At 37.5% G+C, this 72,089-nt stretch overlaps 2 protein-coding genes and 1 non-coding gene across 3 annotated transcripts; 2 read left to right on the top strand and 1 right to left on the bottom strand.

Moving 5' to 3' along the window:
* Positions 1-28,381: 28,381 nt before the first annotated feature.
* LOC107803370 (protein PMR5) lies at positions 28,382-37,419 on the top strand. The gene is made up of 5 exons (XM_075249209.1): positions 28,382-28,777; positions 29,569-29,740; positions 30,975-31,153; positions 31,847-32,005; positions 36,817-37,419. Exons 1-5 carry the CDS (start codon positions 28,464-28,466, stop codon positions 37,148-37,150), a joined length of 1,158 nt encoding a protein of 385 aa, XP_075105310.1. The 5' UTR covers positions 28,382-28,463; the 3' UTR covers positions 37,151-37,419.
* LOC142179731 (U6 spliceosomal RNA) lies at positions 37,166-37,268 on the top strand. Its single transcript, XR_012708270.1, has one exon. It is a non-coding gene; the product is annotated as a U6 spliceosomal RNA (small nuclear RNA).
* Positions 37,420-37,795: 376 nt separating the features above from the next.
* Positions 37,796-43,662, bottom strand: LOC107790669 (asparagine synthetase [glutamine-hydrolyzing]). Its single transcript, XM_016612623.2, has 13 exons — positions 43,282-43,662; positions 41,468-41,606; positions 41,252-41,347; positions 40,751-40,892; positions 40,445-40,635; positions 40,159-40,320; positions 39,837-39,917; positions 39,527-39,748; positions 39,270-39,404; positions 39,101-39,181; positions 38,929-39,015; positions 38,723-38,830; positions 37,796-38,335 (listed from the first exon to the last, which is right to left on the bottom strand). The coding sequence occupies exons 1-13, from the start codon at positions 43,359-43,361 to the stop codon at positions 38,087-38,089; spliced, it is 1,773 nt and encodes a 590-aa protein (XP_016468109.1). The 5' UTR covers positions 43,362-43,662; the 3' UTR covers positions 37,796-38,086.
* Positions 43,663-72,089: the final 28,427 nt, after the last annotated feature.

The raw sequence follows: 72,089 nt of genomic DNA, 5'->3' as shown, positions 1-72,089 counted from the left end.
GCCCCGGAGCACCAGAACAATATTCGCAACTTACAGAATAATCAAGATTTCTCGAGGAAGGATTTGGCAATTTTTACTCGATCAGCCTCAGCATATCTAATTGTCTCAGCCTGTGGAACAAACTAGTATAGGACTCTCCTAATGGAGTGAAGGTTTTCTTCTTCTGCAACCTCTCGTTCTCAAATGCTTGATTAGGCCGAAAAGCTGGTCTAGTAGGGTTTTGGTAGGCTCGTAGGGGTGGGTAGGCATTTTATGGAGCTGGGTAGATATTTTGTGGGGTTAGCGCACGCCATTGTGCGTGGGCGGGGGGTTGGCTGTATGCTTGGGCATGGTGGACAGAAAAATGAGGGTCTGGTAGTGGGTAGTAGTGTTGGGGTGGATTATACGGAGATGTGGGGGTAGGTTTTGTGGTAGGCTCGAAGATGATTATAGTGGTGAGGTGAGCCCCTGGGTCCGAACCAAGCTCCTGAATCAATCGTTGCTACATCCTCTTTCTTCTTCTTTCCAATCACTCCCCCAGTTCCACTTTGAATGGCCTGGGTGGTTGCCTTAATAGCCGAATAGCTCATGATTTTGTTTGACTTGAGCCCTTCTTCTACCATACCGCCCATCTTCACCACTTCAATGAAGGACTTACCTATAGCTGATACCATATGACCGTAATAAGTAGGTTCTAAGGCCTGCAGAAAATAATCCACCATTTCACTTTCTTTCATTGGAGGGTCAACCCTTGCTGCCTGTTCTCTCCACCAAAAATCATACTCCCTGAAACTCTCATTGTGCTTTTTCTCAACCTTTGTCAAGGATAGACGATCCAGAATAATCTTGAGATTGTACTGGAAGTGACAAGCGAATGCTTGGGCTAGATCATCCCATGTATACCATCTTCCATGATCCTGCCTAGTGTACCACTTCAGCGCCGAACCACTCAGACTCTGACTGAAATATGCCATTAGTAACTCGTCTTTCCCGCCAGCTCCCCTTATTTTGCTACAGAAACCCCTCAAGTGTGCCACTGGATCGCCATGCCCATCATACAAATCAAACTTGGGCATCTTAAACCCTGTCGGCAATTAAACATCTAGAAATAGACATAGATCTTTGTAAGCCACGCTTACCTAACCTCCCAACCCCTGCATGTCTCTGAATGACTGTTCCAAGCTTTTAACTTTCCTGAACATCTCCTCCTGTTCGGTATTTTTAGATGGTTTCTCAGTTTTCACAGGGAGATCAAAACGAGGAGTGTAGGAATAGGGTTCTGGAGCTTTGAAAGTGGGCTCCGAGGGGTAATATTGGTTATCATGGGCTTGGAATAAGGGCTCGCTGGAGGATCTGTAGAGTGTAGCAGGTAGGGGTGCCACGAAGACAGAAGTGGCTGGTGGAGGAGGGTATGGAATTGGTTTAGGTGGTGGAGCTTGTGGTGTTTGGGAAGTGGTGCTCTGGTAGTGGTGGTAAATGGGAAAGCTCGGGGATGAATCGGTAGCAGGAGGTTCCTAAGACTGAGCCAATGGAGGGACGAAGGCAGGGTTGGCAGGATAAAGTGGTGGTGGGTGCCCTTTTAGCAATACTTGATACATCTCCGCCATCTGTTGTTTTAGCTTATACATCTCTTCTTTCAAATTGACATCCGACTCTTCCCCTGCCCTCGAAGGATCGATAACACTCGCATCAAGTTCCTGGTTAGCCATGATCGACTTATTTTTGGACGGGGTGTTGTATGGGTGTGTTGCCAGAATGCCAAACAAATTAATCACCTACCTGTACTTGATGACAACAACAAACTTGTTAGCGATCAGGGTTCAACAGATAGGCAATCGCACATTTGGGAAATGTAATGCACCTAAACAGTTAACCCTTTCTATTATGCATTTGATCGGCTGCTTGCGTCATCCCGGTTTTCCTTAATTTCCATTTGGCAACTTTTCTTTTTACACTCTTGTTTTTTCTCTTTTCTTTTCTTCTTTTTTTTTCTTTTCAACCCCGCCTTTCTTTGCTCAATTTCTCGTTGTTCTTTATCCTCTCATTTTTCTCTCTTGTTTTGCCATTGTTTTCTCCGCACAGTTCCTTGTTTTCTCTCTCTTTTTTCTTTTTCTTTTCTCTCTTGTTTTTTCTCTCTCTTTCCCTCTTTTTTTTCTTTTCTCTCTCTTTTTCTTTTTGGTTATGATCGAATCCTATGGAGATTGCCTACGTATCATGACCCCGCATGAATCAGATCTTTGCGTAGTTCTGGGGATAAGTGAAAATAAAAATATTTTGGGATTTTCAAAAAAAATTCATAAAATAAATGTTTTGATTACCACAACTCAAAAACTAACAGACTTGAAGAAGGAACTAACAGACTCCAATGGAAAGATGAAAATACAGACTCGAAAAACAAACTAACAAACTCCAAGATGAAAAATACAGACTAACCGACTCCAATGAAAATCATGAATACATCAATGCCTCAATTGCTCCTGGGGCCTGCGGGACATCATTCGGTCTCGCCACGGGCCTACGCACCAAATCCCCTTAGATATGGTAGAGATCTTCCATTATCTGGCGGATAAAGGTCATCACAGTGGCGAAGAACATGGATCTAGTCATGTTCTCACACTTACTGCATTTCATTGTGCTGTAGTCGGTGATCCTTCTGACCTTTTTCTCTTATGACGCCCTTTTTTTGCAACAAATGCCCAATCTTTGGGCCCTAGCTTCCAAAGTTTGTTCAGCTATATGATTTTGTTCTTGAAGTTGTTGCAGATCTCTTTCTAACTGTGCCATCGCTGCATAACAGTGTTCTCTTTCTACCTTAAAGTCTTTTGCTTGCTTGATCATTTTGTTCACAAAGATGGTGACCCTTTTCTTCAACCCCACAACCTCATTGTCATATTTTTCTTTTAGCTGTTTAACCAAGTGCTCTCGTTCTTCCGCATTCTTAGCCACTTTTGTTCGAGCCTTTGTTAATTCACCCTCCGCCTTGTTCAAATTAAAACCATACTCACTCACCTTCTGCCTAAGGTTCTTTATAAGCTTTCATCTTTTGCACTTCTAGCGGGATTTTCAGTTGCTTTTTTCATTTCCCAAATTTGGGCTCGAAGGGCTTCATTCTCCTTGGCTAGCTTTTTCTTCTCACCCTCGTCTGTGGTGGCTTGCAAAGCATTCTCGAATTGAAGGTCCTTGACTTGCTTTTCCAGCTTGCTTATGGTATCCCTATATTCATTTTCTTTGGCCAACCAATCCCATTGCGTTTGTGATGCCTCGACAAATTCTTGAAGATGGGGTCTTTTGGCCGGCCTTCCAAACTCAATTTCCTTTTTATACCAAGCAAGGTACCCTGGTGAAACTTCACCTTTGGATAGATCACACACACAGGTATTTGTCGTCAGGTACTGACACTCGCTCCAAATCTAGCGGATTGCTGCTTCATGAAACTGACCATCAGGGCCAATCTCGACTACCTGAGCACTAAGGTCTTCATCTTTTGGAACTATTTGACATCTCCCCAATTGTCTCAAAACCCGGTATGGGGCATAAGGCTGGATACTTCTGAGACCCATCAGGAGGAAGTGAGGTCCGGTAGCTGGCATGTATATGATTTCATCTATAGGAAGCCACCCGAACGTCCATTCTATTTGGTCTGCAATGATGGAACGGAGATGTGATATCCAATCTGTGACCCCTTCTGGCAGGCTAAACCCATCGACCCTTGTATAAAATTCCTCTATGCAGTTTTTTTCTGTCGACCCATAGCTCATGTATTGAGGACGATGACATAGATGTTCAATCATCCACATCTGTAGCAACAAGTTGCACCCTTCAAAAAGGTCTCCTCCAGCTTTGCAGGCTATGAGAGCGTGGAAGATTTCAGACACTATCATGGGTGCGAGGGTGCTTTTAGCCTGAGTAAGCAAAGTGCTGACGACCCCAGCTATCCGTATATCGATATTTCCATCTTTCCTAGGAAATACCAAAAGACCCAAGAATACTACCATAAAAGCAAAGCACTTGTGTTCTTCCCATTTGAGGCGATTCCCTTTGCTACAAATTTTGCTCTCTGGATTATTAAACCCTCTTATATGTCCGTATCACTGGTATATAAATTGCGGAGTGGAAAAACCAACTGCTAAATCTGGGTTGTGGACCCCCCTGCTTATCTTTGAGGAATCTAGGAACCTCTACATAGCGACGACTCTTGGAGTAATAAGATATTTGTGTCTCATAGGAACCTCAGTGCTCCCAATATATCCGGCTATTTCTTCCAAAGTTGGGGTGAGTTCAAAATCTGAGAAATGAAATACGTTGTGGGCCGGGTCCCAGAATGTAACCAACGCCTTTATGATGTCTCCTCTAGGCCTGATCTTCAATAACCCGGTGAGACCTCCCAAGTATAGATTGACCTTATCTTGCCCTGATCTACCCAGATCTTCCCACCACATACACAGCTCCAAAGGGATCTTGTTCATGATTGTTATTTACAAATTTTGGCGCGTGCTCATTCTGCACATTTATTAGGGTGATTAAGCAAAATCATGACTCATTTGACTCAAGAAAAGTTAATATTCTTTCAAATTGTCATTTCAAAAATAAAACCCGACTTTGCAAATACGTTCTTTCAGCACTTCCGGGGAGAAGATTTTAAGGTTGTGCTTGCTAACCGACCAAAAATTCAAAAAAGAGACCAAAGGTGGTTGTTCTTGCTAAAACAGCCTTCCGGTGTCCTTTTGGGGACATTCGGCTATTTTAGACAAAAATGGCATCACCCTGCTTATTTAAAATAAAATAAATTTTTTGTTCTTTTTGGGCTATTTTTGCAAAAGGGAAGTTGGACCCGATGGGGGTTGCCTACATATTCCACATCTGGTGAGAATTAAGCTGGCGTAGTTCGGGCAATTTTGACAAAACAAAAACAACTATTTTCAAAAAACCTTTTTTTTCGAAATTTCGGCAGAGTTTCAGTATATTTTGGACATTGGTTTTTCAAAAACAGACAGTTATCTCTCTCAGACCTCACATTGACTTTCCTTCTCTTAACTTTTTCCCTATAAGCCGGTCAACATGCAAATCCGAAGCAAATGAATGCACAAGTAGAAAGTAAGATGTATCAGGATAGTTTTTTCATTTCGGGTATACCTGTCCTAGACAGACCCAACCCCTGTGTTGAGTCTCCAAAGTCAAATGCACATGATGCAAAAAAATGTTCCTACTAGGGATCCGGCATGAGGTTGAGTTATTCTAGGTTCAAAATCTGGGTATTTGTTCTAGACTTGTGTACCCCGAGCAGACAACTCAAGTCGAGGAGGGGGCTACGTACTGGGAACCAAAAGGCCATCCGGCTTAGTAACTTGTCCGAGCCTCTTTCTTATTTCAAGGTATGACACTAACAGAATAGGGAGTCATGGCCAGCGTGCACATCCCCGAAGATGAGAAGAGAAGGGTTTGTAGCAGTTTATATACAGTTCAGATAATATCAAAGCGGTAAAAGCAACATTTAGCACATTAGGCCCAAACATGTAATAAAATCAGATAATAGATAAAACCAAATATAACAATTCATCTAAGCTCTAGTTCTTGAACCCTGAACCAGAGATTCTGGGTTCAGATCCCCAGCAGAGTCGCCAGAGCTGTCACACCTCCTTTTTACCTACACCCCGGGAGGGAGCATAAGAGAATTTTTACCAATTTAAATGACAATCGAAACGGGATTATTTATTTAAGAATCAGAGTTACCAGTTGGGATAATTTATCCAAGTCACCGGTTTAAATCCCGAATCGAGGAAATGTTGACTCTGTATTACAGTCCGCGAACACAAAAATCCGGGTAAGGAATTTTGTTAACCAGGGAGAAGGTATTAGGTATTCCCGAGTTCCGTGGTTCTAGCACGGTCGCTCAATTGTTGTACTTGGCTTATTAACTGATTTTAATACCCTTTTAAACCTATGTGCATTTTTAAATTTAAACCGCTTTTAATCATTTTTAAGAAAATATTGCAATGTCATTTAAAATATGTCTTGAACCATGTCACATAAATACACCCGCAGTCCACAACACATTTTATATAACATTGTTGAGATTTGAATTTGGGTCACATAAATGCGCACCCGAGTTTAGGAAGGTAAATTATTAAAATAACGCGCCTAAAGAAACTACACATTTGCAACTTTGCAAGGGCCACGGAAAATTTGCTAAATGGCACGCCTCGATTTCTAAGGATAAAAATACTAATTAAACGAGGGCCATGCAATTTAAGGTTTTATTTGGCACGGCACACCTCCATTAACTAATGAACCTAGTTAATTAAGAAAAAAGAACTATAAGGATCCTAATTAATTGTTCGGACTTATGTTAAAAAAACTAACAGGTATTGATTCAAGTAATTCTACGTTTAAAAATGCACCTACACCGAAGGCCAAATAAATGAAAGGATTGCATTTTTTGCAACGAAAAAAATCCAAAAGGGAAAAAGCAGACCGTTGGCAAACATATTCAAATTTGAGCTCAAATGAGCCCAATTTCACTAGGAGCAAAGGCGTCCAAAGTACTACACATGCGCCTGAAGTGTGGTTTTTAACACTTGGTCCAACATTGAGCCAAATGTTCAGAATCAAATGATGTTACTCGACCTCTCAGAATGCAAACCCAATCAAGAAAATACGAAACATGCTACTGGTTTAGCATTTTACTTTTTGCATTTTTAAAACTCAATAAATCATAAGTAGACCAAACAAGCATTCTAAAATTCAATTCTAAGTTTTAATCATATTCAACATGTCATTCGAAATAAATCGAAGCCTGTTTTTACCTTCTTAAACAACCTGAGCTATTTCCTTTTCTACTAACAAAGTTCTGTGTACACTACATTTAAAAGAAACCTTCAACCACCCTAACTTCATAAGAATTGCATTATCCAAAACCATCAATACTGATAACAATATAAATGAAACTACATAGTAGAAGACGTCCCATGCAATCCACACTACAAGTTTAATATGTAGAATCTAAAATACAGGATTCAACCAAACTAATTCTCCCAGTTTCATGACAGTCCTAAGTTAAATACAATTGTAAAAGCTTACTTGTTCAAGCTAAAAATCAATTAACCAATATAATACATCAAATCAAGAGGACAAAATCAAAATAATACTACTGAATCAGAACAAACTAAGACTATGCTTTAAGACTGCTTTTCATTTCATTCTGTAAATCAACTTCACAAACCATTGAGGTTCAAGAGCATGTACCTGATAATGAACAAATGAAACACCAAAAGAAACGAAAGATCAGCATTAAGCAGGAACAGAAACCAGCCTAGATTTAGCCAATGAAACAGTGAAATCAGCTCAGGGTAAAGCCAATGAAACAGCAGAAGAAATCCAAAACCAATTCCGAATCAAAGCTTAAGCCATCAGATGCACAATTGGAGGTTTCAGAAATTCTCAACTATTCAGAAGAATCGAGAACCAAAAACTAAGCCTGAATTTAGCAATTTTCAACCAGAAAATGTAGGGATTTAAGAGTATTCAGCCGTTTTCACTTTTTCTCCTCTCCTCCCCCTAAAGAATTCAGCAAATATGTCTTTTATATAGGGGAGTTAGGGCAGCAGTAAAGTTTTCAGATTTTGCTCTTTTCACCTTTTAATGTTTTCATTTTAGCTTAGAGAACCTTTGCCAATTTTGTTTTTTGCTCAAAAATCCTCAGTTCAAATATCAGATTTCTATACAAGTCCCAAGGTCAGCTTTTAAGAAGCTTCCCATTTCAGTTAGAGAAAGATTCCCCACCTGGCTTTCCCAAACTACTCCATTAAGCCTCTATTATTACCCCTTAAGGCCAGGCAGAACTCGGGTCGAAATGACCCAATTTAATGGGTCTGAAAATCCAAATTAAACCCCCATCCGGGCCTTTGATTCTTCAGAACCCAATTAAAATCTATTAAGGCTTCGCCATTCTAAAGACTGACCTAAAATTACCTAAAAGAAAATCACGGAAACCTTAAACCAAAGCCCAAAACCAAAAGAAAAATGAAAATAAATTAACTAATTTTAAACAACAACAAAATAACTATGCTAATTATCAAATAAGTCATGCATGGACAACATTGATAACGAATACAATGAAGAAACAGAAACATAGACACAGAACAAGACATGAAGAATGACGACTTAAAAAGAAAAATATAAGAAAAGAAACAAAAACAAAACACGTAAAAATACCTAAAACGGGCTGGCCAAGCCTTGGATTCCTTCCTCGATCTTTCGATTTTGACCGAGAGGGGTCTTAATCATGTAATCTCAGATGAAAACACATGACCAAGGTCCATTTCGGCCTCAATCATCACCAACTCTGCCGATTTTAGGGTTTGACATTTTAGGTCTCATTTTCGATTTAATATTCGACGAGTTCGGGGGTGATTCGAGGGTAAAGGGTTAGTGATTTAGGATGGGGAGACGGAGAGGGTTCTAGGGTGTGGATTTTGGGTGGATTGGGGGTGGCGCCGCCACCCTAAAGCGGTGGGAAAAAGGGGCGTCTGCTAGGGTTTGGGGTTGATCTCTGAAGAGACGAGGGTGAGAGAGACGATGAAAGAGGGGGGCAACCCTTCAGAAACTTATATATTAAGTAAACCCCAGTTCTGAGCCGCTGGATGATTGAAATCCAACGGCTATGATTAAACCCAGTGAAAACGGGGTCGTTTGGATTGTTGGTGGGGGGACCAGTTTTGGAGTGGGTTTTGGGACTGGGTTGCAGGTATTTGGATGGGTACAAGGGTGTTTAGTTTGGGCTTGGAAACCTGGAATTAAAGAGGGCCCAAAAATATGACTTAATTCCTCCTTTGTTTTCTTTTCTTTTCATTTCTTCTTTTTTCTAATTTCTTTTGAATTAAAATTAAAAATAAACCTAAATTAATTACTAATCAAATTATCCTATCAAATTAAATTAATTACTACAAATAATACTTACTACAACTAATTAAAACCAAATTAAAGGGAAAACTACCAAAATTTAGAATTAAAATTAAAAAGTGCAAAAATAAACTCTTTTTTTTGTGTTTTTTCCATTTCTTAAAAAAACAAATAATTTTCTAATTAATCTAACAAAGGTAAAATTAGATCCTAAATGTAAATGCAAAATATTTTGTATTTTTCATAAAAAAAAATACAAAACTAACATGCGCAAACAAATGCAAGCAATTAACGAAAAATGCTACAAAAACCAATGAAATTGCAACCAATGGAAAGAATTATTTTGTTTTGAATTTGTGGGAGTAATTTATATAGGGCAAAAATCACGTGCTCACAGGAGGCGGTGCAGATCTCCAGTTGGTTGGTTTGAGCCCGGTGAGGTCAAGCTATTGGGGATTGATTTAGTACAGGATGCTTTGGAGAAGGTGAAGGTGATTCAGAAGACGCTTTGTATAGCGCAGTCGAGGCAAAAGAGTTATGCTGATAGGAAGGTTCGGGATGTGTCCTACATGGTTGGCGAGAAGGTTCTGTTGAAGGTTTCACCCATGAAGGGTGTTATGAGATTTGGGAAGAAAGGGAAAATGAGTCCTCGGTTCATTGGGCCTTTTAAAGTGCTTCAGAGGATTGGGGAGATGGCTTATGAGCTTGCTTTGACACCTAGCTTGTCGAGTGTGCATCTGGTATTTCATGTTTCTATGCTCCGAAAGTATATCGGGGATCCGTCTCATGTTTTGGACTTCAGCACGATTCAGTTAGATGATGATCCGACCTATGATGTGGAGCTAGTAGCTATTTTGGGTCGTCAGGTTCGGAAGTTAAGGTCAAAGAATATAGCTTCAGTGAAAGTGCAGTGGAGAGGACGGCCCGTGGAGGAGGCTACCTGGGATATCGAGCGGGAGATGCGTAGCAGATATCCTTACCTATTCGAGGCTTCAGGTATGTTTCTTGACTCATTCAAGGACGAACATTTTTTTAAGTTGGGGAGGATGTGACGACCCGGCCAGTCGTCTCATGAGTTACCACTCCGTTTTCCCCATTTCAGCTTCTTTATGCTTCGTTATCTGTGTTTTTTTGTGGTATCGGGTTAGTCGGATCGAGTCCGAAATGAGTTTAGTGAAGTTTGAGATACTTAGTCTCTTTTAAGAAAGCTTAAGTTGGAAACGTCAACCGGATATTGAATTATGTGTTAGAAGGCTCGGAAGTGAGTTCCGATGGTTCGGTTAGCTTCGGGAGGTGATTTGTGACTTAGGAGCGCAATCAGAATGGATTTTGGAGTTGTAGAGAAGATTTAGGCTTAAATTGGCGAAGTTGATATTTTGGCGGTTCCGGTTGATAGGCGAGATTTTGATATAGGGGTCGGAATGGAATTTCGAGAGTGACAGTAGTTTTGTTGTGTCATTTGGGATGTGTGTGCAAAATTTTAGGTCATTCGGACGAGATTTGATAGACTTTTTGATCTAAAGCATAATTTAAGAGTTCTTGGAGGTCTTAGGCTTGAATCCTATGCTAAATTGGTGATTAATATTGTTGTGAGCGTTCCGAAGTTTTGAACAAGTTTGAACAATGTCATGGGATGTGTTGGTACAATTGGTTTGAAGTTCCGGGAGTTCCGAGTAGGTTCCGGGATGTTTTAGGCCAAAAATCATAGCTGTAGCAGGTCCAGAAGGGTTGCAGGCCTCATAACCCACCCACGCGGTCCGCACAAAAAGGAGTGCGGCCGCGGTATGTGCTGTGTAGACCGCACAAAATGAAGTGCGGCCGCGGTAGGTGTTGTGCGGACCGCACAAAATGCAGTGCGGCCGCGGTGGGGGACATTTCACTGGCCCTACTTCGGAAGCTTATATCTTTTGATCTACAAGGAATTTTGAGATAATTCAAAAATAAAAGTTGTAGCCCTTTGTGTCTAGTTTCCAGAAATGTAAAGATATCATAATTTAGATATCTGTAGTGAAAGGTATGGCCAAAATACTAAAGTCTGTCACTGCAGAGGAAAGCCTGTGCGGCCGCGGTCGTTTTTGTGAGGACCGCACTGGCTTTGTGCGGACCGCAGTCGATTTTGTGCAGTCTGCGGAGGTGAAAATCTGTGGGGTACTCTATAAATATGAGGTTTTGGGTTTTATTTGATATTTTGACCTACAGAGCTCGGATTTTGGCGATTTTTCGAAGATTTCAAGAAATTCATCGGGGTAAGTGATTCTAACTTAGATTTGGCTAGAGTACATGAATCTATCATTGAATTCATCATTTAATTCGTGATTTGGTATGGAATTTGGGGAGAAAATTGTGAAATCTTTTAAAAATGTAAAAAGATGATTTGAAAGATCAAATGGTATCGGAATTGGATAATTTTTGTATGGTTAGACTCGTGAGAGTATAAGGATTCTAGTTTTGTGAATTTTGTCAAATTCCGAGATGTGGGCCCAGGGTCGGGTTTGACCAAATTCTGGAATTTTGTGGTAATTCGATTGTTTTCGCCTGGGCTTTATTCCCTTAGCATATTGTGACGTATTTGTTCTGATTTTGGATAGATTCGACGCGCGTGGAGGTCGATTGGAGGGGCAAAGGCGTCGCGAGTTAGAGATTTAGCCGGTTCGAGGTGAGTAATGATTGTAAATGATGCTCTGAGGGTTTGAAACCCTGGATTGCACATCATAGTGCTATATTGAGGTGAGACACACGCTTAATGACGAGCGTGGGGTCGTGTACTATTGAGGATTGTGACTTAGTCCGTCCCGATTGATGATTTTACCGTGTATTTGACTGAAACTTATTTGTTATCATCATGATTTGGGCTGATTGCCATATTTGGGCTTCGTGCCAACTATTTGAACCCTTCGGGGATTTTTATTACTATTTCCTCACTGTTTTGATTTAATTGAACTCAGTCATGTTATTTTCCACTGTTTTACTACTAAGCACTTTTTACTCCATTTTGAGACTTAAATGATGTTTTGGGGCTGAGAAATACTGTTTTACTAATGCCCGAGGGGCTTGTGAGTATTTTTGACTGAGTAAGGCCGAAGTCCTAGTTGTGAGGAAACACTGATACTGATTTGAGGCCGAGGGCCTGAGATATGTATGTCACGAGGTGGCTTGTTGATATTATTTATGAGGTTGAGGGCCTGAGATATATATGCCACGAGGTGGCTTGACTGTTATGAGGCCAAGGGCCTAGATTTGATGCCACAAGATGGCTTGATATTGCGCTTGGGCCGTAAGGGGCCCCTCCCAAAGTCTGTACACCCCCCAGTGAGCGTGGGTACCCATTGTGATGTGAGATTGAGCCCGAGGGGCTGGCACTGTTCTGAGATTTGAGCCCGAGGGGCTGGTATTGTTCTATTTGAGCCCGAGGGGGCTAGTATTGTTCCATGTGATTGCCCGAGGGGCTGGTACTGTTCTGAGATATTGCCTGAGAGGCGGTTTTCTTGATATTGTGCCCGAGGGGTGAACTTCTATTTGTTTACTTACCTGTCAATTACTTGTTTTACTTGTTAAAAAGGGATTTTACTCGATTCTTCACTGTCTACTGGTTTTAAGTGATTTTTACTGCTTCGGTATAGAATGCCTTGTGTTTTACGTGTTTTCTTACTTTCAGTCATTATTTATATTTATTACTCACTGAGTTGGAGTACTCACTTTACTCCCTGCACCGTGTGTGCAGATTCAGGCGTAGCAGGTCCCGCTCCTGAGTGCTGATCCTTCTAGTCCAGGTGGTGTTTCGGAGAATACGAGGTAGTTGTTGGCGTCCGCAGCCCCCGTGTCTCCCTTATCTTATTATTTCTAAGTTCTTCAAACAGTTGTACCAGATATTGTATTTAGTAGACTCGTATCAGGATCCTTAGTTGCTCATGACTTGTGACAACCCGGTCAGGGCTGTGTCGGGTTGGAAATTTCGCTTTGTTTTCTCTATTTCCGCTAATTGTGCTAATAAATCATGTTTGAACTGTTCTTATGCTCTTTAACTGCTTAAAAGGACGAAATGTGTTAGGCTGACTGGCATTGTCTTTACGAGAGGTGTCATCACGACCGGGTTCGGGGTTAGGGTCGTGACAAGCAATATGCAGAATGACACTAGCAGCTGCTGTTTATCATTGTTGGCAAGAGAGGAACTTTCTGATTTTCCAGAAGAAGAGAAGGACAAACACTACTTTACTTCATCTTGTTATTCAGGAAGTGCACATAAGGGCTGCTAAATTCCCTTATCTAGATAGAGCAATGGCTACATTGAACTGATATTCGTAAGTTAGCTAGAATAGAACTCAGTAGTAGAAGTAGAAGAAGTAATAGAAGCAGCAAACGCTAGGTATCACTAATTTGGGGCTACATGTCCAGTAGGTGATACGCTAGAGGCAATTTTGTAATAGTTAGATGAGTTGTAAATATTGTTACTTGGTAATAAAATACTTAATTACCAAAAAAAAAATTAATCTTGGCTGGAATTTTTTGTTACACTTTACTATGTGTACTCGTGTTTTTTTTAATAAATTCTAAAGACATGCTTGGACGATAATTTGGCCTCATCAAGGAGCTTATCCCCATGTTATATGTACAAGAAAATTAAAGAAAAAAATTAAAATATACATGCACGTATCACGATAGCACTTAAGTTGTTATTGACTTTGAATAAAGTGCTCTTACAACAAAATATGGAAAAATATATGAAATTTAGTCTATGGTTTGATAACGCCGATAAAAACATGATCATTCGTTGTAACGATCTGACTGATCGTTTTGTGTAATTTCGTCTGGTTCAAAAGTTTGAGGTCACGAGCAACTTCACATTATATATATCGACTTGTGTGCATGGTTTGATTCAATTTCCGGATGAATCGGAGTTGAATTGGAAGAAGGAATATAGTTTTGGAAGCTTAAGCGGTAGGAATTTGACCTTAGAGTAAACGGCTCCGGAATGAGTTTTGGATGATGTCAATAGCTTCGTATGGTAATTTTGGACTTAGGCGAGTGTTCGGATTTGGATTTGGAGGCCCGTAGATTAATTTGAGGCATTTCGGTAAAAGTTGGAAAAGTTGAAGTTTGGAAAATGGAGGGGTTTGACCCATGATTGAATTTTGTGTTATCGAGGTCGAAATGCGATTCCGAAAGTTGGAACAACTCTGTTATATCATTTGGGACTCGTCTGCAAAATTTGGCGTCGTTTGGAGTTGATTTGATATGATTCGGACGCTTGTTTGCAATTCTAGGAATTCTTGAAGTTTAATTTTAATTTTTCATGCGTTTTGGCGTCCGATTCATGGTCTTAAAAGTTATTTTGACGATTTAAGCGCGCGAGCGAGTTCGTGTTGTGTTTTTAGACTTGTGTTGCGAGTTAGTTGGTTTAGAGCCTCGAGGGCTCGGGTGAGTTTCGGAATGGTTTTCATGAATTTTAATTTTCTAGTTCTGGTTTCTTCGCATTTGCGATATTTTGGTCGCAAATGCGGCCATCGCATTTGCGAGGAACTATCGCATTTGCGATGCCTGGGCGACTGGGCATCTTTCGCATTTGCGATGAGGCTGCCGCATTTGCGAGGAGACGACCTTCGCAATTGCGAGGTTTTTGTCGCTAATGCGACCTTAGCAGGGTAATTCCAGGCTTCGCATTTGCGAAGCTTTCTCTGCATTTGCGAGTTCGCCTTTGCGAACCCAGTATCGCAAATGCGATATCTGCAGCCTGCTAAAATCTGAGTATTCCGAGATTTTGCTCATTTTTCATATTTTTGAACCCTAACTCTGAGAGTGGGCGATTTTGAGAAAAGATTTTCATGTCAAATCATTGGGTAAGTGTCTCTAATCAATTTCCAACTATATTTTGTGATTATATCTTAGATTTAACATCAAATTCATGAGAATCTAAAGGAAAATTTGGGAAAAATTGTGAAATCTTTCGAAAATGTAAAATGATGATTTGAAGGACCAAATGGTATCGGAATTGGATAATTTTTATATGGGTGAACTCCTATCGAAATGGGTATTCAGTTTTTGTAAATTTTGTTGGGTTCCGAGGTGCGGGCCCAGGGGGTTGGCCTTTTGCAAATTGTATAAGAATCATAGTTTTGTTAATTGGAATTGTTTTCTCTTGCATTGTTTGATGTATTCAAGTCGTATTTGGTTAGATTTGAGCCGTCCGGAGGTCTTTTCACCCGAGAAGTGCATTTTAGAGTATCGTTTTGTCGTCTTTGAGGTAAGTATCTTGCCTAACCTTGTATAGGGTACTTTCCCTTAGGATTGAGTCTTCTTTGTTACTTGTTGTCCGTGCATGCGAGGTGACGAGTGTGTGCTCGGACTTATTTTGTGGGAAATATGCTCTAGGTTTCTTAGGTCCTTACGTTCAATATGTGAAAAGTATTCCGCTATGATTGGGTTTAATAATTGCTTAGATTGTCTCTATATGCTCCATATGATGTTGTTAGCTTTCCCCTAATTCTTACGTGTTGCATTGACCCTTAATTGCCTTAATTGAAGTGATTGTCTTCCTTATTATTTTGATACTTCTTGATTGTGAGTTCCTCTATGACTTCGTGCAAATAGGTTACATGTCCAATTGTTGTGGTTACCGATATAGTTATCACGTGCTTATTATGTCTTGTTTTTTAGTTGAGGCTTCATTGTGAAGTTAATTGTTGGTACAAGTTTGGTTATAGCTGATTCCCTTGCCGGGACATATTTAATTCTTGTTGTTGGTTCCCTTGTCGGGATATGTTTATTTTTGTTGTTGACTCCCTTGTCGGGATATTGTTATTTCCTTATTATTCCCTTGCCGGGATTCTTTGTGATTGGTGTTGATTTGTATATTGGGATCGGGTTGCACGCCGCAACAATATTATATGGGATCGGGTTGTACACCGCAATAGTATAATATGGGATCGGGTTGAACGCCGCAACAAGGAGTAATAAGGGTGGACATGTGGGGTCGGGTTGCACGCCGCAACAAGGAGTAATAAGGGTGGACAGGTGGGGTCGGGTTGCACGCCGCGACATCATTATATGATTTGGATCGGGTTGCACGCCGAAACATCATTATATGATTTGGAAAGGGTTGCACGCTGCAACAATATTATCTGATTTGGATCGGATTACACGCTGCAACAATATTATATGATTTAGATCGGGTTGCACGCCGCAATAGTACTATATGATTGGGATCGGGTTGCACGCCGCAACAAAGAAGAATAAAAATGAATATTGATTCTTATGGTGAGAACGAGAGTAAAAACACGAAGGGTGATGCCGTGCACTTTCTGCTGTTGTGTTTATTTGTTGTTATCAATTCAAGTGTTTAAGCTGTTTAAATTCCTTTATTGTTGTTATCCTTTGTGTTAGAACCTACAATTTTTTCAATACCTCACCGCCGTATTTATTTACATATTTTTCAATACTTTAAATTTCAATAATTGTTTCATTTTCAATTCATTTAGTTACTCAATTATCCTTAAACCGTCTGAGGTTGTATTTTACTTAAAAATAAAATTTCTAATAAGATAATTATTAAGTTTCTTGTTATAGGTAATATTTTATTCGATGTTGTATTTTAAATTAAAAGGGGGTACTTTATTTACTCAAATGATTTCAAAAGAAATAATTTCATCTTTCTCGCTCGCTTTCCTAATTAGTTTAGAAATTATAATTTTTCTTATATCAGCTAAATGGGGCTTCTTGGACAGATTGAGTGCATTGTACGGACATTATATATTGTATAGCATGTGAATTTTGTTGTTAAAAGTGAGATGGAAAAATATGGGGGCACAAGGTGCCATGTGTGCTGAAGGCTCGGAAGTTGAGATTATGATATGAGAAATCGAGGGTTGAGATGGTCGGGATTGTGTACTAGACATGATGTGATTGATTGAGTTGGCATTGCCTTCTTTATTTGAATACATTCTTACTTGTCTCTGTTCATGTTATGTCAGTATTAATTTACTTGGTCATCTGTTTTACTTGGTTGTCTGATTTATTTGGTTATCGTTCGTTACTACCCGTGTTCTCCCTTTACTGTTCCTACTGTTTGTATTTTGTTTTCTCTTCGCTGTTGGTATTACCTCGTTATCTTTATCTCGATATTTTATTATCATATCTTGTTCATTTCATTTGACCAGCAGGTATCTTGACTGTTCCTTGTCTCTACCCCATCGAGGTTAGTCTTGATACTTATTGGACACCGCCGTGGTGGGCTCATACTACACTTCTGTACATTTTTGTGTACAGATCCAGGTATTTGATCAATAGTAGTTGTGCGGGTCGATGCAGAGGAGACTCAAGGTAAACCTGTTGTTGCGTTCGCAGGGTTCGGAGTCACCTTCATTTGTATTTAGTTTCCATTTGTTCCTTTGTTTCGGGACAGTGAAGTATTTATGTTGTATAACAACTCATAGAAAAGCTTATGACTTGTACCACCAGTTTTGAAACTTTTGATTTATTGAGAGTTATTTAATTTGAAGTCAGTAAATGTTAATATTATTTCAGTAAATGTTACTTACCTAATTTAGTGATTAAGTGTCATCACGATTCCTTAGGAGGAATTTTGGGTTGTGACATTCGTCGTGTTGATAAAGTTAGTAGGCACCTGCTCAGAAGATCTTCCAACCTCAAAGGATTCTGGCAATGTCAGTTAATATAGAAATTAAATCTTGCACATATACAAAAAGATTACTTAACAAAATTCTTTGATATCATAATACTTCTATTTTTCTTTTTTTACTTTTTATATTAGATAAACTTATATATGTTAATTTACCTATTTAAGCTTTCGTTAGAAATACAAAAAAATCTTTGTCAAGGTCACTTAATAGATGTTTTCCTTTTTGCTAATCAGTAGTCACAACTCGTGTATTTGAGCAAAATAAGGGACGGCACTTTGATCAATAAAATAGATTTATAATTGATAATAATTATGTGTTAGATATTACATTATTAGAACTCGTCATAAAAGAATAAGAACTTGATGTGCAAGCATTGAGTTCAAAGTTCAAATAATATGAAACTTTATTTTGCTTCAATATGTTACGTGGAATCAATTTCATCTTCAGAAAGTTAGAAAATTGAGTTTCTTTCTTTGATGAAGTTTTTAAACCCGCGCCGCACCCGCATAAATTTTAAATTTTTTCCTTTTGATTTGCTCCCGCTCCACCCGCAACCGCATATGTTTAAATTCGTACTGTCCCGCACCCGCATCGCCCCATTGTCATCCCTACGTATGAATGTGTTTTTTATTAGACATGCCGTAGTTATGTCTAAAAATTGCAAGTAAAACTATATTTTACATCTACTATCAATAAAAGTCCTATGCTTTTCAGGAGTCTTTTAAATATAATAGAAGTTTTATGGCAATAAAAGATATAGAAATTCTTATGTACATTTTATTTTTATATTTATTTTGGTTTGAGATAAATTTGTATGAAAAGACATGGTCAGCGAGAGTTTATATAGCCGACCTCAATTTGTATAGGAGTGATGGGTAATTGATAAAACTTTAACATTTTATGTTTTATTATAAATATATATCGAGTTTCCCCTTATTGAGAATTATTTTTGCACCATCGTACTATGACCCAAATTAGGATGTAAAATACATCCTAATTTATTAGCTGGTTATCTTGGTATGCTATGGCCCTCTCTTGTACCTTGGACTAGCACTTAGTTAATAACATTACCTACCTAGAAATCCAAAATTAAAGGTGTGTTTGATATAAATATTTTCCATGGAAAATATTTTCCAAGAAAATGTTTTCTTGGAAAATAAATAGTAATCTTATTCATTTTCTGGTGTTTGGTACGCAAATCAAGGAAAATATTTTCTCAAGAGTATTCATAAATATTTTTGATACAATAAACATGAAGCCATAAACTTTCAAACCAACAACCTTCTGAACCCACAAATTTCATAAACTTCTGAACCACAAACTTTCGAAACCGCGAAATTTCGAACCCGTAAACTTTAATTTATAATTTCTAAACCTGTAAACTTCGAAACACATAAACCTCGAAACTCATAACTTTGGAGCTTGTAAAATTTTGAACTTGTAAACCGAAAGATGAAAAAAGTAAAACTGAAAATATATATAAAAAAATATTTTCTCCCGGGGGTGGGGGGTGGGGGTGGGGCGGGGCAGGGGGGTTGGATTTTTGGAAAAACAGAAATTTAAAAATTACAAAAAAAAGTAAAAAAAAATGTGCGGGAATGGGGGGGGGGTGCAGTGGGGGGAAAACAAAAAACAGAAATTTAAAAATTACAAAAAAAAGTAAAAAAAAATTTTGCGGGGTGGGGTGTGGGGTGGGTGGGTTAGTGAGGGTAAAGAATAGGGTGGGGAAGCTTGAGAAGGAGTTTTGGAAAATGTTTTCTCTTCTCTTGATAGGGAAAACATTTTTCTCCAATTGGTAGAAAATGAGTTGATGAGGAAAATATTTTCCAAAATATTTAAGCCAACCAAACATGAGAAAATTGGAAAACATTTTCCGGAAAATGTTTTCCTTCGTACCAAACACACCCTAAAACTAACGGCTGCTCAGAAAAGTTGATATCAGAAAAAACCTTTAATTATATTCATTTCGTATCTGTCTTTAACCATATATACATATCTAGAGGCTCATTTGGTACGAAGGATAAAAAATAATTAATTTCGGAATAAAATTTTAGATGAATTTATCCCATATTTGAATGGGATAAAATCACGGCATAACTAATTCCGGGATTAATTATTCCGGGATTGTAGTGTTATTTCTATTCTGATAGGAGGGTGAAATACTTATCTCAGGATAATTAATCATATGAACTTGTTTTCCAACCAAACGACCTAAGGGTTATATCTCAGTTGGTTACTGGGATGAGAATACTAAAGGTATAAAATTTGGGACAACATTAATCCCATATTTGGTTGTTGATATTAAGTAACATCAGTATGAACTTTATACGCAATCTTGATATTATGGGATTAAAATCCTGAAACTATATCCCATAATATCCTTATTCCGATCCAAACGATACACATGGGATACAGATAATAATCCCACGATAAAGTTTGGGATTAACTTTATCTTATATTTGGATTGGGCTATTAGCTAATTCAAAGATAACTTTAAAACTAAAATAATATGATTAATTATCCTATATAGAAGGTGGGATAATTAATCCCATTGAATATCCCATCCTATGTGATATCTTACCGTTATACCAAACAATGGCGGATCAGTAACAATACTTAAATTAAAAATAGTTGAGCACTCACGACTTAAAATTTTTGGATCCGCTAGTGGTACCAAACAAACCCTAAAAGTCCAAATATAATACAACTAGACGTTACCTCAATAGGTATGAAGTTTTGTGTGGTTTTGAACGAAACTAAAGCAAAGAACATTACCATTTACCAGTTTCATTTGAGTCTTTATTTTTATTTTTTTTATACAAATCATTTTTTTTATAGGGAATGCTGCGGTGGGGTGGGTAAAATAAGAAATTTGAAATTGAATTTTTATTGGATAAAGGAAGAAATCAAAATTGTTCTTTACTTGTAATTATTTCTTTTAGGGGCCTCCAACATTGAAATTGACCAAATTTTGAGACCCCATTATGTTGCAACTTGGAGACAAGAGGTGACCACACTTTAAGCTTTTAGTCCTTTTGCTTTCTACCTGCCATCCCTATCTATTGTATGAGACCTAACTAATTAGAATTTAATTTTTGTGAACGGATAATGTATAAATATTTTGCACCATCAGATTAAGCTGATAAACAATAAATATGTATATTTTATAACAAAAAAAACACTTTCCATAACAATCTAAAAATAACCTGAAAGATAAAGTAATAACCTGCTATAAAGTTTTTTTTATTTATTGCAATTAAGTTGCATCACTTGCACAGGAAGTATAAAATTCTTTAATATCAATTTTAGGGCGCGTTAGGCCATACCTTTTTTTTTTTGAATTTTTTTCACTTTTTTCGAGATCAACGTGACCATGAAAATTTCAAGTTTCACTTGAAGTTGAATTTCGGATTTTGAAAATTTGAAATATTCCGAAAAATTATTTTTCACTTATAAAAATTCAAAACAACTCTAAATTGTATTCATATTCAAACAGAACTCTAATTTTCAAATATTATTTTCACTTGATTTTTTTAATTTTTTTTTTTGGAATTTCACAATTCTTATGTCCCAACCCACTTAAACTGGGTGAGTGATGTGCAACATTCTTGTCCCCATTCCATAAATGGTCTTTTCTTCATTTTAGTCACTTACTTCCTATGAAAAAGCTTTGCAGCACAAACTTCTATTGGTGTAATCTTTATCTTGACTATTAATACAAAAGCTTCTAAAATAGCAACCAATTTTCCACGAAAGAAAAAATTGTATTATCTTACTATACGTGATAAGTATAACAAATTTGATTATTTCAAAATTCATCAACATTTCAGTCACCTAAATAAACTTGCACCATCGACGAATTGGGTGGAAAACGCTATACAAACACCTAGATTTGTGCATGCATGTCGTGAATATAGAGCTGTCAAAACGGGTTTGACCAAATTCGTCCGGCTCAATTTCTTGAGAGTTATAAAATTCAATCGTTAAACCTTTTATTTTAAAGGACCTTATAATGCGAGCTCAATCCAGAGCCCGTTTGGCTTAGCTGATTTAGAGTAGCTGATAAGCATTACGTGCTGAAAAACACTTTTAAGTGTTGAAGCTGATTTAAAAAATAAGTAGTTACGTGTTTGAATAAAAGTACTGAAATTAATAATAAGTAGCTGAAGAACTGGGTATATGAAGAGTTTTATTTTAAAAAGAAGTATTTTAGGGATAGAATAGTAAATATCTTGGTCAAACCTAAAGTGCTTATAAGATGAAATTTGATAAGTTGGGGGAGACCAGCTTATGGCTTATTTTTGGCTTATAAGCACTTAACTTATAAGTTTTTTAATTTTATCAAACGCGTAGATAAGCCAAAAAGTACTTATAAGCTAGTTTGACCAGCTTATAAGCTTAGCCAAACACCCTCTCAGTCCTAATCGGGAACTATTCCCTTAATATTATGATGACCCGATATGTCATCTTATGAATTAAAACCAAATTCTGTGTTCTGAGGCCTTAAAAACCTCATTTTATTCCTCCTCGATTTGTGTGCACAATCTAGACATGTTTTCGAAAAGCTTTTATGTTGAAAGTTGATAAAAAAAAGGAATTTTTCTTAAATACCTCATTTGAGTTAACTTCGGTCAACTTTTTTGGTAAATGGACCCTGACTCGTGTTTTGACAGTCTCGGTGGGTCCGTATCGAAATATGGGACCTGGGCGTATGTCCGAAACCAGATTCGGAGGTCCCTAGCCTGAGTTATGAATTTTTATTGAAAATTAAAAGTCTAAAAATTTATTTGTTTTTAAGAGATTATTGATATTTGATCTCGTTGGTATCGGGTCTGTATTTTGGTTTCGGAGCCTGATACAGGTCCAATATAATATTTTTGACTTATCTGTGAAATTTGGTGAGAAACGGAGTTGGTTTGACGTGATTCGGACGTCCGGTTGTGAAAATAGGAATTTCAAAGTTTTCTTGAGAATTTCATTTGATTTGATGCTAAATTCGTGGTTTTAAGTGCTATTTTGGTGATTTGATCACACGAAGAAGTTTGTATGATGTTTTAAAACTTGTGTGCATGTTTGGTTTGCAGTCCCGAGGGGCTTGAGTGTATTTTTGGTTCTTTGGTTGAAAAACTAGTAAAGTTAAGAAATTTAGGAGTCTGACCATGGTCAATATCAGGTTGAGACGACCTCTTTCAGTATTTTGAGTGCGCAAGCAGGTCCGTAACGTGTTTTATGATTGAAATTCACATATGGTTTGTGTCCGGGAGATTTCAGATGAGTTTCGGGGTGGTTTCGGATCATTTCAGAAAAGTTTGGGTTTTGCTGGTTTCTGGTGCGACACTGTTCATTCGCAATTTCGAACCTTTTATGGCAATTGCGAAAACATTGTTCATTCACAAATGCGAAGTTTTGTTCGCAAATGTGATACATGCAGCTGAACAAAAGATGACTTAGACGAAATTTTTGATTCATTTCCCAAATTTTCAAAACCTAAACCACAAGAGGCGATTTTTCAAAGAACTTTTCTTCCCCAAATCATTGGTAAGTGATCTTAAACTAATTTCTTTCAATCTTTCACTACTTTTCCATAAGATTCAACCAAAAATTTAAGGTTTTCATGGTGAAATTGGGGGTTTTTAGGTAGAATTTAGGGATTTAGACTTCAAATTGATGTCGGATTTCAAAATCAATTATATATTCGGGCTCGGGGGTTAATGGGTAATTGAGTTTTTGTCCGAATTTTGAGTTTGGACCAAGCGGGCCTGGGTGTTGATTTTTTAAAAATGACCTAAATTGAATTCTTTGTAATCGTGGGTAGATCCTAAGGCTTTATTTGAATTGTTTGGTTGGTAAATTGCTAGATTCTATTGGTCCAGAGGCTTGTATGAAGGGAAAAGCTATGATTGAGCTGTGAGTTTGGCCGTTGGAGCTCGGTAAGTGTCGTGATTAACTTTGGCTTGAGGGATTATGGAGCTAGCTATTCATTATGTTGAGCAACTCTTCTCATGTTTTACAGAATTTGGTATTGATTGAGTATTAACTTAAAGTTTAGGTTGGTATTGTGGAACTAAATATTGAAGTAAGACTGATTCTTGATATTTTTATCTCTCTATTGTTACTGTTCATTGTTTTGGTAAGGGAGAGTGTTAAAGCACGAAGGGTAATGTCGTGTAATGTATTGTGAGTGAGAGTTATTACACAAAAGGTGATACCGTCCCGTTTCTTTTGTTTATATAGTGAGGATGAGAGTTAATGCACGAAGGGTGATGCTGTGCCCTTTCTGTTAATTATTATGGTGAGGTTGAGAGTAAAAGCACGAAGGATGATGTCATACACTTGTTTTTACTGTGTTTAATACTTTCATTGGTGCAAAGCATATTGTCTGTTGTGGTTTCTTCTCTATTACAATTTTCTTTATCTTGTACTCCCCTCAACATATTTCCCCTCCCGTTATTATTTTGTTCAGCTTCTGGTAGTTGTTATTGTGCTTGTATATTGTTTAACTACACAGGTTTATTAATGTGTCTTGTCTTAGCCTCGTCATTACTTCGCCGAGGTTAGACTCGACACTTACCAGTACATGGGGTTGGTTGTACTGATACTGTACTTTACACTTTTTGTGTAGATTTTGGTACCGGACCGAGTTGACCCTGAGTCTAGCTGCTAGCTTGATCTGTTTGGAGACCTAAGGTAGTCTTGTTGGCATTCGCAGGCCCTGACATTCCCTTCTATGCATTTCCTTTACTGTTTCATTTGTATCGAAAACAGTTGTATTTCCTTCAGACACCTTACTTGTAGCTAAATCTTAGTAGTTCGTGGATTGTAACACCAGATTCTGGGTAGCTGTATATAAGTATTAAAGTTGTTATCGATTTTCGCGCTTTTCTTTTTACCTTGTTATGACATATTGATGTTTATCACCGAAAAACATAAGAATTTGGCTTAATGATCTCTAACGTTGGCTCGCCTAGTAAGCAGTGGCGAAACCACATGTACCCAAGGGGTGTCGACACCCCTTGGTCGGAAAATTATACGGTTTAACTCGGTAATTTTTTTAAAAATATGTATATATACTATATAATGACACCCCTTGACTTCTTGATGAGTTTGTTTCTTTATATTTTGATTCCCCTTAATAAAAACTATGGCTCCGCCACTGCTAGTAAGTAAAATGTTAGGCGTCATCACGATCCCGACGATGAAAATTCCGGATCGTGACACACACGCGCACGCGCATATATATATATATATATATATATAAAACTTGGCAATTAGTTGCCACCAAATAGCGTGGTGTGTCTATAGAAAACAGTTGGCAAGACAGCTAACTGAGAGCGTAAGTACATAATTTCTATATCAATAATAGAAGGAAAAAAATATATACTTAATTCAGTTTAGAAAGTAGTTCTATAAATTATGCACAAAATTGATACTCCAGACAAAACAGGAAAGTATTCACGAGTAAACATAAAAGTACTGTCCAATACTTTTATTGTAATTTAATCCAAGTGGATACAATAATGACAAAAGTTGAGTCCAAATTCTCAACTGCTTTAAGGGTTAATAATTGTGATGAAATCAAAGCAGTCACAAGTCCATCTCCAACAGCCACACCCACCGCTACTTCACCAACAGGCCTACATTGTAACTAACACACGTGAATCATAGGTGTACTATAGTATGAGAGTAGTAATTCCCGATGTTTTCGACTTCAATTATAAGTGGGCGTTTGGATATAAAAATTGTAAAATTTTAAAAAAAAAAAGTGAAAAAAGATTTTAAGTGAAAGTGGTATTTGAAAATTAGAGTTGTTTTTGGACATGAATATAATTTTGGGTTGCTTTTTGAAATTTTGTAAGTGATTTGAGTGAATTTTGGAAAACAACCCTTTGGAGTTTTTTAAATTTTTGAAAAATTCTAAAATTCATCTTTAAGTGAAAATTAAAAATTTTATGGCCAAACACGGATTTCGAAAAAAAAAAGTAAAAAGAATTCGAAAGAAGTTAATTTTTTTTTATGTCCAAACGGGCTCTAAGAGTATATATTTAAACTATTTTTAAGTGTATACCGAGTTTAACTTCTACAGGGTAGTATTAAAAGAATCTTTACAATATCAAATCCCGTAAAAGATAATTACAAGTAATCACCTTTTTTATCCGATGGCTGATATGCACTTTAGGGTCCCTATTAATCTAGATTTGATCACGTAAGGCCCATTAAAAGGGCACTCTATGGCCACGAGTTTGTATATTCCCAGGTTCGAATCAAAAATCTCTGATTAAGCATAAAGAAATCCTATATCCATTTCAGCACAATTCTGGGCGGTACAAATAATTATCTGTAAAAAGTTAAATTAATTATATGTAATATAAAGCAGACAATATATTATAATAAGTTAAAACACTCCTAGTTTAAACCGTTTTATACTATACATATATATAAATCTATCCATATATATTAATATTTCGTACAAGGATTTAAGTCATATATATTGTACACTGTTCTTGCAATTTAATTAGCTGCAGCAAATTATTACTCCCTCTGCCCCCATTTATGCAGAACTTTTCGAGAGTTAATTGATTAATTTTTTAAGCTAAAATAGATTACATTAATTTAATATTTTAAAATTAAAATTTAAATATTCAAAAACCGTACAAAAATACTATAAGTTGAATATGTCAATACGATGAAAAAAATACATTTTAAAATAGCGGTCAAAGTTCACATAAACAAAAAGTACCATACAAATTGGGACAAACGAAGTGTCTTATTTTCCAGGTTATCATGGCAGGCTTACAATAACTTACCTATTGTTACATATCTATTTAACGCAATGTTTTAAAAAATTTACACTGTCACTGTAAAGAACATAAAACCAAAGACGGGGAAAAGTGCACAGTTAACTAGTAATAAGATATGTATTTACTTTTAAGCCGCTGTTTAAAATATCTTTAGTCTTAGCCACTGTTTTAATAAACTTTTACCCGTCTGGACGAAAATACCTTTCTGCTCATAAAGTTCAGGACCAAGTGTTTTTAACTTTTGAACTTGCAACTCTAAGTTCAAGACTACGTGTCCTTAACTTTTGAACTTGGAACTCGAAGTTCAGGACTACATGTCCTTAATTTCTATGCTTGTAACTCTAAGTTAAGGACTAAGTGTCCTTAATTTTTGAACTTCCAACTCTATGTTTAGGACCAAGTGCCCTTAACTTTTGAGCTTGTTACTGTAAGTTCAGGACTAGCTGTCCTTAATTTATGAGCTTGTAAGTCTAAGTTAAGCACTACCTGTCCATAGATTTTGAGCTTGTAACTCTAAGTTTAGGACTACCTGTACTTAACTTTTGAATTTGTAACTTTAAGTTAAGGACTACATGTCCTTATGTTTTGAACACGAAACTCTAAGTTCAGGAACTCTGCACATTCAAACAAAGAGAAAATGAAAAAGTATAGCAACACAATTAAAATACGAACTTTTACCCAAAATCACAATAAGGGAATAAAACAAAAATTAGGACTTTTAGCATAGAGCAGAAAGATTTCGCCGGAGAAAAAGGAGACGGAGAGACTGGCAAGGAAGAGAACATGGACAGAAAAGAGATAGAAGAAAGGGCAACACTGTCTTTTCATATTAATTTTAATAGACCAGTGGCTACTTTTGCTCGGTATTAAAAATACTGGATAAAAAGTAAATACCACTTTAAAAAGTGGCTAACCCACCTATGTTATAAAGACAAAAGTCATCGGCCCTCAAAAAGTTTGGTAACAATTTCATATATACATGTATATGTCTTTAAAAATAGCAATATAAATGTAAAGTGTATCCGTAACCTTTAAATTTTGGGTCTGTCTATGCTTAAAATAGGGCATTTGCATCTATGCCCGCTTTTGGGGTCACGTTTTAGCTTATACCCGCTTTACAAAAAAAATTACAAGTATACCCACTTTTCGTGTAACTTCAGGCATACGGGCCTGAAGTAGCAAATACAATCACGCAAACTTCAGCATTCTAGTAGACGAGCCTGAAGTAACAAAAATTGTTGAACCAAGTGTTGGCTGAAGTTTTTGTTTGTAATTGTTGTACTTAAGCATTCTAGTAGCTGAAGTTTTGTTCTCTATTTGCTGAACTTCAGCATGTTTTAGCTGAAGTTTTGTTCTATATTTTCTGAACTTCAGCATGTTTTAGCTGAAGTTTTGTTATGTTTGTGATGAACTTCAGGGCTGAAGTTTGTTTTGTATTTGCTGAACTTCAGCATTCTAGGAGTGAAGTTTTTGTTTATATTTGCATTCTTAGAGCTGAAGTTCTAAAACAACAATGACAAGTTGTCATTAAAATCCAGTTGCTATAATGAAATTATCAGGAAATTTGAAAAGCAATACTCCTATAAAACAAGACCATTAGTAAAAGTAACATTTCACCTAATGCACAGGGAATCAAGTCGTGCTTTCATGTTTCAATAGCAATTAAAATTAGAATTTTCGAACTGGACGGTCCAAAAGCTAATTCCTAGTTGTAAAGAGCTAAAATAGCATATATAAGTTAGGCTAGAACACATAACAATATCTTAATCTTCAGCATTCAAAAAAAGAAGGAGGAGGAGAAAGTGGCCTGAAGTTGTTTAAATAGTGAGTATAAATTAAAACTTTAAAAAAAAAATAGGTATAGATTAAATATGAGCGACGAAATAGGGTGCCCGCCCAATTTTATTTTAGGCTTTAACACTCGTGATACTTTAGACAGAAAATGTTAAATCCGTCCCTGATTCTTGAATCTAAGTTATCTTCACATGCACACTAAGCAACAAAAATTCCCATTCCCTCTGTTGCCCATTTCTCTTCCCTTTATAATAATATATATATATACTACTAAAACACATACATTAATAACATATTCTTCTTCCTTTCCTCTTTCTTTTCTTCTCTCTGTTGTTATTCTCTGTTCCCTTAATTTTCTCCAATGAATCTTCTTTCTTCTACACATTCTTCTTCTTCTTCTTCTTCTTTAATATGTCTTCTTTTACTATATTTTTCTGTAGTTTCATTTGCAGCTTTAAAAAACCATCCAAATCAACATAAAAGGCCAAATCTTTTGGCTAATATTACTTCATGTTCTCTATTTATGGGTTCATGGGTTTATGATGAAACTTATCCATTATACCAATCTTCTTCTTGTCCCATTATTGATCCACAATTTAATTGCCAAAATTTTGGTCGACCTGATACAGATTATCTTAAATATAGATGGAAACCTGCTAATTGTGATATTCCCAGGTACCTGCAATTCTGTTTTCTCGAATAAACTTTCATTCTTTGCTCGTTTTGTATGTTGGATTTTAATTATATGGCGAAGTCAGGAATTTCTCAAAAGTGTTCAAATTTGAAAGTGGAAAAAATTTTCCGACAAAGAGTATTTAGTATATGTTATACCTCTAAAATTTATTAATATTTGACTTATATATATGCCATAATTTTTCGACGAAAAATGATCAAGTGATCACCGTTAGCACCGCGTAGCTTCGCCCCTATTATATACATTGTATAATCATTATTTATACTGTCGGCACAATTTGACATGTTTTATCTGTTCACTTGTCTTTTTTTTTTCATGTTACTAACTAAAAGCAAATTTCAGAATTTGAGTTTGAAGGGTTCGACCTTTAGCTTTTAAAAAAAAAAAGTTTCCATATTTGAATGCTTTTTATCTTAGATTTAAGCTATATACCGTAACAGTATAACTATATACTATGTTTTATATTGTTAGTGCTAGTTGACATGTTTTAGCTGTTTACTTACTTTTTCTTTCATATACCTCTACGTCGGATTCAGAATTTAAACGTGATAAATTCAACTTTTAGGTTCTGCATGTTATACTTTTGAAACTATAAGTTTAAAATTTAATATTTATTCAAATTTTAGCTATTTACATATGTATTTATTTTCTATATCGAAATATGCTTCATTTGCCTCTGTTAACTTGACTTTTTAAATTTATTTAATAGAGTGAATAACTTCTTTATTTTTGGTTGTTGAATTGTTGGGTTAATTTTTGCATTTTTTGGTAGGTTTAATGGGCTGGACTTTGTGAGGAAAATGAGAGGAAAGACAGTGATGTATGTTGGTGATTCTTTAGGAAGGAACCAATGGCAGTCGTTGATTTGTATGATTTCAGCTGCGGTCCCACGAGCTCGAACACAGATGATCACGGGTGATCCTATCTCTACTTTCAAATTTCTGGTTATTTTTTTTTTTTTTTTTTTTTTTATATTTATTTATAATCTTTTTATAATTAATAATGTAGAGGTGGCAAATGAACGAAATTGAATCAAACAAGCCAAGCCAATAAAAGGGTCCTGTCAAATATTTGCTCACGTAAAATGTTAAAATAGCACGGGCTAGTCAGTTTTCGGACTGGTAATTGAAAAATAGTTAGCGTTTGCAAAGTCACTGAGGAATAACCACTATTTTTTGCAGTACGGAAAGTTCCAGCATAAGAACTGGAGATTGATGCACCTATGTATAAACTTCCAGCATATTATGCTGGACTAGTATATTATACTGGAAGTCCAGTATATTATATTGGAACTCCATTATATTATGCTGGAATATTTTTCGGATTTTGAACAGTGTTTTCGTTCAGGTTTATCTTTACATGAAAAGTGGCTAAATTTCGATTACTTTTGAAACTGTGACTATTTTTTAATTACCACTTGTAAATCTGGCTATTTTTGAATTTCACCCTGTAAAAATGGTCGGATCAAATAATGGATAATAACTCTGGGCAAAGATCACTTTTAGTCAGCCACCAAAACTATTTATATTTGGTAGCCGCAAAAGTGTATAAAATTTGTATATTTTTTTCTATATACCATACATACATATATATTGTTATTATTTTGAGAGAGGCTATACAATGTCATTTTTCCTAATAACTCAACTCGGTTAATATGATTGACCTCACTTCATTTCTCATTTTTTTTTAAACACGTGAACACTAATGTATTTTTCTTAAATTGTTAGCTTAAGTTCTTTTGAGTTTATATATTTTTCAATCTCCAAATTTTATTTTATATTTTTGGGTTTGAGTTGTATTTTGACCTATCTGTTTATAATATTTTGAACCGTCGAATCAATAACTTGATAGTAAGTCATTTCGGATTTAGCTCGTTGGGTCAAGTCAACAAACGCACCCGTTCGAACGTGGGAAAATTTGACGAATTGCTAAAACATAGAGTAAGAAGTCGAAGATCTATTAGAAACGACCTCTCTATCTCCCCAAGTAGGGGTCTGTGTACGCACTACCCTCCCCAAACCCCACCTATAAAATTTTACTGGGTTTGTTATTGTTGTTGCTAAAACATAGAGTTAATTTTGCCATCTCTGATTAGTAGTGTTGTTAAAAAATAAATTGTGTGTTTTACTTTTGTACACTAATTTGGAGTTACAATTTGTGGATTTGGGTAAATGACAGGATTATGGAGTGAGTGTATCATTTTACAGAACACCATATTTGGTAGATATAGACTCAGTACAAGGGAAGAATGTGCTGAGATTGGATGATATAAGTAAGAATTCCAATGCTTGGAAAGGTGTAGATGTTCTCTCTTTCAACACTGGCCATTGGTGGACACACAAAGGCTCTCTCCAAGGGTAAACATACTGCCCCACATTCACTTTGGCATTCGTTTTTAGCCTTTTTTCTTTTTCTTTAGAATCTTAATTGGGGTATAACCTTGTCCAAATGTAAAAAAAAAAAAAAGACTAGTTTTGAATCATATGTAGGATAATAAAGTTTGAAGATTGACATGAAATTAAGGGGGAAATGATTGCAGACAGGGCGGATCTAGTGCAATGGTTACGCGTTCAAGTGAACTCTAATTTTTGGCCTAGAATCTATATTTGTATTAAAGTTTTCATTTAGTGTATAAGAATATTTAGCTCGATACCGTATATGTTGATCCGATTATTTTCGTATATTTGGGATTGGTATAAAAACTCATAAACTTAAAGCCCGTTTGGCCATAATTTTTTTTCACTCTTTTGAGAAACTTTTCACTTAATTCGGAATCAGTGTTTGGCTATGAAAATTTCAAATTTCATTTGAAGTTAAGTTTTGGAATATTTCAGAGATTTAAATAACTCCAAAAAGCTATTTTTTAAAATTTTCAGTTCAAGTCACTGGATAAAAATAAAAAACAGCTCCAAATTGTATTTATGTCTAAACACAACTTTAATTTTTAAAAATCATTTTCACTTGAATTGTTTTCTTCATATTTTTTCGAAATTTCATAATTCTTATGTCCAAACGCCCATTTAAAATCTTGAATTCGCCTCTATGTACAGGTGGGATTATATGGATGCAGGAGGGACATTGTATGAGGATATGAACAGGCTAGTGGCATTAGAGAGAGGCCTAAGGACATGGGCAAGATGGATTGATGCCAATATTGACAAAAGTAGAACCAGAATCTTCTTTCAGGGCATTTCACCTACACATTACAAGTATGTCAACTCTCTCTCTACTTGTGGTGCAAAATTGTTATATGGATATTCAATTTCAATCAAATTGGAATCGACTATATAAATTCTCACTAGTCATGTTATTCTCCTTAAGCCCTTCTCGATCTAATATTAAATAATGTTGGGCTCACACAAGCTTAAATAATGGAGCAATACGAGTAATAAGAATTTATATAACTGATCTTAACTTTCCCAGGATTGGAGTATAACATTTGTTGTTCTTGTTTTTTTGCAAATTTTGTTGGACCGGCCCCTTTAGTGCATGTCTAGGGTAAAAAGAATTTTTTTTAGAAACTGTCAATTTTAAGCCGCTTCCAAAAATAATAACTAATAAAATGTATATTTTGTGTGTATATATATATACATACATACACACACACACTTTTTGGAAGCCAGTTTTGTATTTTGCCCAAACTTTTAGTTAGGGGTGTACAAAGGAAACCGACAAATCGCAACAACCCGATAATCCGAGTGAAACTGAGAAAAAAAAATTCGACTATGGTTTGGTTTGATTTAGTTTGGTGTTGGAAAAAAAACCCGACCATAATTGGTTTGGTTTGGTTTTAACTAAAGAAAGTCAAACCGAAACCAAACCAACCCGACATTACATATATAGAAATTTTAGATATATTTAATATATAAATATAATTATTGTGATGTAATTTATAAATATTTCTTAAAAGATTTCATAATTTTATCTTTTGAGGTATTATTTCAAGTTTGGGCTTAGAACTTTTGAATATTCCAATAGGTTTTATAGCTATTAACATTAGTAAATTAAGTTGTGCTAAGCAAAAGCCCAAACCAAAATCAAATCAATATTAATGCTAACAAAAGATATTCAATTCAATACTACGAACGAGAATGTATTGAATATCTATTTTTTGTTTTGCAAAAATTTAGATAAAAATGCATAACCTATTTTTATTTTTCCTTTAGCGTTTAGTCATGTAATTAATACTCTCTTATTAGTCTACTTATTTTAGCATGACTTAGTACTTTTAGATTATGTTTATTTTTATTATGACTTTTTAATTAGTAATATTTATATTATATAATTTTATTGTCCTTATTGTTGAATATTTTAGGATAATGCCATGACATATCACATATTTTGTATTATTTTCTTGAAAAATACTTTATATAGTTGTATCTTACTAGGACTAAAGAAATATTTTGAGCACAATTTATTTGTTTTGTTCCACGAAGATTTTACCGGAAAAAAATCCGAAAAAATCCGAAAACCCAAGAAAACCCGAGAGTGAAAAACCCGAATTTTATTGGTTTGGTTTGGTTTTTAGATTTAATAACCCGACATAATTGGTTTGGTTTGATAATTGTAAAATCTGAACCAACCCGACCTATGTACACCCCTACTTTTAGTGGTTTAGTCGTGTGGGGACCTTTCCCCAGCCTAGCTGTAATTGACCATCATAGCTTCTTAGGTTGCACTCCAAGTTGGACAAACCCTACATGATTTGAAAGGTATGTTTAAATTAGTAATTTGGATAAGATTTTGAAGTAGGAAATATAATAAATTGTTTGAATTGGAACAAAATATTGTGAAAATTAGCATTTGCTTCAAAATACTGAATACTTGATTGGAAAACAAAATTTTGTTCAATTTTGGAAAAAAATTAGTTTTTCAACAAAAGACCAAGAAAACAAATTTATCACCAAACAAACTGAAGGTGTTAATTTGACTATCATAATAGTTGATTAGTTCAATCACGATGCATGTCTTTCATTAATAATTGTAATTTTCACATGATAATGTCTCCCGATGAGTGATAGTTTAATAAATTTGTGTATTACATCGTTGATCTTTGTTTGCGAAAAGCACTTAATGCAATACATTGCAAAAACAACTTTCCAAAAACTATTTCCAGACGAAAAATGTTTTTCCAATTAAAAACTAACTAAAATTAATCCAAACACTGTTTTCTTAGCTTGAATTCTTATTTTACCTTCATGATTTGCATAAATATAAAAAAAAAAACCCTATTATAATTTTAGTATTTATTCCACACCTAATATGTATAACTATATATAGTAATTGTACAGTAGAGAACATGATGAATAGATGTTGAGGTGAAGTCAGTTGTCGACACCGTTTTGTTTGTTGGACTGTAATAATACTACAAGTCTACAACGTAAAAATAGCACGAGCTAACTAGTTTTTCGACTGGTCATTCAAAAATAGTCATCGTTTGTAAAGTCATTAAAAATAACCATTATTTTGCTGCAACAGAAATCGGTCCAACAAAATATACTGGAGATAGGTGTACCTGTGTATGAACTTCCAGCATATTATGAGCACGCAGAAAGTTGCAGCATAATATACTGGAGATTGGAGCACCTGTGTATGAACTTCCAGCATATTATGTTGGACCGGTATATTATACTGGAACTCCAGTATATTATGCTGGAGTTCCAATATACTTATGCTGGAACTCCATTATACTATGCTGGAGTTCCATTATATTTATGCTGAAACTCCAGTATATTTTGCTGAAGTAATTTCCTGATTTTGAACAGTGTTTTCGTTCAAATTTATCTTTACATGAAAAATGGCTAAATTTAGATTACTTTTAAAACTATGACTATTTTTGAATGACTACTAAATCTGGCTATTTTTGAATTTCTCCCTACTACAATAGAGTCTTAAAGTAGCGATATTTACATAAATAGCCAATTGAATTTACTATTTACTTTTCCTAATAGGAATATTTATATAAATAGTCAGTCAAATTTATTAGGACTAATTTCTATATATACGTGCATTGCACGAGTATGTTACCTCAATCACAAAAATTATTGTCAAAAAAATTATGAAGCAATTGACATTAACACTATTTAAGATGTTGAAAATTAGTGCTAATACATTATTCAACAAATGATTGCATGTCGCTTGAACCGACACAATTGATCAATCTAATTCAGTTAGTTAGATTTTATTTTGGGTAATTCTGGCTTTAGTTTAAACACGTATTAGAAAACTATTACAGTTTTATCCAATGGAATATATTAGAAAAATAACCAGGAATTGATATAGCTCTCGATCTTCAAGCTTTCAATTTGCAAGTTGCTTCATGCTTCATATTAAACAAACTCATCTCAATTATCAAAATCAATGTTCACGTAGCATAGTCCTTACAAAAGGAGGCTATATATCTAGCATTGTCAAATAATGTTTGTGGCGGCGATGATTTACTAAAATCTAATAGAAAAAAATCTTACTTGATATAAAGTCTCAATTATTAGGTTAAGCCCTAATATGCACCATGATATAGGAAACTATATTAATCATAATTGATGAAAGATATAAAAATCATCTTTTATGTATGTAAGATATAAAGTGACATAATAAATTTTCACGAACCACTTTTTCTATCTCTACCGTGCAACCATGTAGCTAATTACAAGAAATATGTATACTGAGTTATTTTATTTACCATAATAATTACTAATCAAGTATATCATTAAAAAAGTAAATTCACTGAAAAGTAAAGCCAAAACAAACATAACTGAAATTTTTTAGCATTAAGAAATACAATATCAAACCATGTTAGGAAAATTATCATTAGTTGGCAAATAAAAATACGTTATTGGGATGTACCTTAAAGAGAAGAAGCTTTGGACATGCTTATAGCATAGTAGGTGTGCAATAAAATATGAAGTTTACTATGTACCTATCGGCTTTACGTAATCTGAAAAGATATGCGGCAAATAGGCATGCTATAACCCTTTTTATATTGGTAAAAAGGTATTCTTATATATATGTGGGATTGGTATAGCTTTAGAACTTCAATAATGTGTGTGTGTGTGTGTGTGTATGTGGTATAGCTTTAGAACTTCAATAATGAGTAGGACGCTTAATTCGTATAAGAATTCCACGTGAACTCGTATTAGGATAAGTATTTTGGTGTGACAGTTTTATCCAAAAGCTAATTATTTTTTCCAAAATATATTTTAATTTTTAGAGGGTATAAAAGTTGATCAATATTTCAGGGATATTTTTATCGTTCAAAATTTAGCGTAAAACATTCGTTCTTTTATAATAATAATAATAATAATATATATATTTAGTTTAATCGGTTGGACAAAGGATTATTTAGTTTAATTCTTATGCAAACAGGCGAATATTGGCCCATTGTAGGAACAGTTGATGGACTTGTTTTATTTCGTGTCTAGTTGGTGGAATATTTGCATATGATTAAGTAGCTTTCCCCACATGTGGGATCTCCAAAACTCAATGGCCTGATAGACAATTATGCACTATTAAAATAATACTCCTACTATTTACTTGTGAAGTTGCAGTTTTAGAACAAATAAATAAATAAATAAATAAATATATATCACTCTTTAATAATTTAAACTTTTACTTAAACTCTTGTCATCACAATCTTATATGGTATCAGAATTGGCAAAAATGCTTGTAATTTGAATGATAATTCCGTGTCTTAACTAATTTTTTCCTATATTAAATGTGTCTTTGATTTCTGAAAAAGAACCAAACCCGCATGTGGTGCAAATAAATAAACAATATAGTAAACGCATGCTGAGCTGGGGTTTGAGGAAAAACCAAACCAAATAGGATTTATTATACGTAGCATCATCTTATATTTTAACAAGAGGATGTTTCCTGGATGATAACTCTGGACATTGCGCCAAGGCTTCCCTTTGGTTAACACAATAGTATATGACATAATAATTTGTTCATTGAGACGGTTTACGCAATACAATGAATGATATGATATGATGATATACTAACACTTCGTCAATTATGGCAGCCCAAGCGAATGGAACACCGGCACATCAATGGCGACGTCGAGAAGTTGTTACGGCGAGACAGTGCCGATGACCGGCACGGCATATCCGGGCACGTACCCCGATCAAATGAAGGTGTTGCAGGCAGTAATAAGGGACATGAACAACCCTCCTTTTCTTTTGGACATAACTTTTCTATCAGCAATGAGAAAAGATGCACACCCTTCTATCTATAGTGGTGCTCTCACCTCTGAACAAAGAGCAAATCCTGATCATTCTGCTGATTGTAGTCATTGGTGTCTTGCTGGTTTGCCTGATACTTGGAACCAACTTTTTTACACTGCCCTTTTCTTTTAGCATTTGGTATATTTGGTTCCTTTCGGGACGTCTGATAAAATTGAAACGATACAGAAAAGATTAGTATGGCTCTTGCACAAGAATGACACGCACAAATCAAGACCGGTGGTATATTTCCTCTTTTTTCTTTTTTCTTGTTGCTTGATATGTTTTGCTCACAATTGATGCAATTCATTTTAGGACATCTTTACAAAGATCAAACATGTACTTGAGTAAAGTTTCATTTCCTGTTGGTGTAAATGCTTAACAAATACATCTTGTTCATTTTGTAATTATTGATCACTTCTTGTGATTCAATTTTATTGAACTTGGGTCATCTGTGTCAAAATAACAGATTTCATGTGATCTATTTCAAAGTCTAATTTGATTTATATCCATTCAATTGGCAAGCCAATCTATCCATTGTGATTTTGACCATTGCTTCCATCTTGCTCAGCTCACATCATTTTAGAGTGTCTCAGAAGTTGGGGTGCCGGGGCGGGCGAGTGGGGGCAGTGGTGGATGCACATGATGGCTTCGTTAATGTACTTCTAAGATTGAACCCGCTTACACAAAATCCTGGGTCCGTCGCTGGGTGAGGGTGTGGGGTGGGGAAGAGCACAAAGCTCACATATATACATTCTGATCTATAAACATGTCATGATCTAGAAAAAAGGGAAAAGATTAAATTACACATAAGATTAAAGTGACACATAGGCAGCAACAAGAAAGCGCTTAAAGCCCATAGGTTGCACATTAGGAGTGCTCAAGATCTTTAAAACCTCCATATATGATCTTGATTTTTATTCTAGTCTTACATTTACCCAATTCTCTTTTATGCAGCAGGATATCTAAAAGACATGCTGCTCTTTTCCTATAATAATGATAATAACAATAAAAATAATAATAATAATATTTCAAACATGTAGTAGTTATGAAGACAGTAGTAGACTAATGCTAGCTCCTTATTGTGAGCTCTGCAGCAGCACCCACTCCTACCATCCTCGGCACATTATCGATGATCGTTGTGTCCAAATTCCCATTACCAACATCGGGGAGATGATCGTCATAAGCCGAGTTATGTACACCGATTGCAGCCCTACCGGAAGGATCAAGGTTGTTCGACCACGAAGCATCCCACTCAATAGCTTTAGCTGTGCTGCAAGCTATACTCGGTCCTCCAGGAACAGTTAGCCTTGCTGAATTCTGCAAATCCAACAATAGTAACAACATGGTTTAAAAATTGACTTATTGTACTGTTTGGCTAAAACGAAGCAAAGATACTCTTAACATGGTGTGATATTGTCGGCTTTGGGCCAAGCCCGCATGGTTTTTCCCAAAAGGTCTCACACCATTAAAAGTATCCAACTTCTTATAAGTAGAATCTTTTTGTGGCTTCCTCGTGATGGAATATACCAAGCTAAATCTTCTTTTTTAGAACCACAACTTAGTAAAGTACGCGAAGTAGCAAGATGGGTGAATGAAGGTGCTTTAATCAGTAGTAAATACTTTTTCCAAGGAGAAAAAACACCTCCTTTATTTTTCATGTTTCCATTTAAGAGATATATGATTCTAGTCTCGCGCTATAAGTACCTGTGGGAAGAACCTCTCGAAAATCATCCTGTAATAGTATGCTTCCTTTGTAGTTGGAGTGTTGTGAGGGAAGATATGTGCAGCATTAAGCATCATCCTATCAGTCACCTGAGAGAAAAGAATTGTTTCCAAGATCAGCTGACAGCAAAACAAACGAAAATTGGACGATAACGATGTAATAGTTCTGGATTTATTTAGAAGCTCACATGTTGTTCAGCATGTGCTTTGAGTCCATCGATCCAACTATAGCCTACGCCATCACTGAATTGTTCTTTCTGCCGGTACAGAATATGCTGCAGAGTACATAAAAGAACAAAACATGTTAGTTTTGATCCATACTAATCGGCAAATCAGTAGGAAAAACATGACTTTGTGGACCTTTGGGAGATAGGGTTGCTCCTCATCATCAAAAGCCTTCCTAAGAACCCACTTCTCGATCCTACCATGATCGTGTTTAATCTGAAACGGATGAAAAACAAGTTTTAGAGAACGTGCATATTCAGTTATGCTTCTCATCTCATTGACAATTGGAGCTCAGTTTTGTTACCATCTTCCATTCAGGATCGATACTCATAGCAACGTTGATGAACTCTTTATCCAGAAATGGTACTCTAGCTTCTAAGCCCCATGCTGATGTTGCCTTATTTGCTCTCAAACAGTCGTATTGGTGAAGCGCTTTTATCTGCATGCGAGTGAAAGAGCAGGATTAACATTTCTTCTCGAATTATAGCAATTTATTCCAACCCGAGACAAACAATGACAAGGAGAATCAGACTTGCCAAGGGAGCCGACGTGTTTTATTACCTTGTGACATGTCTCCACATGGAATTCTTCCTTGTTCGGAGCCTTGTGGAAGTACAAATAGCCGCCAAACAGTTCATCTGAGCCTTCCCCTGATATGACCATCTTAACTCCCAGTGATTTAATCTTACGCGACATAAGGAACATAGGAGTGCTTGCTCTGATCGTTGTTACATCGTATGTCTCGATATGGTAAATAACATCTTCAATAGCATCAATTCCATCCTGCAAAACATGAACACTTGTTGCTTTCTAGGAGGAAAACAGAAGAGACTCACATGAATAAATCGGAGTAGCAACACGATTTACAAACCTGAACTGTGAAGGTGAACTCGTGGTGAACGGTTCCCAAATAGTCAGCAACTTCTCTTGCAGCCTTGAGATCTGGTGAGCCCTGTCAGTCAGAAAAGAAAAACAGAAATTGGTATTGAATATCTATTTTCTATTATAAAGTCTCAAGACCAAAGGCGAGTCCAGTATCTAGCGTCAGTAGGCTCAGAATGAGTGTCATATTATATGTACACATCTTATATTTTCTTGGATTTGTATATATGGTTCGAACCAAAAGCAATGGGTTCAGTTGAACCCACAGAACCCGCCCCAAATATGTCTCCGCTCAGGATTGATAGTCTGACCTCGAGACCAACACAGAAGGAATGAAGCTGTGCTCCCCATTGCTTAGCAGCTTTTGTTCCAGCCAAGTAGCGAGCAGTGACAGAAGCAACCAAAGACGAATCAAGTCCCCCGGAGAGCAGAACACCAAAGGGGACATCGGTCATCAATCGTTTGATAACAGCCTGCAAAATTAACCACCACTCCTTATAGCCAAGATCGTTTGTACAGACAACTTTTTGAGTGCTAAAACCAAAGTCGAGAGAAAAACATCCAAGATTGTACACTAGATTCATTAACAAGCCTCACATTTTCGAAGGCACGTCTCAAAACTAAGGGGTCGTAAGGATTTGATGGAATAGCCTCAGAGAACCATTGAGGATTGTACCATCTCCTAAACCCGCCATTCTTGCTCGAGTACAAGTGACCGGGAGGGAAAACTTCAAAATGTTCACAGTCACCATTTAATCCTTTTAGCTCAGATGAAATCCACACAGAGCCTGAGACATAACAACACGACGAAATACCAAATAACATGTATCAAGATTCTTCAATAGTAAATAGGAATAGCTTCAGTTTTAATTTCTAACTGGAAAATTGTATAGAAAATCTTACCATCAAGTCCCCAACCAATATATAGGGGAGTAATTCCAATTGCATCACGAGCAGCAAGAAAGCTGTTATCGCGCGTATCCAACAATACAAAAGAGAACACCCCATCCAACATGTCCACAAAATTTTCTCCATATTCTTCATACTGATCAATACATATCGATAGTGAGACATCGTATAAATTTTTCTAATTTACTATAACATATTTTCCAGAGGTTATCACTATGAGCATGTTCGTTTAACTGATTAAAAGTAGTTGATTGCTATGTTGCTCGGACTCTCCGAAATGCTATCGGGCTGACATTTTCGAAGAGTCCCAACAACATAGGTTGATGAGCATCAAGTGCTAAAATGACTTTATGAATGAACAGTTACGTGTATGGATAAAAATGTTAAAATTGATAATAAGTGCTTATAAGCTAATTTGACCATATCCAAACACCCGAAATTCCTAATATAATTCACTGGCCTAAGTTGGTCAATGAGAAAAGTAAACTAACTCACAAGATGTGCAATAACATCACAATCACTTCCAGTTCTGAACTTGTGATTAGGCATAAGATTACGAAGTTTCTCATGATTGTAAATCTCTCCATTGACCTGCAAAATTTAGCACACAATCAATAATCAAATATACAAATTTTCATCCATAAATAATCTAAACAACGCGATCGTAAAAAAAAAAAAGAAAAAAAAAAGAGGTAAATTAGAGGCACTCACTGTAACAACAATCGTCTTATCTTGATTAAACAGAGGCTGATCACCAGAAGCAGGATCGATAATTGCTAAACGTTGATGTGCTAAGTAAAAATCACCATGTTGATATATCCCACTCCAATCTGGTCCACGATGCTTCAACCTATGTGATCAAATAGTTACCAAAATTCAAATATTTGTTTCAATTACAAAAGGCTATTGTACTGTCACATGCAAAAGGTGGATCCAGGATTTAATCTTGATAGGTTTGACATATAAAGATTTTAAAACTGAACTCATTGTAGTTTTAAAATTAAGGTTTTAAATCTACTAATTATTGAAATTTTAGGGATTTTTCACAAATATATTTATACTAGGTTCAGATGACCCTGGTACGTAAGGGTTGCATCTGCCACCGGTCACATGTTGCAGTACTCGGAGGTGGATGGAGCACCCAGTTCAATGAGTTCAACTGAACCAGCATTTTTGATACAAAATACTGATATATATGTGAAAAATCACTAAAATATACTTCTTTGTTCCATTTTATGTGTTATTTCCTTTTTAGTATGTCCCAAAAACACTATCATACTTTTTTATTTCGAAATAGTTTAACTTTAAAATTTCTACTTTATCCTAACGAGGCGATTCACAACCACACATATATCGATGACTTGTTTAAGACCACAAGTTTAAAAATTTTTTTTTTTTTTCATGAACTCCAAGTTGAGTCAAACATACGGAAGGAATAACAAATATTAAAATTTTGACCCATAATTTTCAAAGTATATAATAAGTATAATAATAAGAACCTTAAAAATTGAAAACAGAAATCAAGTGTATTATGGCTTTTGCCATCACCATCATGAACAGGTCACGGTGACGGTTGGTCCAAGAAAAATTTAATAATCAATCTATAGAATTAGGGTCCGGGTTAGGAATAATGTATCCTTAATTAATCTTGTTTTATTCTTGTTCTAAATTCAAGTATCCAAACAATTACTGCCAACTCACAAGTCTTAATCTTGTTTTAAATTCAAGTAGCCAAACATCACTGCCAACTCAGGTCAGTTACATCAACATAAACTCAATTAGTTTAGCTTATTATTCATAAATAAATTAGAGTAATGCAAGAACATTAAAACAAATGGTGCAAATCAGACAAATATGCAACATAAACTCTACTAGAATGAACTCTGGTTGAAATGAATCAAATGATAAATTTTAAATAATTAAGCTATAAATTCTGAATTTATCTCTCGTGCCAGTTCCGTATTTTAGGTATATCAACATAGTACTCTATTACTCAGCCTAAAGGGCATCCCGGCACACTAGGCGTTCCATATTCACGTAGGGTTTGAGGGAAGGCCGCACTTCGAGAGTGTGTTGTAGACAGCAACGACGAAACCAGAAAATTCAATAAAGGTGTTCAAAAATTTTGAACACCCTTTGCCACTAGGCTATACAAGGATGTTCAAAGTCATATTTTTTGAATCAATAACAAGTAGTAATATTTTACGCATAATTTTTTGCCAAAGGGTGGTCAATTGCTACAAATATCTTTCCTGATAGACAACTTACCCTAATGCAAACACTAGTAACTGCTTTTACGGCTCCAACCTGTGAACTATACAAAAATAACTTTACCGTTGCTCCAAAATAATCCTTCACTCTATTACTTTAGCTCCTATTATTCGTATAGGAGCTAGAGCAATGCAAGAACATTAAATGAAGAAAGCAAAAAGCAAACAAATCGAAATTAAAAAACAAAAAAGGTGAAAGTAGAATAATTATATGATGGAGTAATAAAATAAAAGAGAAAAGAAAGGGGAAATTGCCTGCGAGAGAGCTCAAGAACTCGAACCCTTTTGGCCTGAGAATCATCTGAACAACCCAACAAAGCCAAGATTCCACACATAATTGATCACTATTTTTCTTTGATTTTTTTAGACATAATATAGACACCCTATTTTTTACTCTTTTTGTTCCAAACAAGATAAAGTAGTAGTAAAAACTAAATCCAATATAAGATAACTTTAAATGGATAAAGCTCTACTAATAGAAGTAGTAAAATAGATAACAAAAAGAAAGAGAAAAAGGGAGAGAAATATGGGAAGATAGTTAAAAATTTACAGGATTTTGGGATAGAAGAACACGTAATTAAAGAAGAAGGCAAAAATGATAAATACACAAAAGATGAACGTGGAATTCTGTAAATGAACCAAAATGACCACCGAATTTATAGGCGTTTTCATGCGTGGACAAACAAGTTAACTACGTCATTTCTCACGGCGACGTTTTCTCTGCTTATTTTCTTTTGCTTTCATCACGTTTTGGATTTATCTAAGAGACTGATTAAGTCATATATACGTATATTTAAAGGTTTATTATTATACAATCGATGAATTTTAACCAGTGATAGCGTTAGCTAATTTTAATATTTTGCCTTAGCAAGGCCTAGGTGTTTGTACGGGCGTAAGCAAAAAATTTTGTAAGCGGTATCGAAATTTATAAAAGAACAGGAATAATAACTTATCTTATCATACTTTTGGACAAGAAATAACCTTAGTCTATTAATTTTGTTGAGTGTTAAGTTAGAAAAGGTCATGAGTTCAATTCTATTTAATATTTAATTATTTTTTAATAGAGACTCTCAAATATTTGCAAAAAGAATATGCTAGTTGAGGTTCAAATCTCTGACCCCTTAAAGCAAAATCAAGTACATAACCAAGACACTAAGAGACAATTTATGTTAAATAATATTATTTTTTCTTACTTATATGTTTCCTTACAATATTAATACATATATTTATATTTAGTAAAGTTTTCCAAGGAAGTGGTGTTGCGTGACACCGCTTCATCAAACATGCATTGGGCTTTGGGCTAGGGATTGTCCGGGTCAAAGTCATGGTAGAACATGACAGGTTTTTTATGGGTTTGGTTAAGAAATAAAGTTACATTATTGCTAATTAGCAATTTATCAAGTTACTAATTATCTGATAATTAATTTTATTGTGTAGATAATTTTTACATCATCATTATATAGAATTTAAACTCGAATATGCATCAATAGTATTAGAATTATTTTTAATTATCGGTGAATTTTAATTTGTAATAGTAGGATAAATATATTATTTTTAACAGGATACCAATTAGTAATATTTATCAAGAGAATTTTTATAATTATTACCTAATAATAGGTATTTTATTGTATAAATCTATTTCTTTTGTGTTCATTTAATAATACTAGTTCCTAATATATGCTATTTTTTGGGTTTTACAAGAATTTATTAATAGAACGGAATCGACCATAGCATCTTTGAGTACTCCAATTATGGTATATTCTAGGACCACCTATACAATGACATATGGTGTTATTTAAGTTTTTTTTCAATATTGACAAGCTATGGTGATTGGATTTATATTGTCTATTTCAATTTACAAAGATAAATATTGAATGTAAGTTAATTGCTTTATAACATAAAAATTCTTTCTACGCTACCAAGGTAATTTAATATGTTTATAACATATTAGTTGCAGTTTTTAAATTTTTATCAGACTACTAACGGGTTGTATGGTACACAGAATAAGGTATGAGATTAAATTTATACCACGTTTGATTGACGGTATAAATTTATTCTGTAAATATGGTATAAATTTTGTTCCGGTCTTAATACATGATATCCTACCTTATCCTATCAAACTTGGGATTATATTATTCCATCTCCCAGATAAGATAAATTAGTCCAAAAATTATAATCTCAGAATTATTATTTCGGGATAATTTAGTTTGCGTACCAAACGATCCTTAAGTCCATAATGTTTATGATAGCAATTTACCTACAAAAGACACGCTTAGGTTTATCCAGTTTTAGATTTATAGGAGCTGAGTCAGCAAGACTTTGTTTTTCTAGCGTTGTTACTGAAGTCAAATTTCCTACGCTTGTTCTACGTGTTTACGACTATGACTTTTGGTACCTCCAAACAAGCCATAAGCTTTATTGGCTCTTTTTTCGTAAAATTCGGAGGAGAAAAACTTAAAGTGTAACTTCCTCGTAATTCTTGATATATATCTTTTATTAAAGGTTGCCAAGATAGTAAAATGATGATGAAGTTATAAATAGTACTCGTTCCATTCCACTTTATGTGACGAAATTTGGAATACAAAGTTAAACTGACTAATTTTTAATGTGAATTCAGATAAGAAAAATAACTATATAGTTAGTAATTCAAATTTTCTAAAAAATATTTACAAAAGGTATTATAAAAAAAGTTATTCTTTGACTCTACAAAGATATATATTAAATATGTCACATAAAGTGCCGAGGAAGTACATCATATGAATTTCTAAAATTTGTTTACTTATATAAATAGAACAATGACGAATATGTGGACAAAGACAAAGTAAAACTTATGGAAATAAGCTATAATGACATAAGCTTGTGCGTGTATATAATTAGATTGATAGTGAAATTCGCTATGTTTTAATTTGAAGACCTTTTAAATCAACTACTAATACTTATAAAATTATTATCTTTCTTCCTCTTGGGTGACGTAAAAACATGTTTCATAACATGAAAGATAAAAACATTATCTATGCACCATATATAAGAGCTTTTCAGATGTTTCATAACATGAAACATAAATTTCATAGGAGGAATAATACAAGTTATAAACACTAATGCAAATATTTTTTGTATTATTGGTGTAATTATCATATTTGGTATTTACGTACGGTAATAAATTCTCTACAAGAATATCACAACTTTGTGACGGAATACTAATGACGGACAGATTCATACAAAATTATGACAGATTTTGTAATTTTATGTTGTAATTCATCAATTTGGACGAAATTTGTGACTGTTGCATGACGGTCGTGATGGAAAACAGGTATAAACAGCGGAAGCAAATAGCCGGGATTACTTGCACGTAATATAGACAAAACATAATCACATATTTTAATCAAACATAAAATCGGTACTTATCTCTTGAAGCGTGACCGCGATCACAAAAAGAGCGTCCAAGCATGAGCCAAACCCGTCCACGTGATCATTCTCCAGTTCCACAGTCATCTGATGTGTGATCCAAATAATGTCCGGAATAAGCAAAATTCGTGTGGGCGAATGTCACGGCCAAATTCCCACTATAGGCCGTGATGGCGCCCAACATTGCCGCTAGGCAAGCCAACGGCGAATTATCCATATAATTGTTCATATTGAATATTTTCTACGTAATTGATTTTATTTCATAAGAGAACAATTAATAGATGATCGTGGTAATGTAAAGCATAAATTAACGGAAGAGTAAAATAGTGAATTTTAATACTCAAAACCATATAATATCTGCTAGAATATTCTCAAAACTCGGTGTCACAAGTGCATGAGCAAACAAGTAGAATGTACAAAAACTCTCTAAGAATTACTGTCTGAAACAAAATAGACAGAAATGATAAAACATAACAAGAGAAGGCTCTGGTGTGCTGCGGAACGGAGCATGGGGAAGCAGCTTACCACTAAACCTCCGGGTAATGCGGGTGCGCACCTGGTCGAACTCTAGATGCACCTGCCTTAAAACCTGCACAATATTAGTGTAGAAGTGTAGCATGAGTACATAAACAACATGTACCCAGTAAGTATCTAGTCTAACCTCGAAGAAGTAGTGACGAGGGATCGACTTTGACACTTACTAGTGACCAATATATATAATGTACACGATTATTTAATAAGCATGAAATACAATGGTAATAATGGAATAAGAGGCAATAATTAAACGACCATTTATCAAAATAACAATTTAAAAGTCCCCAAATATCACATATCAATCTCAACAAGGGCTTAACATGTATTATAAATCCTCAAGTCATGACAGACATATCAAGTGAAATCAGACTCTGAGGGACAACACGGACGAGTTATGTCGAGGTCGTACGGCCCGATCCATAATAATCGTGTACATACACTACTGAGGTCGTACGACCTGACTATATGGTTCGCATTTGCGACCAATCCTTCGCAATTGCGAAGTGGGGCTGGGGACAGTGATCGCATTTGCGGGGTGGCCATTGTTCGCAATTGCAAACAAATCATAGCAATTGCGATGATAGCAGAAATGCTGGGACTTCGCATTTGCGAACCCCAGGTCGCAATTGCGACATCTGCAGCTGGTCAAATACAAGTTAGACGAGATTTTCTCTTATTTTTCAAATTTTCAAAATAAGAAAATCCTAGAGGCGATTTTCCCAAGAGACCTTCTTCCCCAATCCATTGGTAAGTGATTCTAACCTATTTTCTTTCAATCTTCCATTACATTTCATAAGATTTCAACCTAAAATCTAGTATTTTCATGGTGAAAATTGGGGGTTTGAGTAGAATTAGAGATTTTTGTAAAATTAGAATTTAGACCTCAAATTGAGGTCGCATTTCAAAACAAATTACATAATCGCATTTCAAAACAAATTACATAATCAGACTCGGGGGTGAATGGGTAATCGAGGTTTGGTCCAAATTTCGGGTTTCCAGAGGTGTTTCCTGCAGATCTACCAGGGATGCCACCCGACAGGGATTTTGACTTCTGTATTGACTGGGCTCTAGGCACTCAGCCCATTTCTATTCTACCATACCATATGGCCCCGCCAGAGTTGAAATAATTGAAGGAGCAGTAGCAAGATTTGCTTGATAAGGGCTTCGTTATATCTAGTGTCTCGCCCTGGGTTGCACCTGTGTTGTTCATGAAGAAGAAGGATGGATCGATGAGGATGTGCATAGATTATAGGCAATTGAACAAAGTCACAATCAAGAACAAGTATCCATTGCAGAGGATTGATAACTTATTTGATCAGATTCAGGTTGCCAAGGTGTTTTCAAAGATTGATTTGAGGTCTGGCTACCAACAGTTGAGGATTAGGGCATCCGATGTCCCTAAGATAGCTTTTCGGACTCGGTATAGGCATTAGGAGTTTCTAGTGATGCCATTTGGGCTGACAAATGCCCCAACAACATTTATGGATTTGATGAACCAGGTGTTCAAACCCTATTTGGATTCCTTTGTGATTGTTTTATAGACAATATCTTGATCTACTCCCGTAGCCGAGAAGAGCATGAGCAGCATCTTCGGATTGCACTTCAGACTCTGAAAGGCAGTCATTTATATGCTAAGTTTTCAAAGCGCGAGTTTTGGTTAGATTGGGTCGTTTTCTTGGGGCACATGATATCGGTAGAGGGCATTCACGTGGATCCTAAGAAGATTGAGGTAGTTTAGAACTGGCCTAAACCCACTTTAGCTACGGAGATTCGAAGTTTTTTGGGTTTGGCGGGATATTACCGTCGGTTCATAGAGGGGTTTTCATCTATAGTAGCCCCATTGACCAGGTTGACCCAAAAGGGTGCCCCGTTCAGATGGTCAAACGAGTGTGAGGCGAGCTTTTAGAAGCTCAAGACTGCTTTTACTATGACGCTAGTGTTAGTGTTGCCCACAAGTTCAGGATCTTATATGGTATCTTATATGGTATATCGTAATACATCTCGTATTGGACTTGGTGCAATATTGATGCAGGATGGTAGGGTGATTGCATATTCATCGCGGCAGTTGAAAGTTCATGAGAAGAATTTCCCTATTCACGACTTAGAGTTGGCAACCATTATTTATGCGTTGAAGATTTGGAAGCACTATCTTTACGGCGTGTCATGCGAGGTATTCACGGATCATCGGAGCTTGCAGTATTTGTTCAAGCAAAAGGATCTCAATTTGGGGTAGAGGAGGTGGTTGGAGTTGTTGAAAGACTATGATATCACCATCTTGTATCACCTCGGGAAGGCAAATGTGGTGGCCGATGGCTTGAATAGAAAGGTAGTGATTATGGGCAGCCTTGCGTACATTCCAGTCGGTGAGAGACCATTTGCTTCAGATGTTCAGCCTTTGGCCAATGAGTTCGTGAGGTTGGATGTTTCAGAGCCCAATCGTGTTCTAGATTGTATAGTCGCTCGGTCTTCCTTGTTTGAGTGCATCAGGGAACGACAGTATGATGACCCTCATTTGTTTGTCCTTAGGGACACAGTGCAGCACGGTGGTGCCAAGCAGGTTAGTGTTGGAGATGATGGAGTTTTGAGGATTCAGGGTCGTGTTTGTGTGCCTAATACAAATGGACTTCGTGAGTTGATTCTTGAGGAGGCCCATAGTTCCCGATATTCTATTCATTCGGTTGCTTCCAAGATATATCAGGACTTGCGGCGGCATTATTGATGGAGGATAAAGAAGGATATAGTTGCATATGTAGCTCGGTGTCTAAATTGTCAGTAAGTAAAGTATGAGCATCAGAGGGTTTGCTTTAGAAGTTGGAGATTCCTGAGTGGAAGTGAGAGCGTACCACTATGGATTTTGTTGTTGGACTCCCATAGACTCAGAGGAAGTTCGATGCAGTTTGGGTCATTGTGGACAGGCTGACCAAGTCAACGCATTTCATTCTTGTGGAAGTTACCTATTCTTCAGACGGTTGACTGAGATTTATATTCGTGAGACCATCTTTCTTCACGGTGTGCCCGTGTCTATCATTTCTGATCTAGGTACACAATTCACTTGCACTTCTGGGGGGAAGTACATCATGAGTTGGGCACGCAGGTTGAGTTGAGCACAGTATTTCATCCTTAGATGGACGGACAATCCGAGTGCATTATTTAGATATTGGAGGATATGCTCCGCGCTTGTGTTATTGACTTCGGAGGTTCTTTGGATCAATTCTTGCCACTTGCAGAGTTTGTCTACAAAAACAACTATCAATTAAGAATTTAGATGGCTCCTTATGAGGCATTATACGGGAGGCGATGCCGATCGCCAGTTGGATGGTTCGAGCTAGAGAAGGTTCAGTTGTTGGGTACAGATTTGGTTCAGGATGACTTGGATAAGGTCAAGATTATTCAGGATCGACTTTGCATAGCTCAGTCTAGGAAGAAGAGTTATGCTGACCGTAGAGTTTGTGATGTTGCATTCATAGTCGGAGAGAGGGTATTGCTTCGGGTTTCACCCATGAAGGGTATGATGAGGTTCGGAAATAAGGGTAAGTTGATCCCTTGTTATATCAGACCTTTTGAGATTCTTTAGAGAGTGGGTGAGGTGGCTTACAAGCTCGCATTGCCAACTAGTTTATCAGTAGTTCATACGGTATTCCATGTGTCCATGCTCCAAAAGTATCATGGTGATCCGTCCCATGTGTTAGATTTTAGTTTAGTCCAGTTGGACAAGGATTTGACTTATGAGAAGGAGCCAGTGGCTATTCTAGCCCATCAGGTTCGTCAGTTGAGGTTAAAGAGTAATTCTTCAATTCGAATGCAGTGGAGAGGTCAGCCCATCGAGGCAGCTACTTGGGAGTTCGAGCCGGACATGCGAAGTAGATATTCACACCTTTTCACCAGTACAGGTACTTTTCTATGCCCGTTCAAGGAGGAACGATTGTTTTAGAGGTGGAGAATGTAATGACTTGATAGGTCATCTAGATTTTAGAATCTAATTTTGTGTTTCAAAGCCTCAAATGCCTCACTTTAGCCTTCCCCGATTTACGTGCACAGTCCAGATGTTTTTTCTGAAAAGCTTTTTAGTTAAAAATTGATAAAATACGAAATTTTGCCTTGAAAATCTAATTAAGTTGACTTTGGTCAATGTTAAGGTCAACATTTTGAGCAAATAGACCCAAATCCATATTTTGACAGTCCTGGTGGGTCCGTATCGTGATTTGGGACTTGGCGTATGTCCGGAATCGAATTCGGAGGTCCCTAGCTCGAGTTATCGTATTTTGTTGAAAAATTGAAGTTTGTAGGCTTAATGAATTTAAAAGTTTGACCAATGTTTGACTTTATTGATATCGGGTCTGTATTTTGGTTTTGGAACCCGATATAGGTCCATTAATATATTTTTATGACTTATCTGTCAAATTTGGTAAGAAACAAAGTTAGTATGACATGATTCAGACATGCGGTTCTTAAAATAGAAGTTCATAAGTTTTCTTAAAATTTATTTGATTTTGGTGTTCGGTTCGTTGTTCTAGGTATTATTTTGGCGATTTGATCACGCGAGCAAGTTTGTATGATATTTTTGGACTTGTGTGCATGATTGATTTGGAGCCTCAAGGGCTCGGGTGAGTTTCAAATAGGCTATGGAGTGGTTTGGACTTAGAAAACACAGCTGGTGTGCTTCAATTCTGGTGCAAGCCTCAGACGTCGCATTTGCGACATTTCAGAATCCCTGCCAGGTTCCCAATTGTGAGCTATTTCCTTACAATTGCAAAGAATAGCTGGGCACCACATGGTTCGCATTTGCGACCAATCCTTCGCAATTGCAAAGTGTTGTTGGGGGAGGGGGTAGTGATAACATTTGCGATCAAATGCTCGCATTTGCGGGGTGGCCATTGTTGGCAATTGCGAACAAATCATCACAATTGTGATGATAGCATAAATGATGGGACTTCGCATTTGCAAAGTGTTTCTCGCATTTGTGTGCGAACCCCAGGTTGCAATTGCGACATCTGCAACTGGTCAAATACAAGTTAGACGGGATTTTCTCTCATTCTTTAAATTTTCAAAACAAGAAAACCCTAGAGGCGATTTTCCCAAGAGCCCTTCTTCCCAATCCATTGGTAAGTAATTCTAACATATTTTTTTTTTCAATCTTCTATTACGTTTCATAAGATTTCAACCTAAAATCTAGTATTTTTATGGTGAAGATTGGGGGTTTAGATAGAGTAAGGGATTTTTGTAAAATTGAAATTTAGATCTCAAATTAAGGCCGGATTTTAAAATAAATTACATAACCGGGCTTTGGGATGAATGGGTAATCGAGTTTTGGTCTAAATTTTGGGTTTGGACCAAACGGGCCCGGGAATTGACTTTATTGACTTTTTCAATAACAACCTAAATTGAATCTTTTGCAATCGTGGATAGTTCCTGAGGCTTAATTTGAATCATTTGGTTGGTAATTTTCAAGATTTTGTTGGTTCGGAGGCTTGTTTGAAAGACAAAGCTGTGGTTGAGCTTTGAGTTGATCTTTGAAGCGAGGTAAGTGTCATGGTTAACCTTGACTTGAGGGATTAGGACTTGTTTGCCTATTCACTACATGTTTAGATGTTGGGTACAATGTATATGTGAGGTAACGAGTACTTAGACGTTGTTGTTTGGATAAAGCATGAAGGTGAGACTTGTTTGTTGTAATTTGATGCTTTCTTTGATCATGATATTCATGCTTAGACTAGTTAATTACTAAATTGGTTGGTCTTTTCCGCGATTATGGACTATCTGTGATATTTGAGTATTGTTTCTGAAATTGAGGTTGGTATTGTGGGACCATTTGATGTAAGGCTTGTTCTTGTTCATTCTATCACCATGTTGTTATATGTTCATTGTTATCTGGTAAGGGAGAGTGTTAATGCACGAAGGGTGATGTCGTGCCGCATTTGAGTGTTAATGTACGAAGGGTGATGCCGTGCCATATTGTGAGAGTTAATGTACGAAGGGTGGCACTGTGCCATATTTTGAGAGTTAATGCATGAAAGGTGATGCCGTGCCGTATCTATTGATTTATGATTAAAGTGAGAGTAAAAGCACGAAGGGTGATGCCGTGTAGTTATTATTGTTGCATTGTGAGGCTGAGAGTAAAAGCACGAAGGGTGATGCCATGCAGTTTTATTTATTATGTTTATTCGTTTTACTGGTTAACGGCATATTGACTGTTCTGGTTATCATTTCCTGCTGTAATTATCGTATCTTGAACCCCTTTCGTATGTTCCTCCCAATAGTACATGCTTAGCTTTTAATTGTTATTATGCTGTACGTATATTGTTATTTACACAGGTTTATTTACGTGGGTGTCTTGTCATAGCCTCGTCACTACCTCGTCGAGGTTAGGCTTGACACTTACGGAGTACATTGGGTCGGTTGTACTTATACTACACTCTGCACTTCTTTTGCAAATTTTGGTACTGGTCCCGGTTGCCCGTGAGGTGCATTATCTTGGATCAGCTGACTTGGAGACTCGAGGCAGATATGCTGGCGTCCGAACTCTGAAGACCTTGAAGTCCCCTTCCATTTCCCCTTATTTACAGCTCTTTTCATTCGAGACAATTATACTTATTTCAGACTCTGTTTGTAAGAATTCTAGAAGCTCGTGAATTGTGACTCCAGATCCGGGTTTTACTAGATATTATTAGTTTTTATGTTATACCGCACTCAGTTTTAGCTTTATTTCGGCTTAATTGATTTACTTATTGAAATTGGTTAAAATTGGTTTAAAGATCCTCTAACATGCACTTGCCTAGAAAGTGAAATGTTAGGAGCCATCACAGTCCCGAATGTGGGAATTTTGGGTCGTGACATGCAGTTCGACGCCCGTATCTGCCCATTCGCACCTGCGGATTTCCTCGCATATCTGCGACCAAGGCCACGCTGCCTCGATCTGTATCTGCGTACCCCTCATCGCAGAAGCGCTTTTGCTTTTGTGGAAAGTCGTTCGCTTATGCGGACCTCGCTTACTCCCCTCTATTTTGCATCTGTGACAAGGCGTCGCACCTGCGACCAACATTGGCTTGCCTAGAAAGTGAAATGTTAGGTGCCAACACAGTCCTGAATGTGGGAATTCTGGGTCGTGACATGCGGTTTGATGCCCGTATCTGCGCATTCACACCTGCGGATTTCCTCGCGCATCTGCGACCAAGGCCACACTTCCTTAATCCGCATCTGCGTACCCCTCATCGCAGAAGTGCTTTCGCTTTTGTGGAAAGTCGTTCGCTTATGCGGACCTTGCTTATTCCCCTCTATTCCGCACCTGTGACCAAGGCGCCGCGCCTGTGGCCACTCTCACCGTAGGTGTGAAAGCATCAGATACCAGAACCTTCAGCACTTTGCCAAACTGCAACCAAGCTCTATCGACCATCCAAATCCTATCCGAGGGCCCCGAGACCTCGACCAAAAATGACAAAAAGTCCTAAATTATATTTTTGAACTTTGTCTAAGCCTAACATCACAACAAACAATATCAAAACGCGAATCGTACCCCGATTCAAGACTATTGAAACCAATAAATTTCCAACATCTAAAACCGACGCCGAAACTTATCAAACCAACTCCGATTGACCTCAAATTTTGCACACAAGTCATAAATTACCATACAGACCTATTCCCAGGTTTGGAGTTCCAAGCGGACCTCGATAACACCAAAGTCTACTCCAAACCAAATTTAAAGAACTAGAAAACCTTCAATAAACCAACTTTTGACATTAAGCACAGAAATAACTCCGGATCACCCAAAACCCGATCCGAACATATGTCCAAGTCTAAAATCATCATACGAACCTATTGAAACCATCAAATTCAGATTCCAAGGTCGTTTACTCAAAACATTAACTCAAGTCAAACTTGGCCATCATAGGCCACTACTAAGGAACTAAGTGTTCCGATTTCAATCCAAACCCTTTCAAACCTAAACCAACTATCCCTGCAAGTCATAGAATAGTAAAAGCACACGTGAAAAGTCTTAATTAGGGGAACGAGGATCTAGAAAACAAAACGACCGATCGGATCGTTACAGTGAATTTCTCCTAGGAAAATCGTGTAAAAACTATAGCCTCCTTATAGAATAAGACCCCTTTATATAGCCACAGATTTTAGGGTTTAAACTATCTTTCTACACCTGTTGGGTTTTTCTTTTTCACCAATAAATAGTATTCCATTTAAATCCTAATTATTCAGGCACAACTGAGATTACAATATTTAGTTAACGAGGTTTCTTATTATAGACTTAATTCGAAATATTCGAATTAATACTACCATAATAAATTATGAATTATTTGACTAAAAAATCGTAATTGCACTCCTCAATTCAATTTCAAAATTCTTTCATTAAACATTATTTGTTTCGATGTTAAGATTCAAATACTAATCAAACAAATTAAATTATTAACATTTTAATTTATTGATTATTTTCTTTAGACTTTTGCTTAATTTATTTTATGTTACAGATACAAAATCCACCTGTAGGTTTACACATGAAAACTTATAAACTTTTATAAAATTGTATCATTAATATCTAGACCGAGACATAGATTCAATCAACTAACTATTACTTCGCCAATGTATATCATTATTGTCCAATTTACCAGGCATATTGACCCACAAAAGAATCTCGCCTTTTGATAAATCAAAATAATAAATAATATACACAACTAATAATAATTATATCAAAATTAAGAGTATAAGCACGTTTAGTGGCTAGAGAAGTTATTTTATTAAGTCGGTATAAAATAATTATCTGTACCTGTTCCGTTCAATACATACAAAATGTACTAGCACAAGAAGCCAGAATTAAACCATTCCCATACTCAAGATATATTATATCTAATTTTGTGCTACAATCATTCCCGATGGTTTGTCCAATTCCATCATTAGATTGTGAACATGCCCTTTATACTTATAAGAACCGATGATTTAATCTTCTGTGTATAAGCTAAACTCTATACAGTAAATCATCTACTATATAAGTAAAGGACACAGAAGAATATATGATCCATTTAAAACTTTATTAAAATTGAATTATTCCATAATAAGTACTATATCCTAACCCAATCCATGATTAATAGTATATATCTCAACATGTCGTTTTAAATATTTTTCTTGTATTGTCATCCACTAATATGTATAATAGAAATTTACTTATAATTCCCTAATAATTAATCTTATTTTATAAATATTAGACACTGTAAATGTATAAAAATTAAACAAGAAAAGAACCTTAGTTTTTACATGGTTGTTTGATGAATTCATATATCTATATTTTCGTGGCTTGGGAGAATCTATTATTTTTCGTGTGATAAACCACACTGACCAAGGTGGAATAGAGCGTTCGGCAAATAATACTAAGAAGAAGGAATTAAAGGGCTTGTTTCTTTGTGGATGTACTTATGATACTATGCCATTAGATAACAAGAGATGAACTAGTTCTTGTTCTATGTAGAGGAAACTAGTTTATTCTTACGCCACTTTGATTTGACATGTATCTAATATGAAACATATACGCATTTTTACCCTTAATAAAAGGTTTCGAGTTTAGAGACGGATCTAGAATTCTAAGAAAATGGGTGTGATATTATATTATTAAAAGGTAAATCTAGAATTTATATTTGACGAGTTCTACCTTTAGGTTCTTACCATAAATTCATTACTATTTAGAAATTATAGGTTAAGATTAAATTTTTCTTGCAATTTTAGTAATTTTTAATATATATACCTATACTTCAGATCAAAATGCTGGAATCATTAAACCATGTTATATTATTCACTAGTTTTACTTATATAAAATTTTACGATGACAAAAGGAGATCAGGGACTTCAATGTATTAGATTTGGGATTTTGAATGAATAAACCAAATAAAAAAAAGGAAAAACACTTAATTAGAACACAATAGAGGACAATAGAAATGCCAATAAATTGAGATATGAACCTAACTTCACTTGTAAAGGTACACCCAATAATCATTGCACCATAGAACTCTTTGAGCTTGGGTGCGACATATGAATTTAATGAAATTTTAAGAAATATAATATATTATTATACATGCCATTGGAGAGAGAAGTATGAGTTCACGTGCCCCATGTTCCAACACATAAATACGCCCTTGTTCGAGTTTGAGTTTGTATATGAAGTCATCATCTTTTATCATTAATCAGATGTCTCGAGTTTGAGTCTTGTATATGAATTTCATCTTTGTTAGAGAGCGATTTACACCTCCTCCTCCTCCCTCGTTCCAGGTGGGACTTCTCGATACAAATTCAAATGTCATCAGACTCCGGTGCAACTATCGAACATCGGTTAAAAAACCAAAAAGAATTATATATAGCGTCTTTATTCAAGCGAAAAGCAACATGAGAGATTCTTTATTATTCACGTAAAAGTTATAGTACATGAGGTCTCGAATTTGATTTTGACATACTCGTAAAATATAAATACATTAACCATCAAGCTCGTAAATGATGATCTTTTCATGCACAAAAGGTCATGTTTTCCCTCATCATCACTATTTGACTCAAAAGATGTTAAGATCTTTTTGAACAAATCAATCAAAGATGAAGGGGAAAATTTTAGTCAAATATAATCAATTCTGGATCAAAACGTTAATGACAATGATTTCACATGAGATGAGAGAGGAATGATTGATCTTATTAAGATTAAACTTTTTCTTTTTCATCAATTGATGAGAAAGTGAATTTACATGTAATCTTCAAGGTCATTTCCCCGTTTCTAGGATACAAGAGAGGAGCTTTTTCTCTTCCTTTTTCCTGGAAGAAAATGGAAAAGCCCTCTACTTTTCAAGAGCCCTTTCTGGCTATATATAGTTGAGGCCACTGTACCCTTTGCTTGACTCGACACTTTCTTGTCGCTAGCGTGTCCCAGTCATGTTCCTTTTGTTTTTACGCGTTACTCTTTTCGACCTGTCGGAAGTCACAGAAGGAAAATGGAGTGGGATCTATTGACGTTCACTGCCCAGTTACTGAGAGGGGGTGTTGGGCAACTTGGTCGTGGTGTTCAGATTTTGACCAATACAGTTAGTCCCTCCGTCTGTCGGGGTCGTCCTACGTCGGACTCGACAAACGGATTATGCTTGTTACGTAGTCGAGAGAAATCTGGCCTATAACATTCCGTTGCTTAATCACATTATGTGGGTGTTTTAGTGGAACAATAGTGTTATCTCAATCCTCGCGGACTGTTGCGGCGGTTTCAGAGTCGAAACATTGGTTGGCACTGAAGCGCTGGTTCGTGGTAAGCATCATTATGACACACGTTTTTGGGAGACTGGAACGTTTCGTGCCCTATCAAATTCGAATGACGACTCTTGGGTTTCGTGCTCGGGGAATTTATGTCTCTTATAAATAGAGGAGACTTGTCATTTGATTGATTCACTTCATTTTTCGCTTAAGAGGGTTCTTCAGGTATAGCTTTTTCTGATACCTCGAATTTTCTCTTATCTTCTTGTTCACTGAGATCTTCCATTTCTTTTCCTTATTGCTTTTTGGGTGCATTTTCTGCTAAAAAATGGCCGGTGATTCTTCTCGCGACCATCTTCCTGCCGCTAACCTGACACCGGAGAGTTCTGTTCAGGACACCGGAGGGGTGAAAGTGGTGGAGGATGAGGAAATTCCTTCAACAGTTGAGATCTTGCCTCGTCCAGGGAGAGAGGTGACCGACTTTAGTTTTGGCGGTGGGGCGGAACCGGAACCTGTCGCCTCCATCGTGAGAGAGAGGGGGATTATGGAGTTGAAGGAAAGGTGGAGAATCCCCAATTACATCGATATGCGGCCGGTGGAGGGGAACGACAGAGTTCATTTTGACCGTCCCAGGTACTGCGTGTTCTACGCCTACCCCTTCATCGTTGGGTACACACTCCCTCTTCCCATGTTGGTGGTGGATTTTTGTTGTTTCTACGAAGTGTGTCCCGCCCAGCTTTCACATTATATGTACAAGTTGTTATTTATGTTGCTCAAGTATGTGGAACTTGCCAGTCGTGAGGTTACTTTGGGCCATATGCTCAGCATCTTTGCCCCTCAACTAATCCGCGGTTCGATGATCAACATACGTCCTCGAGGGTCGAGGGGTCTGGTGGTGAAGATAGATGATCGGACCAATCGTCATTTCTATGAGAACTACTTTTATGTGCGGACCAAACACATTGTGGCAGACCCAACGAGATTCCCCAAGAGATGGAACTTCGCGCGTAAGTTTGCATCTGTAGTTAATGAAGTGTTCGACCATTTTTTTTAGAGTACTAAAATGTGCTTCATTTTTTGCAACTGAGAGATTGCCTCCTCCACATGTTGAAGGGATTCCTGAATGGGTGGAGGCTATACTTCTCCATAAAATGGGGATTCACATGTGGTCGACCTTTCACGAGAGGTTCGGGCGCATGACCCATACAGGTGGGTAAACGCCTTTATCTACTATGCTTTTTTTTTAGATAGCCTTTTACACATCGTCCGTCGTTACTAGGGAGGGTGCGGAGAGCAAGGGCCCTTCAGCTAGCCTTTCGTCAGCCGGACGCATCTGCTCGCCCCTGTCGCAGTATCCACTGCACGACCTTCGTCGAGGGTTGCCTCGGTTGAATCTGTGGCCTTGATTACTCCAGCGAGGGCCGCTTCTCAGGACGAGGTCCCGACCAATGTCATTCGCTAAACGGACGAATCACCTTCTACTGGAGAGTAAAAAGGGCCAGCGAAGAGACGGAGAGTAGAGTTTGAGATGGCGCCCCCACAATAATTCATCTGGACGACTCTCCCCCGACGGGCCCCAGACGAGATGTTACTGCGGCTCCTCCTACAGGGGCAGAGCAAACCATCGAAGTTATTAGTGCCCGCGATCAACAACCAAAAACTCCTACTGCCGCCTTGGCTCAACCAGAAGTCTTTGCCGTTAATGATGATCAACACCTTGTCGTGGTAGAGAACCAGACCTCTGGGGCCACTGTTGTGTCTTCGGACGTGCCATCATCTTCTGCAGCGGGTCGTGCTCCTTTTTCAGCTGTAGAAAGGGGAAAATGCGTGGTTGTTGATGACTATGAGTATGAGTCAGACCTAGACCCCAACGATGTTAGGATGTTTGAGGAGGGTTTCACTCATTCGGTGGTTAACGCGGGGGGCTCGGCCTGTATCCTTCGGATCCCTTCCGGCGTTAACCTCTTGGCAGAGGGGGAAGATCTAGTACCGCAATTCAGCCTGTTATGCTCCGAGGCTGAGAACGAGTCCCTTTCGGGATGTCCCCGATGCTGAATTGCGGGACGAGGTGGCCGTCATGGGCTTGAGGGTACGTTACATTTTTTTTTACTTTATACTTTCGCCCTTTTCTAAAGTACTAGTTTAACCCCGTCTTTCTATTTTCCAGACATACATGGTGTAGGTGGAAAGCATTTGCAGGGCCAACACCCGGGCAAGGGTTTTCTTGAAGATGTTGGAGAAATACCGTCGCTACCGTGACAGATGTCGCGAGATGCATGAGCAGCTGAGGACGGATCCCGTAATTGGGCTCTTGGTGAGGAGTTGGAGAAAAGGGACCAAGAATTGATGCAGACCATCCGCCACAAGAGCAAGCTCGAGGAGCAACTTCGCATTAAGGACGATGAGCTCGAGTTAGGTAGGGGGTTGCGGCGGAGTGAGAGCATTTACAGGGTAGGTTGAGGTCGATGCAGTCGGAGATGGACCAGAACTTGGTCAAGGTCGAGGCGATGAGCATGAAGTGGATGAGAAAACTAACCACGATGGAGAGCAAAATTGCTGGCTTAGAGAATATTAAGAGAGCCTGGTCTAAGGCTTTGGCGAGGGCGACGGCTCTGGAGAACACCATTCGCGTACTCCAGTCTGAACGAGAGTTAGAGAGAGCGACAACTACCCTGAAGGAGGCAAGGCTCGAGGACCGCATTGGCATAATTGATCAGGAGGCAACGATTCTGGGGGATCGAGTCGTGGTGCTGGAGGCAGAAATTGAACGATTATGAGCTCAGGTTGAGTCATCTTCCGCTGTCGTTCCTCACCAAACGCATGAGCTCTGGGTTTATGCTGAAGACCAGTGGGACATATATAAGAGTTTGTGGGAGGCAGGCACCGTGGCCGAGGCTGCTTATGAAGAAGCGCTGGCAAAAGCTCACGAGGTTCGCATTAACTGTGGATATGACGCGACAACGCCCGAAGCTAATAGGGATGCGGATGATGGTAATGGAGAACCTCTTGGAGACGGTGATAACAGTGGTGATGATAATGATGGTGATGACTTGGAATGAAGAATGTTATCTTTTGTTTTTATTTTCGTTTGGTTTGTCGGCTGTCATTTGTTTGTTTTTTTTGGTTGGCCTAGGCCATATGTAAGCGGCGGTAGTCCGCACTATGACCTTGAATAAATAAGAAATTATTTTCTTTGCTATTTACCATGTACTTCACTTTTATTTCAATCGTTCACGGCTTTGGTACGAGATGGAGGCTCGTCTGACGAGTCTCGATTTTTCTTTTCTTCCGGTGGTGGTTGACTTTTAGGGTCGTCGTTTCGAATTTATCGAAATGTCGGCCTGTCGTTGTTCGATCAAGGTCGAACTCTTCTTTTCTTTTGGCTAAGGCTCTTAGCCTTAAAGGGTATTATTTCGAACTTATCGAAATAACAGCCCGTCATCATTCGAGCGAGGTCGAACTCTTCTTCTCTTTTGGAGAAGGCTCTTAGCCTTAAAGGACATAATTTCGAACTTATCGAAATAACAGCCCGTCGTCATTCGAGTGAGGTTGAACTCTTCTTTCTTTTGGCGAAGGCTTTTAGCCTTAAAGGGTGTTATTTTGATCTTATCGAAATAACTGCCCGTCGTCGTTCGAACGAGGTCAAACTCTTCTTTTCATTTGGCGAAGGCTCTTAGCCTTAAAGGGTGTTATTTCGAACTTATCAAAATAGCAGCCCGTCGTCGTTCGAATGAGTTCGAACTTTTCTTTTCGTTTGGCGAAGGCTCTTAGCCTTAAAGGGTGTTATTTCGAACTTATCGAAATAGCAGCCCATCATCGTTTAAACGAGGTCGAGCTCTTCTTTTCGTTCGGCGAAGGCTCTTAGCCTTAAAGGGTGTTATTTTGAACTTATCGAAATAACAGCCCGTCATCGTTCGAATGAGGTCGAACTCTTTTTTTCGTTTGGCGAAGGCTCTTAGCCTTAAAGGGTGTTATTTCGAACTTATCGAAATAACAACCCGTAGTCGTTCAAACAAAGTCGAACTCTTCTTTTCGTTTGGCGAAGGCTCTTAGCCTTAAAGGGTGTTATTTCGAACTTATCGAAATAACAGCCCGTCGTCGTTCGAGCGAGGTCGAACTCTTATTTTCATTTGGCGAAGGCCCTTAGCCTTAAAGGGTGTTATTCCGAACTTATCGAAATAACAGCCCGTCATCGTTCGAGCGAGGTCGAACTCTTCTTTTCATTTCGCGAAGGCCCTTAGCCTTAAAGGGTGTTATTTCGAACTTATCGAAATAATAGCCTATCGTCATTTGAGCGAGGTCGAACTCTTCTTTTCATTTGGCGAACTTTAAAGAGTGTTATTCCAACTTATTGAAATAACTGCCCATCGTTGTTCGATCGAGGTCGAACTCTTCTTTTCATTTGGCGAAGGCCCTTAGCCTTAAAGGGTGTTATTTCGAACTTATCGAAATAATAGCCTGTCGTTGTTCAATCAAGGTCGAACTCTTCTTTTCATTTGGCGAAGGCCCTTAGCCTTAAAGGGTGTTATTTCGAACTTATCGAAATAACAGCCCGTCGTCGTTCGATCAAGTTCGAACTCTTCTTTTTTCATTTGGCGAAGGCCTTAGCCTTAAAGGGTGTTATTTCGAACTTATCGAAATAACAGCCCATCATCGTTCGATCAAGGTTGAAGTCTTTTTTTCATTTAGCGAAGGCCCTTAGCCTTATAGGGTGTTATTTCGAACTTATTGAAATAACAGCCCGTCATCGTTCGATCGAGATCGAACTCTTCTTTTCATTTGGCAAAAACCCTTAGCCTTAAAGGGTGTTATTTCGAACTTATCAAAATAATAGCCCGTCGTCGTTTGATCAAGGTCGAACTCTTCTTTTCATTTGGCGAAGGCCCTTAGCCTTAAAGGGTGTTATTTTGAACTTATCGAAATAACCGCCAGTCGTCATTCGATCAAGGTCGAACTCTTCTTTTCATTTGGTGAAGGCCCTTAGCCTTAAAAGGTATTATTTTGAACTTGTCGAAATAACTGCCCGTCGTCGTTCGATCAAGGTCGAACTCTTCATTTCATTTGGAGAATGCCCTTAGCCTTAAAGGGTGTTATTTCGAACTTATCGAAATAACAGCTCGTCGTCGTTCGATTGAGGTCGAACTCTTCTTTTCATTTGGCCAAGGCCCTTAGCCTTAAAGGGTGTTACTTCGAACTTATCAAAATAATAGCTCGTCGTCAGTCCCGGTTTCTGGAGAGTAGGACATCTTTCGTGGAAGTTCTAGTTTGTTTGGTAGTGTTCGCACCGGATGGCGCAATGCTGGTGAATACGAGGCGTTGATGTTTCGTTTAGGTTCGTGCTGTGTGTGCCTCATGGTTTTCTTGTCTGATTCCTACCATTCAGCTCGGAGATGCTGCCGGCAGGAGATATTTCAGCTGTGTTGAAGCAACTTTTGTTCTTCAATCGAGATGTTCCTATGTACGTTCGTCCACGCGAGTCTTTCGTGCTTGCTCGGATAGAGCGGGAGGCGAGGGTGAGATTTTCTTTGCTCCCGACCGGTGGTCTGGTGGGGGAATGCAGGTCAGTGACATCGTTCGATTTGCTTTGGTGATCTTGCTTGGCTCTTCTTCTTCTTTTGCGTTGTTCTTGTGTCCTGCGTGGGCTGGGGTTTTTCCTCCGCGCTCTTTTTGGTGAGTGATTGCATTTCTTGGTTTCGATATTGGAGAAACTAGGGAATTTTCACTAAGAAATCCCCACAGACGACGCCAAATTATTTGACTCAAAAGATGTTAAGATCTTTTTGAACAAATCAATCAAAGATGAAGGGGAAAATTTTAGTCAAATATAATCAATTCTGGATCAAAACGTTAATGACAATGATTTCACATGAGATGAGAGAGGAATGATTGATCTTATTAAGATTAAACTTTTTCTTTTTCATCAATTGATGAGAAAGTGAATTTACATGTAATCTTCGAGGTCATTTCCTCGTTTTCTAGGATACAAGAGAGGAGCTTTTTCTCTTCCTTTTTCTTGGAAGAAAATTGAAAAGCCCTCCACTTTTCAAGAGCCCTTTCTGTCTATATATAGTTGAGGCCACTGTACCCTTTGCTTGACTCAACACTTTCTTGTCGCTAGCGTGTCCCGGTCGTATTCCTTTTGTTTTTAGGAGTTACTCTTTTCGATCTGTCGGAAGTCACAAAAGGAAAATGGAGTGGGATCTATTGATGTTCACTGCCCAGTTACTGAGACGGGGTGTTGGGCAACTTGGACGTGGTAGTCTGATTTCAACCAATACAGTCACATCCCTTGAGTACTCCTCCCACCGACTCCCTAGTCCCTACCTAAAATTTTGTCTTTGGCTATGTTCGAAAATTTTATGATATGCTGTGATATAGAAACCTTACACTGGGTAGTTGTTGTTGTTGTTGTTGTTGTTGTTGTTGTTGTGATATAGAAACCTTATACAATGGTTGTCATTGGACACCGGGTTCAATATTCATCAAAGGTGAAGAAAGCCTTTAGTTAGTGAAGAATCGTCCGACTTTTCGATGATCGAATAAGAGAGGTTTTTACCATTTTCTCTTTTCTCCAGCACGCTATGCCCAATAAGCAAAGACTGCAGTAAAAGAATGTCTGTTGTTGATGGCTAGCTATGGCTCGTACACGCAAATGTTGGATCTAGGTTTGTTGATGGATCTGGTCTTGTCGAATAGGTATGGATTCGAGGTTCGAACACAAAAGCCCACTAGCCGAGCTATACTTTCTCCGCCCCTTCAGAATACCCCGGCTGATTTCACAGATTAGGCTAGGAGCTTACTCGGGGAATTTTTACTATTTGAGAATAATATAAAATAAACGCAATTTGGAATTAGAAGTAAAATTTTAAAACAAATATAGCCTTTGATTAAACCTACATACAATATGAGTTGATAATATATAGGTTAATACTATGTGTGCCAAATATCTCATGACGTACGCCAGAAATGATAGGTATGTATGTTAAGATTTATTGATACGTCATCTCGTGTGTAACTTCGAAGTGTTCGCAGGTTTTGGGCAACTTGTCATATCAAATTCTTGTAGAAACGAGGCTATAATGAGTTGAAAAGAACCCTCCTCTGATGTAATATCCATACGAATTCTTATTTCATTATCATATAGTGCTTCACTTATAAGTATACAGCTAATTTAATTTATGCGCCTTTTAATTATTTTATTGGGCACTTATTACCTTCCATTAATATGTAAAGTCTCAAGCTGCAGCCATGAAGACTTAAGCATATTGAACGAAATAATCTAATTTGCCGGTATTTGTATATAATTTTAATATCTTATGGTTTTTATCGCATATCTTATGGTTTTTATCGGACAAATATAAATTAAACTTCTTATCAAATAGACGTAGTGTCTTGCTCCCTTTCCTCCCCTAACACAGACAACAACGAATTTCTTTAAGGAGGTTGATTAATTAGGGGGAACCAGAAAAGAAATTTCTAGGAGAGATTCCATCGTTGTCATTAATTAGTTTAATAGCCATGTGGATGATTAATTAATATGGAAAAATTTAAGTTGGTTCTTGCCTAAATTATAAAGTAATTAAAAATCCTTCATGTCATAAAGTATGAGAGATTCTTCTGCGTCATGTGATTAGGAACATGGATGATTAATTAATTAGTTAGTTGAATGCCTAAAATTAATTGTGCGACCTAAAAACACAATGAAACGCCAACACATTACGTCTCTAAAAGGAAATAGAATTGAATATAAAAAATTAGGTGCGATCATATTAACACTAACGCATCTGATACCAGTAAAACTCCAAAGTTAAGCGTGCTTGGGCGAGAGTAACACTAGAATAAGTGATCCCCTAGGAAGTCCTCGAAAGACCTGTCACGGCCCCAATTTCCCTCCGTAGGATGTCGTGATGGCACCTAGTCTCTAAGACTAGGTAAACCTAACGAATATGTGGAATAACTGAAATAGTGACCTGAGATCTCAACATCAACAGATATAAATACAAATGAAAAAATGCGACTCGACATGTTCAAATAAATCTACGAGACAGAGTATAAACTCCTCCCCAAAATCCGGTAGATACAAGTCACAAACTCTAAAAGGAAATACTAAATATCTTTATACATCAGAGTCTAATGAGTATAAGGAAAAACAACAACAAAATAAGGATAGAGGGGGACTCCGAGGTTTGCGGACGCTGGCAGACATACCTTAAAGTCTCCACGTACGGGCTAACTCACGGATACCTGGTCTGGTACGAAGTACCTGGATATGCAAAAAAAGATGTGCAGAAGGTTAGTATGAGTATACCACAACGGGACCAGTAAGTGTCAAGCCTAACCTCGGTAGAGTAGTGACGAGGTCAGGGCAGGGCCCTACTGGAATAAAAGAAATAATGCAATTGATAAAAATGATACAATAGGACGGTAGGGAACTGAAACAATAAGAATGTACGGAAAGCAACATAATAGGTATCAAAGAAGACAAATACAACACGTAAGGAAACAAGAATGGTACAAGTTAAGGAACAACAACAACAACAAATAATATAGAAACTAGAGAAAAACAACAACCACACGGTAGAAACCCCGTGCCGTAATAACAATCCGCACGACAGAAACCTCGTGCCAAATAACACTCTGCACGGTAAAAACCTCGTGCTACAGTAACAATTCGCATGGCAGAAACCTCGTGCCAAATAACAATCCACGCGGCAGAAACCTCGTGCCACAATAACAATCTGCACAGCAAAAACCCCATGCCAAATAACATTCCACACGACAGAAACTTCGTGCCACGACCAATTAATCATATCAATAATAATTACGGAAACCAAAATATAACAACTGAATCAATAATATTTCAGGGATAGCAAATTTCGAGTAAGGAATCACACAGTTGAATAATGAACATGAAATCTAGAAAGCAGGTAATTCAACTAAGCATGTAGCACAAATTGCAAATAAGATATAAGGAAGGTAGACATGTGAAATTAGACTAAACATGATGACTACATGTCTTAAAATAACTCAGTTAAGGCATAGAAAAGAAATTACTTAGCGAAAACGGAATTTCAATATTTAGCTTGTGTACGCACTCGTCACCTCGCGTACACAGCGCTCAAATATCATAACGTGTCACAACATTACCAAATCCTAAGGAGATTTCCCTCACACAAGGTTAGATAAGTCACTTACCTCAAATCTTGCTAAATCAATCAATAAGAATGCCTTTCCCTCGGCTTTCCGACTCCGAGTGGCTCAAATCTAGCCAAAAGCAATTACATACTATAAATATAACTATAAGAAACTAATCTAAATAATGAAGTTATAAAGTTAGCAAAGAATTAGAAAATCACCCCAAAAGTCAACGCGGGACACATCTCAAAATCGGGTAAAGGTCACAAAATCCGACCATTCATTCAACCACAAGTTCACCCATACCAAAATTACTCAAATCCGATTCAAAAATCTCTATCAAAACCTCAAAATTCGGCCTAAGAACTTTTCTTCATTTTCTCCCAATTTTCACCCCGAATTACTAATTAAATAATAAAATCGAAGACATAAATATGGATTTTAACTAAAACTAGGTAATAATCACTTACCCCAATCAACTCCTTGAAAATCCTTTCAAGAATCGTCCAAGTCCGAGATCTCTAGATCAAAATATGAAAAATGGGCTCAAACCCTCGTTTTTAAAATTAATATTGCTACCCAGGTGTTTATTTTTCGCGAATGCAGAAGTTGCCAGGCGTTCGCGAAGCACAAAAATTACTGCCCAAAAATCCACTTATGCGAATGCGAGGGCCCACTCGCGAACGCGATGCACACTGCCCCAGGCCACCGCGAATGCGAAGCCTCTCTCATGAACGCGTAGGACAAGCGTGAGGTCCACCTTCCTGCTACTCTTCTTCGCGAACGCGAAGTGATTTTCTCACCTATCTCCCTGTACCCCTTCGCGAACGCGAGACCCCACTCGCGAACGCACTGAATGAAACCAGACATCAGTAGAATCAGTAGTTCCAGCAATTCATCAAGTCCCGAAATGGTTTGAACCATCCCCGAGGCCCCTCGAGACCTCAACCAATTATATCAACAAGTCCTAAAACATCATACGAACTTAGTCGAGCCTTCAAATCACATCAAACAATGCTAAAACCACGAATTGCGCATCGATTCAAGCCTAACGAACTTTTGAACTCCTAACTTCTACATTCGATGCCGAAACCTATCAAACCACGTCCGATTGATATCAAATTTTGCACACAAGTCACATTTGACATTATGGACATATTCCAATTTTTGGAATCAGAATGCGATCCCGAAATAAAAAATTCCATCCCGGTCAAACTTTCAAAAAAAATTCCAACTTTCCAACTTTCGCCAATTGACGCCGAAATGACTTACGGACCTCCGAATCAACCTCCAGACCTGCTCTAAAGACCAAAATCACCATACGGAGCTATTGAAACCTATGATACTCCATTCTGGAGTCGTCTTCATACAAGTCAAACTACGATCAACTCTTACAACTTAAACTTCAAACTAAGGACTATGTGTCTCATTCCACTTCGAAGCTCTCCTGAACCCAATACCAAGCACCTCGACGAGTCAAGTAACCACAAAATGAAATAGATGGAAAAATAAATAGGGGATCGGGGCTCATACTCTCAAAATGGCCTGCTGGATCGTTACATCCTCCCCCTCCTAAAACAAACGTTTGTCCTCGAACGAGTATAGGGACATACCAAAATTGGTGAAGAAATGAGGATATCGGTTGTGCATACCATGCTTGGTTTCCCAAGTAACCTCCTCGACTGGCTGACCCCTCCACTGAACCTTCACTGAAGCAATGTTCTTCGTCCTCAATTTTCAAACCTTCCTGTCCACGATGGCCACCGGCTCCTCAACATAGGACAAATCCTTGTCCCACTGAACTGAACTGAAATCTAACACATGAGACGGATCACCGTTATACTTCTGGAGCATAGAATGATGCAAAATTGGATGAACTCCTGATATACTAGGAAGCAAGGCAAGCTCATAAGCAACCTCCCCAACTTGTCGCAACACCTCAAATGGGACAATAAACCTTGGGCTCAGCTTGCCCTTCTTCCTAAACTTCATAACACCCTTCAAGGGCGACACTTGGAGCAAGACATGCTCCCTAAACATGAATGCAACATCGCGAACCTTTCGATCCGCATAACTCTTCTGTCTGGATTGGTCTGTACGAAGTCGATCCTGAATCACTTTAACCTTTCCAAAGCATCCTGAACCAAGTCTGTACCCAGCAGCCTAGCCTCGCCCGGCTCGAACCAATCTACTGGATACCGGCATTGTCTACCATACAAAGCCTCATACGCGGACATCTGAATGCTCAACTGGTAGCTGTTGTTGTAGGCAAAATCCGCTAGTGGCAAGAATTGATCCCAAGAACCCCTAAACTCCATCACACATGCACGGACCATATCTTCCAATATCTAAATAGTGCGCTCGGACTGTCCTCCATCTGAGGGTGAAATATTATGCTCAACTCAACCCGAGTACCTAACTCATATTTTATGGCTCTCCAGAACCGCGATGTAAACCATGAAGCCTGACAATCTCGCGGATATAAACTTGAGCTAACTACTCAGAAGAATAAGTAGTCACCACTGGAATGAAATGAGTTGAGTTGATCAAACTATCCACAATCACCTATACTGCGTCAAACTTCCTCTGAGTTCGTGGGAGCCCAACAACAAAATTCATTGTGATCCGCTACCATTTCCACTCCGAAATCTCTAGTTTTTGAAGCAATCCACCTGCCGCTGATGCACATACTTCACCTGCTGACAATTTGGCACCGAGCTACATACTCCACCATGTTTTTCTTTATTCTTCTCCACAAATAATGCTGCCTCAAGTCTTGATACATATTCCCGGCATCTAGATGAATGGAGCACCGCTAACTGTGAGCCTTTTGGAGAATCAACTCACGCAACCCATCTACATTAGGCACACATAGCCTGCTCTGCATACTCAATGCACCGTTATCCCCAATAGTGACCTCCTTAGCATCACTGTGTCGAACCGTGTCCTTAAGGTCAAGTAGATGAGGGTCATTATACTAACGCTCCCTGATACGATTATAAAGAGAAGACTTAGAAATCACACAAGCCAAAACTCGACTCGACTCAAAAATATCTAATATAACAAACTGGTTGGCAAAATCTGAATATCCAATGCCAATGGCCTCTCTGCTGCTTGTAGATATGCTAGGCTGCCCAAACTCTCCGCCCTACGACTCAGGGCATCGACCACCACATTGGCCTTCCCGGGATGGTATAGAATGGTGATATCATAGTCCTTAAGAAACTCTAACCACCTCTACTGATTCAAGTTAAGATCCTTCTGTTTGAAGAGATGCTGCAGACTCCAGTGATCGGTGTAGATCTCACAAGGTACACTGTGCAGATAGTGCCGCCAAATCTTCAGGGCATGAACAATAGATACCAACTCAAGGTCGTGGACATGATAGTTCTTCTTATGCACCTTCAGCTGTCTAGACGCGTAGGCAATCACCCTACCGTCCTGCATCAACATTGAGTTGAGACCAATGCGCGACGCATTACGATATATAGTATAAGACCCAAACTTGTAGGCAATATCAATACTGGGGCTGTAGCCAAGGCAGTCTTGAGCTTTTGAAAGCTCTCCTCACACTACTCTGTCCACCTGAACGGAGCACCCTTCTGGGTCAATCTGGTCATAGGTGCTACAATAGATGAGAAACCCTCTATAAATGGACAGTAATACCCCGCCAAACTAAGAAAACTCCGGATCTCCATAGCTGAGGACGGTCTGGGCCAAATTTGCACTACTTCAACCTTCTTCGGATCTACCTTGATCCCATCACTCGACACTACGTGACCCAAGAATGCCACTGAATCTAGCCAGAACTCACACTTTGAAAATTTCGCATATAACTTCTTTTCCCGCAAGGTCTGAAGCACAATCCTAAGGTGCTGCTCATGATCCTCCCGACTCCGGGAGTACACCAAAATATCGTCAATAAACACAATAATGAATGACTCAAAATAGGGCCGGAATACACTGTGCATCAAGTGCATGAGTGCTATTGGGACGTTGGTCATCCCAAATGATATCACTAGGAACTCGTAATGACCACATCTTGAAGGCAGTCTTTGGGATATCTGGCTCCCGAATCTTCAATTGATGATAGCCTGAATGCAAGTCAATCTTTGAGAATACCCTAGCAACCTGCAACTAATCAAATAGGTCATCAATACGTGGCAATGGATACTTGTTCTTCACTGTAACCTTGTTCAACTGGCGATAATCAATACACATGCGCATAGGACGATACTTCTTCTTCACAAACAAGACTGGAGCACCCCAAGGCGACACACTAGGCCAAATAAAGCCCTTATCAAGCAACTCCTGCAATAGCTCCTTTAACTCCTTCAACTCAGGCGGAGCCATACGATATGGGGGAATAGAGATGGGCTGAGTGCCCGGTAACAAATCAATACCAATATCGATATCCTTGTCAGGCGGCATGCTCGGAAGATCTACTAGAAATACATCCAGATAATCCCTAACTACCAGAACTGACTCCATGGTAGGAGTATCAACACTGATATCTCTCACATAAGCTAGATACACATCACACTCCTTCTCAATCATCTGTTGAGCCTTTAGAAATGAAATAACTCTATTAGGAGTATAATCTAAAGTACCTCTCCACTCTACCTGTGGTAATCCTGGCATAGCCAGCATCATGGTCTTGGCGTGACAATCAAGAATAGCATGATAGGGCAACAACTAGTCCATGCCCAAAATAATATCAAAGTCTACCATACTAAGCAATAATATATCGGCTCTAGTCTCAAAACCACTAAGAA

Source organism: Nicotiana tabacum, chromosome 3 (assembly GCF_000715075.1).
Source record: "Nicotiana tabacum cultivar K326 chromosome 3, ASM71507v2, whole genome shotgun sequence".
Taxonomy (NCBI): domain Eukaryota; kingdom Viridiplantae; phylum Streptophyta; class Magnoliopsida; order Solanales; family Solanaceae; genus Nicotiana; species Nicotiana tabacum.
This window is presented reverse-complemented; position numbering and strand designations above follow the sequence as displayed.

Excerpts from the sequence above, each read along its gene's own strand:
- LOC107790669 (XM_016612623.2), bottom strand. The coding sequence starts at position 43,361 with ATGTGTGGAATCTTGGCTTTGTTGGGTTGTTCAGATGATTCTCAGGCC. Across the intron at positions 39,749-39,836 it reads AGTTCACCTTCACAGTTCAG|GATGGAATTGATGCTATTGA; the intron begins GTTTGTAAATCG and ends CATGTTTTGCAG. Across the intron at positions 38,831-38,928 it reads AAGCACATGCTGAACAACAT|GTGACTGATAGGATGATGCT; the intron begins GTGAGCTTCTAA and ends CTTTTCTCTCAG.
- LOC107803370 (XM_075249209.1), top strand. The coding sequence starts at position 28,464 with ATGAATCTTCTTTCTTCTACACATTCTTCTTCTTCTTCTTCTTCTTTA. Across the intron at positions 29,741-30,974 it reads TCTCTACTTTCAAATTTCTG|GATTATGGAGTGAGTGTATC; the intron begins GTTATTTTTTTT and ends GGTAAATGACAG. Across the intron at positions 31,154-31,846 it reads CACAAAGGCTCTCTCCAAGG|GTGGGATTATATGGATGCAG; the intron begins GTAAACATACTG and ends CTCTATGTACAG.